Source organism: Oratosquilla oratoria, chromosome 15 (genome assembly GCF_046742065.1).
Source record: "Oratosquilla oratoria isolate Oo_2021 chromosome 15, ASM4674206v1, whole genome shotgun sequence".
Classification (NCBI taxonomy): Eukaryota; Metazoa; Arthropoda; class Malacostraca; order Stomatopoda; family Squillidae; genus Oratosquilla; species Oratosquilla oratoria.
The window spans coordinates 22,693,639-22,765,727 of NC_134791.1; the positions used below are offsets into that span (position 1 = coordinate 22,693,639).

The 72,089-nt window shown below is 44.1% G+C and overlaps 2 protein-coding genes across 4 annotated transcripts in view; both read left to right on the forward strand.

Moving 5' to 3' along the window:
* Window positions 1-12,990: 12,990 nt before the first annotated feature.
* LOC143033360 (uncharacterized) lies at window positions 12,991-20,287 on the forward strand. Its single transcript, XM_076198698.1, has 2 exons — window positions 12,991-13,712; window positions 20,182-20,287. Exons 1-2 carry the CDS (start codon window positions 13,341-13,343, stop codon window positions 20,272-20,274), a joined length of 465 nt encoding a protein of 154 aa, XP_076054813.1. The 5' UTR covers window positions 12,991-13,340; the 3' UTR covers window positions 20,275-20,287.
* Window positions 20,288-70,767: 50,480 nt separating this feature from the next.
* Window positions 70,768-72,089, forward strand: part of LOC143033361 (uncharacterized) — a 20,188-nt gene continuing 18,866 nt past the window's right edge. The window contains exon 1 of one of the 3 annotated variants that reach the window (XM_076198701.1): window positions 70,768-71,203. The gene's annotated coding sequence lies outside the window, so the exon portion shown is untranslated. Of the gene's footprint in view, window positions 71,430-72,089 lie in introns of all 3 variants that reach the window. The other 2 variants (XM_076198700.1, XM_076198699.1) reach the window with 2 other exon arrangements.

Here is a 72,089-nt window from a genome sequence, read left to right on the forward strand (position 1 = left end):
CTACGCAGAATGGCATATTGGAATTGTAAACATGTAAATAAATGGCAAGATGTGTTGTTAGACTATCATTTATCCAGTAAAACATTAAGCAGCAGAACATCCTAATGAAGTATTTTACTTAGTATCTCACATTATCTCCATCTGGGGTATTGGCTGCATGTTATTGTTCAGTATAACTTGCACAGTAGCATACAGCAAATATTTTGGGGACTATATGGGGTGCCCCCTTGGACCAGAGCCACACATTTTGTTTATGTTAGAGGAATTCTCTACTCGTAAAAAAATGCTACTTTATTGTACTACAACTGTCCCCTCTTGATACTGTCCTATACCACTTTCAGTTTCTATTTTTACCTGTGTCCCCTATGGTAGAAAGAAAAAAGAATTCAGCCAAAATGGGATGGAGTGATGGAAATAGGCATTTCTCCCAGACCCTTCAAATTTGCCTGGTCGCCACGAGCACGCCCACACCTACCTTGCAGTGCACTGGGCCTGACTCCATCTGGGGTAAGTTTGGGGCAATTTGGTAACCTGACGATTTTCCCAAAATATGAAAAAAAGCTCAACTTTGGCTGGTCACTACAGGCACCCTCTTGGGTCCAGATTGTCCACACCTATCTTGCATAGATTTTTGTCCCCAGGCACCAAAGGCACAGGGGCTAGGGGCAGAAATATTAAAAATCAGAAATAGGATTAAATTTTGCAGGTTGCCATTTACACACCTTTGAGTCCACGTTCCTCCTGTCTACCCTGCAGTGCACTGTCCACTGCTCTGCCCCTCTGGGGTAAGTTTGGACCAAATTGTTGATGTGCTGATTTTCAGCAAAATCTGTGTTACCCCTTTTGATTTATTTTTTTATTTATTTATTTTTTTAACCTACATTGGGCCATCATCTCACCCACAGAGGCCTGCTGCCGATGGCACTTGAACACCACTCAGGCCAAAGGTATAGGTACCAGGGGCAGAAATGTGAAAAATCAGAAAAAAGGCTCAACTTAGGTCCATGTTCCTCCCATCTATCTCACAGTGGATTGTGCACAACTCTCCCTTAGGAATATTTATATCATAGGTCATCAAGGGTATTTTTTCCTTTTTTTTTTTTTTTTTTTTTTTTTATGTTGTAGTTGTAGGGTCAAGCAATAATTGAAGCAAGGACAAAGTCAATAGCAGGATTGCTGAAGATGGAAATGAAATTCATAGTGCTGAACATTGGGGTACCTAATGGAATGGTTTGAAGGTTCTTTTGCATGAAAATGGACAATGAAACTAGATAATATTGGTGATTTATAAGTAATTCACTGACATAATAAACATGTTACAATATATGTGTCATTTACATAATTTGATGGGCAAAAAAGAAATTAGATAAAATCCAAGAAGTAAATAGCAATGCACCATGAACTATCTGTCAAAAGGCTTAACCAATTTTATAAACACTTATTGAGTGTTTATAAAATGGGCTTGCCCCTTTATTTGAAAATAACAAAATTTAAATTTGATTATCAATAAAAGTGTTGATGATCTTACAATAAAATTATAATTTTAGAATTAAGGTTAATAGTGTTTTACTAATGTCATATTTGAAAATAATTCTTAGATACCTCGCATGCACTGTGCCCAACTCTACCTCTGGGCTAAGTTTAGGCCTAATCGGTCACCTGCTGATTTTGGGGTCATTTTATTCACCTGCTCTGATGGACCCACCATCTTGCCCACAGGTCAAGAGGGACCAAGGCTCCTGTGTGGTCCACTTGGACACCGCTGACACTTACAGTACGGGCACCATATGCCCAAAAGTGAAAAATGGGAGAAAAGCCCCAAATTTGGAGGGGCGCCACTGGCATGCCCTTGGGCCCAGGCTCCTTGCGTTTACTTCACCATCCACTATGCTTGACTCTCTCCCTCTGGGCTAAGTTTGGTCCAAATCAGCCACCTGCCGATTTTGGCAGAACCCTTTGAGATTTTTTTATTTTGGGTCATTTTGGTCACCTGCTCTGATTTGGCCACCATCTCACCCATGAGTTGAGGGCAGCCAGGTCTCCTGTGTAGTCCACTTAGACACTGCACAGGCCAACAGTACAGGCAACATAGGCCCAAAAATGAAAAATGGGGGAAAAGGCCCAAATTTGGAGGGCCGCCACTGCTATGCCCTTGTGCCTGACTCTCTCCTTGTGTGGTAAGTTTGGGACAAATTGGTCACCTTCGGATTTCCGGCAAAATTTATGGGTAACCCCTTTGAGATTTTTTCAGTTTCGAGTCATTTTGGTTACCTGCTCCGTCTGGGGTATTGGCTGCTTGTTATTGTGGCAAAGTAGCATGCAGTTGATACTTTAGGGTCTATATGGGGCGCCCCTACGGACCAGAGCCACACATCATTTTGTCTATGATAGAGGAAAACTCTGTTCATAGAGAAATGATGACACTTTTATACTACGACTGTCCCTCCATTATGCTGTCCCCCAACCCCTTGTTGCTGTCCTGTACCATTTCTCTGAGTATTCTTTTTCTGTGGTGGGGGAATTCCCTGTGGTGGGGGAAAAGATACTGCCACTTGGATCGTAAGAGGCGAGAAGAAAGGGACGGGGATTGGGACTAGGCATCCTTCTCCTTTATAGCTCCACAGGGGACATTCCTAAACAAAAAAGAGAAGGCATAAGAGGGTCTGCGAGTTTTCAGACCAGCACCCTAAGGTTTAGGTCTTTTAATGTGCGTGGATGTGGTACAGATGAGAGTAAAAGGGAAGAGATAGGTAGTATGTTTGTGAGAAGAAAGATGGATGTGTTGGTTTTGAGTGAAACTAAGTTGAAAGGGAAGGGTGAGTGTAAGTTTGGGAGTGTAAGCAGGAGGTTATCAGGAGTGAAGAGAGGGCGAGGGAGGGAAGGGGTGGCTATTCTAATAAGTGAAGAGATAGGTAAATGGGTAGTGGAGTGGAAGGAGGTTTCCTCAAGGATAATGTGGATGAAGGTGAAACTGGGAAAGGAGATGTGGGTCTTTGTAAGTGCATATGGGCCTGGCAGTGAGAAGAGTGTAGAAGAAAGGGAGGCTATTCTAGTAAGTGAAGAGATAGGTAAACGGGTAGTGGAGTGGAAGGAGGTTTCCTCAAAGATAATGTGGATGAAGGTGAAACTGGGAAAGGAGATGTGGATCTTTCTAAGTGCATATGGGCCTGGCAGTGAGAAGAGTGTAGAAGAAAGGGAGGCCTTTTGGATAGATTTGAATGAGTGCATAGAGGATTTAGGAAGAAATGTCAATGTAATAGTACTGGGAGACCTTAATGCTAGGGTAGGAAATGGTCCAATCGATGGAGTGGTTGGGAAATGTGGAGTTCCAGGAAAGAATCGTAGTGGAGAGTTGATGGTGGAAATGTGTCTAGAAAGAGAGTTGATGATAGCAAATACAGTGTTTTGGAAGAAAGTCAAGCATAAGTACACATGGGAGAGGGTGGTGGAGGGAAGGGTGGTAGATAGAGTGCTAATTGATTATGTAGTGGTAAATAGGATTATGATAGGAAGAGTTAAGGATGTACATGTGCTAAGGGGAGAGGGTGGGGGAATATAAGATCATTTTTTGGTGGAAGGTAAGTTGAGAGTGGAGGATAGAAGGAGAAAGAGGAAGGGGACAAAAGGTAGGGAGGTTCTTAGAGTGAACTCTTTGAATGAAAAGGAGAAGGAGTACAAAAAGAAGCTGAAGGAGTGGGAGGGAGTAAAGGATAGAGTAGAGCTGGGTGTGGAGGAGGAATGGGGATGGTTCAAGGAGGGAGTCATAAAGTGTGCAAGGATGGTGTGTGGAACAAGAAGGACAGGGGAAAATAGAAGAAAGGGTAGTGAATGGAGGGATGAGGAAACAAAGAAGGTTGTAGAAGAGAAGAAGCGAGCTTTCACAGATTGGTTACAAAATAGGACGAGGGAGTCATATGAGAGGTACAAAGAAAAGAAAAGTAAAGCAAAAGGTAAAGGAGGCAAAGAGGAGAGCAGATGTGAAATGGGGTAAGAGTATGACAGAAAATTTTGAAAGTAATAAAAAGATGTTTTGGAGAGAAATTAAGAGAGGAAGAGGAGGCGAATCAAGTAGAGAAGAAAAGGTGCAGATGGAGAGATGATAATGGAGGAGAAGGCAGTAAGGGGAAGATGGGCAGAATATTTTAGGGAGTTGCTAAATGTGAAGGAGGATAGGGAGGGAAAGATAGCTGCAGTGGGAAATGCAAAGAAAATGAGAGTGATGAGTGAGGAGAATGGAGGAGAAATAAGGAAGGATGAGGTGAAGGCAGTTGTTAAGATGATGAAAGCAGGTAAGGCACCTGGTCCGGATGGATGCCATGCAGAATGTATGAAAAAGGGAGGTACAGTGATGGTGGACTGGCTGGTGAGGTTATTTAATGTTTGCTGGAGAGAGGGTAGAGTGCCGGAGGACTGGAGAAGTGCCTGTATAGTTCCTCTTTACAAGGGAAAAGGGGACAAGTGTGAATGTAGTAGTTTCAGAGGGATTAGCTTGTTAAGTGTAGTTGGGAAGGCTTATGGGAGGATCTTGATTGAGAGGATTAGGAGAGGAACAGAGGGAGTAATTGGTGAGGAACAGTGTGGATTTAGGACGGGTAGAGGTTGTGTAGATCAGATCTTTGTGGTAAGACAGATATGTGAGAAAGATATAGGAAAGGGGAAGGATGTTTTTTTGGCTTTTATGGATCTGGAAAAGGCTTATGATAGGGTAGACAGAAAGGCACTGTGGGAGGCTATGCAGATATATGGGATAGGAGGAAAGCTTCTGGGAGCTGTCAAGAGTTTTTATTAGAGTAGTAGAGCTTGTGTCAGGATTAGAAATGGAGAGAGTGAGTGGTTCGAGGTAAAGGTGGGACTTCGTCAAGGATGCGTTATATCACCCTGGCTGTTCAACTTATACATGGAGAACAGACATGCCTCCAAGCTCTGCGTCACCACCCTCCTCCTCCCCTACCTCCTCCTCCCCCTCCTCCTCCCCACCCTCCTCCTCCCCCTCCTCCTCACCTCATCCTCCCCCTCCTCCATACTTCCCCCACCAATCAGAAAAAAAAGAAGGGACCTTTGGAAAGTCATCAGAGAAGCAGAACTTCAAGCATACAAGGTATTCAGAGCTGGAAATGGATACAACATCGTCACATCGGATGAACAAGTAGAAAAGTTCACTGACCCATACGTGGTAGTTGTAGCACAAGCGGGTGACAGACTTACAAAAACACCGTGCTGGCTCTACTTTATTGTGCAAACTGCGAGTATGTTTCGGAGCAATGGGGAAATGAGAGGTAGCAAGTGGTACTTACTCCTTGTGGAGCAACGTGCACCGTGACCAGTCTCATTACCTGCATAGACCTAAGTGCTTCTCTCCCGGGCCACGCTACCTCGGAGTGCCAGCGGGATCTCCGCTTGTGGACACTGTCCAATCACCTCCCAGGGCCACAATCACGTGACTTCATCTGGGGCGGAGTCGACCCTTGAGGACGCTACGCGGCCTAAAAGGAAACCCACAAAAGGAAATCTTTGAGGACGACACAGGCTCAAGGGAAAACCCGCGAAAGCATGGTCCCTCGGACAATGATGGACCCATGTGGACAGTGGCGGGTCTGGGAATAGGCGCCAAAACTCACCACAACCAACTCGCCACAAATACACGAAAGCAAAATTCAACAAAGTAAACTTTGAAATGATAGACCCCCAGAACTTAACGCAAGCAGGACCCTAGTCATCACCAATGTTGGCAAGTACATTGCCTCCTTCACAGACAAGGAAATTCAAGAAGAAATAGAAAATACATATGAAAACATACAGATCAAGCAAGTAATAAGAATCCCCAGGAACCCACACATCCTCAAAATCAAGATGGAAGACTCAAGCATGGTCACCAGTTGCATAAATGATGGACTCCTCACTTTTTGCCAGGCCTTCCTCACACACTCACTATACAAAGACATATACATACATATACCACAATGCACAAAATGTTACAGCTACGAACACACACGCAGACAATGCACACAACCAGATAATTACACAGTTTGCAACAAATGCGCTTCTACTCAACACAGAGGAACACAGTGTACAAGCAAAACATCCAAATGCCTACCTTGTGGAGGAAACAACGCTACATACATAGCAAGTTGTCCAACAAGGAAGATACTACAAAAACAACTAATCAAGGACGCAAGAGACAAAACAAAGAACACATATGCACAAGACACATGCACAAGCACTCCACATGGCGCGGCGAGGTAGACGGGGGGAACCTGGGCCCAATGGCGAGGTCGTGGCGATCTGCCAAATTTGTGTGTGTGTGTGTGTTTTTCCTCTCATTTCCGCCTCTGGGCGCCCGTACTTTAAGCCTAACCAGTATCTAAGTGCGATCCGCAAAAGCCGTGGTGGCCCTTGACCTGTGGCTGTGGTGGTAACCCAATCGGGGTAAATGGCCAAAATGACCCTCAAGTTACCAAAAGATTTGGCCAAAAATCGTCATGTCACCGATTTGACCCAAACTTACTCCAGACGGAGAGAGTCGTCCACAGGGCTCGGCAAGGTAGACGCGGAGAACCTGGGCCCGATGGCGAGGTCGTGGCGACTTGCCAAATTTGTGTGTGTTTGTGTGTTTTCCCCCTCTCATTTCTTCTTCTTGGCGCCCGTACTTTTAGTTTGAGTAGTATTTAAGTGCAATCCGCAAGAGGCCTGGTGGCCCTCGACCTGTGGCTAAGGTGGTGACCCAATCGGGGCAAGTGGCCAAAATGACCCTCAAAATTACCAAAGGACCCACGGATTTGGCCAAAAATCGTCATGTCTCCGATTTGGCACAAACATACCTCAGAGGGAGAGAGTCGTCCACAGGGCAAATTTGTGTGTGTTTGTGTGTTTTTTCTCCTCTCATTTCCGCCTCATGGCGCCCGTACTTTTAGCCTGAGCAGTATCTAAGTGCGATCTGCAAAAGCCCTGGTGGCCCTCGACCTGTGGCTGAGGTGGTGACCCAATCGGGGTAGGTGGCCAAAATGACTCTAATTACCAAAGGGGACCCACGGATTTAGTCAAAAATCTTCATGTCTCCGATTTGGCCCAAACTTACTCCAGAGGGAGAGAGTCGTCCACAGGGCGCGGCGAGGTAGACGTGGGGAATCTGCGCAGGGCGAGGTATTGGCGACCTACTAAATTTGTGTTTGTGTGGCCCTCGACAAGTGGCAGAGGTGTTGACCCAAGCTGGGTAAGTGGCCGAAATGACTCAAAATTACAAAAAATCGTCATGTCTCCGATTTGGCCCAACTTTACCCCAGAGGGAGAGAGTCGTCCACAGGGCACGGCTGGTCGCCACGACCTCGCCATTGGGCCCCGGTTCCGCGCTTCTACCTCGCTGTGCCCTGGGGGTAAGTTTGAGCCAAATCGGAGACATGACGATTTTTGGCCAAGTCCTTTGGTAATTTTATGGGTCGTTTTCGCCACTTGCTCCGATTGGGTCAATACCTCAACCACAGGTCGAGGGCCACCAGGGCTCTTGCGGAACGCACTTAGATACTACTCAGGCTAAAACTACGGGCGCCAAGAGGCGAAAATGAGAGGGAAAACACCTAAACACACACAAGTTTGGCTGGTCGCCAATACCTCGCCCTTAAGCGCAGATTCCCCGCGTCTACCTCGCCCTGCCCTGTGGACGACTCTCCCTCTAGCGTAAGTTTGGAGCAAATTGGCTCATTTTGGCCACTTGCGCCGATTGGGTCACCATCTCAGCCACAGGTCGAGGGCCACCAGAGCTATTGCGGATCGCATTTAGATACTGCTCAGGCTAAAAGCACGGGTACCAAGAGACGGAAATGAGAGAAGAAAAACACACAAACACAAATTTGGCAGGTCGTCACAACCTTGCCATTGGGCCCAGGTTCCTCGTGTCTACCTCGCTGTGCAGTGTGGACGACTCTCACCCTCTGGAGTAAGTTCGTGCCAAATCGGGTCATTTTGGCCACTTACCACGATTGGGTCACCACCTCAGCCACAGGTCGAGGGCCACAAGGGCTCTTGCGGATCGCACTTAGATACTGCTCAGGGTAAAAGTACGGGTGTCATGAGGCGGAAATGAGAGGGGAAAAAAGACACAAATTTAGCTGGTCGCCACGACCTCGCCCTTGGGCACAGGTTCCCCGCGTCTACCTCGCCGTGCCCTGTGGATGATTCTCCCTCTGAGGTATGTTTGTGCCAAATCAGAGGCATGACGATTTTTGACCAAATCCGTGGGTCTCTTTGGTCATTTTGAGGGTCATTTTGGCCACTTGCCCTGATTGGGTCACCACCTCAGCCACAGGTCAAGGGCCACCAGGGCTCTTGCGGATTGCATTTAGATACTACTCAAACTAAAAGTACGGGCGCCAAGAAGCGAAAATGAGAGGGGAAAAACACACAAACACACACAAATTTGGCAGGTCGCCACGACCTCTCCCTTGGGCCCAGGTTCCCCGCGTCTACCTTGCCGTGCCCTGTAGACGACTCTCTCACTTTGGGGTAAGCTTGGGCCAAATCGGAGACATGACGATTTTTGGCCAAATCCTTTGATAATTTGAGGGTCATTTTGGCCACTTGCCCCGATTGGGTCACCACCTCAGCCGTATCACCCACAGGTCGAGGGCGTCCTTCGGATTTTGGGCAAAATTCATATGGTTTCTCCTTTGAGATTTTTTGGATTTTGGGTCATATTGGTCACCTGCTCAGATTTACCCGCCGTTTCACTCACAGGTCGAGGGCGTCCAGGGCTGCCGTGGAGTCCAATTTGACACCACTCAAGGATGCGGTATGGGTGCCACAGGCCCATAAGTGAATACTGGGTGAAAAGGCCCAAGTTTGGAGGGTGCCACCGCCACGCCCTTGGGCTAAGGCTATTCATGTCTACCTTGCTTTGTACTATGTCCGACTCTCTACCTGTGAGGCAAGTTTGGACCAAATCGGTCACCTTCGGATTTTGGGCAAAATACATATGGTTTCCCCTTGGAGATTTTTTGGATTTTGAGTCATATTGGTCACCTGCCCCGATTTATCCGCCATATCACCCATAGGTCGAGGGCGTCCAGGGCTGCAGTGGAGTCCAATTTGACACCACTCAGGGATAGGGTATAGGTGCCACAGGCCCAAAAGTGAATACTGGGTGAAAAGGCCCAAGTTTGGAGGGGTGCCACCGCCACGCCATTGGGCTAAGGCTGTTCATGTCTACCTTACTTTGTACTTTGTTCGACTCTCTACCTGTGAGGCAAGTATGGACCAAATCGGTCACATTCGGATTTGGGCAAAATTCATATACTGTAGTTTCTCCTTTGAGATTTTTTGGATTTTGGGTCATATTGGTCACTTGCTCCGATTTACCCGTTGTATCACCCACAGGCTGAGGGCGTCCAGGGCTTCAGTGGAGTCCAATTTGACACCACTCAGGGATACGGTATGGGTGCCACATGCCCATAAGTGAATACTGGGTGAAAAGGCCCAAGTTTGGAGAGGTGCCACTGCCACGCCATTGGGCTAAGGCTATTCATGTCTACCTTGCTTTGTACTTTGTCCGACTCTTTACCTGTGAGGCATGTTTGGACCAAATCAAAGGATTACAAAGGCGGAGCATGCCGACAGGAGACCTTTTGATCCATATCTAGGTCGGATGCGAAAAAAAAATCATAATAATAAAATAATAAAAACTATGATAATGTAAATAACAAATAAAATACATAAATAAATGCATAGGTATAGTTAAATAATAAACAAACAGGTAAATAGTAAATTATAATAAATTGACATATAACTAATAATAAATAAAAATCAGACAGACAAATGATAACAAAACAAAAACAAATAATATAAGATAAATTATAATCATTACAGCATCTTACTTAGGTATTTATCTAAATGATTCTTAAAGTTTTGAACTGAACTACATTGCACTACCTGTGCAGGAAGTTTATTCCATTCATTAACTACACGGTTGGCAAAGTTGTTTCTACCTACTTCCAAATTGAATCTATTTCCGGACAGTTTGAGACCATTGTTTCTTGTCTGATTCTCATTCAATGTAAAAATTTGGTCACTTTTGATGTTGTCAATTCCCTTCGGATTTTGGGCAAAATTCATATGGTTTCTCCTTGAGATTTTTTGGATTTTTGGTCATTGTGGTCACCTGCTCCGAATTTCCCGCCCTGGTCGAGGGCGTCCAGGGCTGCCGTGGGGTCCAATTTGACACCACTCAGGGATACGGTATGGGTGCCACAGACCCAAAAACGAATACAGGGTGAAAAGGCCCATGTTTGGAGGGGTGCCACCGCCACGCCCTTGGGCTAAGGCTATTCATGTCTTCCTTGATTTGTACTTTGTGCGACTCTTTACCTGTGAGGCATGTTTGGACCAAATCGGTCACCTTTGGATTTTGGGCAAAATACATATGGTTTCTCCTTTGAGATTTTTTGGATTTTGGGTCATCCTGGTCACCTGCTCAGATTTACCCGCCGTATCACCCACAGGTCGAGGGCGTCCAGGGCTGCCTTGGAGTCCAATATGACACCACTCAAGCATACGGTATAGGTGCCACAGGCCCAAAAGTGAATACTGGGTGAAAAGGCCCATGTTTGGAGGAGTGCCACCGCCACGCCCTTAGGCTAAGGTTGTTCATGTCTACCTTGCTTTGTACTTTGTTCAATTCTCTACCTGTGAGGTATGTTTGGACCAAATCGGTCACCTTCGGATTTTGGGCAAAATTCATATGGCTTCTCCTTTGAGATTTTTTGGATTTTGGGTCATATTGGTCGCCTGCTCAGATTTACACGCCGTATCACCCACAGGCCGAGGGCGTCCAGGGATGCCGTGGAGTCCAATTTGACACCACTCAGGGATACGGTGTGGGTGCCACAGGCCCAAAAGTGAATACTGGGTGAAAAGGCCCAAGTTTGGAGGGGTACCACTGCCACGCCATTGGGCTAAGGCTGTTCATGTCTACCTTGCTTTGTACTTTGTCCGACTCTCTACCTGTGATGCAAGTTTGGACCAAATCGGTCACCTTCGGATTTTGGGCAAAAGTCATATGGTTCTCCTTAGATTTTTTTGGATTTTGGGTAATTTTGGTCACCTGCTCCGAATTTCCCGCCATATCACCAACAGGTCGAGGGCTTCCATGGCTGCCGTGGAGTCCAATTTGACACCACTCAGGGATACGGTATGGGTGCCACAGGCCCAAAAGTGAATACAGGGTGAAAAGGCCCAAGTTTGAAGGCGTGCCACCGCCACGCCCTTGGGCTAAGGCTATTCATGTCTACCTTGCTTTGTACTTTGTGCGACTCTCTACCTGTGAGGCATGTTTGGACCAAATCGGTCACCTTCGGATTTTGGGCAAAATACATATGGTTTCTCCTTTGAGATTTTTTGGATTTTGAGTCATATTGGTCACCTGCTCAGATTTACACGCCGTATCACCCACAGGTCGTGGGCGTCAAGGGCTGCCGTGGAGTCCAATTTGACACCACTCAAGGATACGATATGGGTGCCACAGGCCCAAAAGTGAATACTGGGTGAAAAGTCCCAAGTTTGGAGGGGTGCCACCGCCACGCCCTTGGGCTAAGGCTATTCGTGTGTACCTTGCTTTGTACTATGTCCGACTCTCTACCTGTGAGGCAAGTTTGGACCAAATCGGTCACCTTCGGAAGTTGGGCAAAATTCATATGGTTTCCCCTTTGAGATTTTTTTGGATTTTGGGTCATATTGGTCACCTGCCCCGATTTATCCGCCATTTCACCCATAGGTCGAGGGGGTCCAGGGCTGCAGTGGAGTCCAATTTGACACCACTCAGGGATAGGGTATAGGTGCCACAGGCCCAAAAGTGAATACTGGGTGAAAAGGCCCAGGTTTGGAGGGGTGCCACCGCCACGCCCTTGGTCTAAGGCTGTTCATGTCTACCTTGCTTTGTACTTTGTTCGACTCTCTACCTGTGAGGCAAGTTTGGATCAAATCAGTCACCTTCGGATTTGGGCAAAATCCATATGGTTTCTCTGAGATTTTTTTGATTTTGGGTCATATTGGTCACCTGCTCAGATTTACCCGCCATATCACCCACAGGTCGAGGGCGTCCAGGGCTACCGTGGAGTCCAATTTGACACCACTCAGGGATACGGTATGGGTGCCACAGGCCCATAAATGAATACTGGGTGAAAAGGCCCAGGTTTGAAGGGGTGCCACCGCTACGCCCTTGGGCTAAGCCTGTTCATGTCTACCTTGCTTTGTAATTTGTCCTACTCTCTACCTGTGAGACAAGTTTGGACCAAATCGGTCACCTTCGGATTTTGGGCAAAATTCATATGGTTTCTCATTTTGAGATTTTTTGGATTTTTGGTCATATTGGTCACCTGTTCCAATTTACCCGCCATATTACCCACAGGTCGAGGGCGTCCAGGGCTGCCGTGGAGTCCAATTTGACACCACTCAGGGATACGGTATGGGTGTCATAGGCCCAAAAGTGAATAATGGTGAAAAGGCCCAAGTTGGGAGGGGTGCCACCTCCAAGCTCTTGGTCTAAGTCTGTTCATGTCTACCTTGCTTTGTACTTTGTCCGACTCTCTACCTGTGAGGCAAGTTTGGACCAAGTCGGTCACTTTCGGATTTTGGGCAAAATTGATATGGTTTCTCCTTTGAGATTTTTTGGATTTTGGGTCATTGTGGTCACATGCTCCGATTTACCCGCCATATCACCCACAGGTCAAGGGCGTCCAGGGCTGCCGTGGAGGACAAATTGCTCTCCCCCTCTGCGCTCGCCCGCACCCTTCACCGGAAGTATACCACTTCCGGTCCGTGGGTATATAAGCTGTGAAAACCACTCACACCTAGTCAGGTTTGGCTTAGGCTTAGAGAGAGATAATTCAGACACCACTGAGGACGGACGCACTCGCTCCCATCGTGAACTACGAAGATTTCTCCAACGCCGTTACCCGAGCAAGGGCATTCTCTTCGCGTTCTCGCTCTGACGGTATGTGCCCCAATAACCCCCTTTTCGACTGAGCATTGCCCATGCGGTCTTAAAACTTGCTCAGTCGACTGGTGGGGAGGGGAACCCCATCTCCCTGTCTCCCGCACTCTAGCGGAACAGGCATAGGACCGAGTACACCCGGCGACCGAGCCATTCCGATCGCTGCCAGTAAGCACCCGGGCGCCAGCCGACGCTGCGCTTTCCCTTATCCACCGCCAGCCACTTAATCAATTGCGAACACAGACCGTACCCCTACGATTCCCCCCTCTCCCCTGTACCTATTTCCCTTTTCTTTCCTCACTTTACACAACTGTCACACACACATCAACAAGACACGCACACAAGCCCATCGCGCTTCGGCGCAATGGGCCGCCTCAAGCTAAGAGAAACCCGGCCCTCGACCGGAAGTAACAAACGAGGAACAATCTGGAAAACCCTCACCAACTTGAACATACACATCCAACGGTTATTCTCAAATGGACCCCTTCACACCATCTTGGCAGACGATTCTACAATAGAAGAATTAACTAAGAAAGAGAACAAGACCGCCTTCTCCAAAGAAGGCCTTGAAATAATGGACCCTGAACTGAATGCCAAGAAGACCTTAATAATTAAGCAAGTCGATGACCACATTCACGAGAAGAGCCCAGAAGACATCAAGACGAAAATCGAAAGGCTGAACCCAGTGAAAGTAAATACAGTCATCAAACTACCAAACACCAGGACGATCATTAAGGTGAAAATGGAGTCTTCGGCAATGGTCAAGAAATCCTTGGAAAATGGCCTCCTAATATTTAGTCAATCCTTCCCCCCACACACACTCACACAAGAAACATACATACAACTCCCCCAATATACACGATGCTATTCCTATGAGCACACAATCCGTAACTGCACTCACCCAACCACCTACACCATCTGCTCCGGCTGCTGCTCCACTGACCACCGCATCACTTATTGCCATAACGCCCTCAAGAAGTGCATAGCATGCGGTCAAGACCACCCTACTTATGCAGCAAGATGCCCAGTGAAGAAGGAGCTAATCAAGAAGAAGACACAAGAACTCAAGGAGCAACACACAACCACACACGCAAACATTACATACGCCAATATAACCTCAGGCAATACTGCTCAATCTACACCTACACCGACACCCAACCCCATAACACTCAAACACTTAACAATCATCAACACTGCCATCATTCACGCCAACATCACAGGAGCAACACCAGGCATTTACCAACACACAATAGATGAATTTTACAAGGTTAACGGACTCCCAACAGTAATTCCACCATCAGTTATCAAACCCACAACAATACTCAACATGATAAACAACACCAAACACTCCCACACAGAACAAGATATGGAAACCGAGGAACAACGCAACAAAAGGCCACACACCACAGAACACACACCAGAGACAGAACAACCATCCAAAGCAAAAAAAAAAAAAAAAAAAAAAAAAAAAACGAACAAGAAAACGTACCCATACAGATAAACACCAGACACCAATGACATGACAGACGACACAATACACAAGAACACACACACACTCCTACAAACAGGCAAAATCAAATACATCTACACAAAAGAAATACCAGAGGAAACAGTAGAAACACTGATAAAACAAAGACTGATAGACCTGACCAAAGCACCCATACAAAGACTACCTGAATCAAGATACAAAAAAACAAAACAAGGATATTACGAAACACGCAAACTCAAACCTACAGATACACCACACTGGACAGCCAACTGCCAATAAAACACACGCACATGAACACTGTACACATAATGCAACATAATGTAAAATCCTGGACTTCACACAGACAACACGAACTAAGCAACTACTACCTAACACAATCACCTGACATCTTACTAATCAACTCCACTGGTAGACACACAGTCAAAATACTTAATTACAACACATACACAAAAAACACATACAACGAAGACAATGCAGGCATAGCTCTATCCATCAAAAAGAACATAAAACACAAACTTCTAGACGACTTTGACGAGGACATATTAGCAATAGAAATAGACACAAACAGAGGACCCATTATCATAGCCACACTATACATCCCACCACGCAGACCTTACATACCAAAACAAGGCATATTAAAAATTACACAAAAACCACAACCAACATACATTATAGGAGACTTCAACGCAAAACACCAAACACTTAACCACACATACAACAATCAAACAGGAAGAAGTATACATCACCTCATAACACAAAGCCACCTCACCTTCCTCGGACCAGACTTCCCCACAACCATAACACCCTTAGGTACAAGCAACCCGGACATGATTTTCACCAACAGACACCACCACGTTACATACAGAATACACCCCGGGGACATAACATCATCAGATCACATACCTCTCAACCTCACACTTTCCACCACAGCCATCACTATCCCCACACAACCCAAACTAGCATACAAACAAGCAGACTGGAAAAAGTTCAAAACAATACTAGAAACAACAACTAACGAATACATATCCACAGAAAAACAAAACACAAATACCCAAACAAAAACACAAATTACATAGACAACAAACTAAACATATGGTACAAACTCATAAACGAGGCAATTACACAAAGCATACCAATGACACAACAAAAACAAATACCCACACCCAAGACATCTAAAAAAAATGAAACAACTAATATGGCAGGCAAATTACATAAAAAACAAAGCCACACTCGAAAACAACTGGACACCACACACAATAAGAACAATCAGACAAATACAAACATTAATACTCGAAGAAAGCAAACAAAATTACGAAGACACATGGAACAACACAATATCAAACATCAAATTCAATCCCAAAAAAACACAAGAATTCTGGAACAAAATAAAACAACTATTAGGATCCAGTACCCCCAACACACCATACATAATACACAACAACGACAAAATACACGACGACAAAAACAAAGAAACTGCATTCAGATAGGTATGGCAAAACATATTCCAAATCACACCAGAAGAAAACACGCACTTTGACACGAATCACGAAACAAAAATACTCACCCACTTAACACAACACCTCCATCAAACACAACCATACACAAACATAGACCTAAACAGACTAAACACCGACAACTACATTACCCAACCCATACAACTCGAAGACGTCACAAACATAATAAAACACACAAAAAACAAAACACCTGGAGAATCTGGAATCACTAAACAAATACTCGCACACACACCAAAAATAACTAAACAATTGCTCACAGACATATTCAACGAAACACTGAGCCTAGGATACTTTCCACAAAAATTTAAAAACTCAATAATCACATTCATACCAAAACAAAACAAAAACACAACACAAATACAAAACTACAGACCCATTTCATTACTCGAAACACCAGGAAAAATATACGAACGAATCATAACAAATAGACTAATGGCAAACCTACACGACCACGACATGCTAAACCCACACCAACACGGATTCACTCCTGGCAAGGGAACACACACCGCACTCGCCACCTTATACGAAACAATAGCAGACACACAAAGACGCAAACAAGCATGCATAATTATTTCACGAGACATCTCTAAGGCCTTCGACAAAGTCTGGCACGAAGGCCTTAAATACAAAATACTACGAACACAACCTCCTGACACTATCACAAAAACACTGTGTAGCTTCCTCGACAACAGAACAGCGAAAATAAAAATAAACCAATACATCGGACCAGCCTTCCCACTCCACAGTGGAGTACCACAAGGAAGCGTCATATCCCCAACACTCTTCAACTTATACACGGCAGACACCCCTCCACCATCACACGGAAGCTACACCATACAATACGCAGACGACATAACACAGATCATCACATACCCCAACACCACAGGAAAACAAATGCTTGCCAGGAAAACACAACACGAGATACACAAGATAAACACATACGAAAAACAATGGAAAATTTCAACAAACACAAACAAATTTCAACTTCTAGCCATCTCAACACGAAAACCACCACCAATAAAGATCAATAACACTACAATATCATACAACAAACAAGCACACATCCTAGGCCTCACCATAACAACACAAGGAATACAAAAACACATTAAAACAGAATAAGAACAACAGAAACCACACTAAACAGACTAAGACGTTTCCGAGGACTCAAGACAAAAACACAAATACAATTATATAAGACACTAGCACGACCACAACTTGAATACCCACCCATAATTACAGTCACAAGCACACCCACATACATAAAAAAATGCAAAAACTACAGAACAAAACAATACGAACAATACTAAAACACAAACCCCTTTACCTAGAAACCACACAACAACTTCACAAAACAATAAAATTAGAAACAATACACGAAAGACTAATAAGATTGAGCAGTAAAGCCTGGAATACAGTACTAGAAAATAACACACTACCACAGCCCCCAATTAGCAACAAAAGAACACAAGGCCAAAAATGGTGGCCACGCCTAAAGACCATCCTGGGCTAATCCCCCCACCCTTTTCGCCTAGCTAAATGTGAAAAAACAAAACAAAAAAACGGTAGGATACGTACGTAAGCATTAACGACATTAATATTATAATTGGCACATTAGCCACACATAAACACACGTATCCACAAGGATACGTGTGTAAAACTTAATAAGTACTAGAAGTCACATGGCACATTAGCCATCTCCAAACGTACGTATCCCTCCTCATTAAAAAAAGAAAAAAAAAGTATACATGTGTATGTGTATACATACATATGTATATATTAGTATATAAGAGTATATATGAATATATATACAAATAAATCAATAAAAGGGAACATGTGCGATTCATTTCACATCATCAACTATATACAACCTAACCAAATTCAAGGCACAAGCCAAAGAAAAATCACACATGTTCCCCACAATGTTTAAATTATAATGCACGTGAAGGAAGTATATAACATAGCATTCATTACCTAATCTTTGCACATCTTAAGGAAATTAAAACGCATACTTCCTTCACACATCTATGCCTTCAATTACCATGTTTATGCTTATGTTTATTCTTACCCATTATGTCTATTGATTCATGTTTAGCCAGCTAGGAAAATCAAATTTAGAATAGAGCTAGGATTTCCGACCTACACACGATATACACAATAATTATGCAAGTGGGTCCGCCCCACACTTTCAACACTCAACTTCCTTCATTTTCTATACTTTATCTTCTCCTCGCACCCCCTCCCCTCCCCCTTCACTGTAGGCACTATTCATTCATTCATTCACCTTGTCATTTCTCGCAATTTGCTCTCTTGATAAGACTTCTCGTACCTTGGACTCATGAGACGATTCGTGTGAAGTGATCACCCCTTTTTGCCTCCATTACTTGTCTTATATACATTTGCATTGCATTATACTTGTATTTGTACTTACTACTTCTTTGATACATATGTCCCTGACCTCTTTGTACTTAGTACCATATTGTATACGTATCTTGTGCTTCGTATTTGAACGATACTTTCCATGTTCTTGTATTCATGTAACGGTCCCATTGACCCAACTGCCCATTCTCTTTTGTGTTTATTATTGCCTGTAAATATTTTCATGTGATTAATAATTTCGTTTACTAGTTTTACCGCTAGTTTAACATTCCTTTCCTGGAATCTTTGTTACTTTTACTTCTAGTCTTACGAATTATCTAGGCGGTGACCAGATAATTCAGTCCTACAAAGGCTTCTAGAAGTGAGCTGGTTCTTAAACACTTATCCGTTACAAGTAACGTCTCTTCACATAACCAGTCCGTCCGCAATACTGGGTGAAAAGGCCCAAGTTTGGAGGGGTGCCACCGCCACTCCCTTGGTCTAAGGCTATTCATTTCTACCTTTGTAATTTGTCCGACTCCCTACCTGTGAGGCATGTTTGGACCAAATCGGTCAGCTTCAGATTTTGGGCAAAATTCATATGGTTTCTCCTTTGAGATGTTTTGGATTTTGGGTCATATTGGTCACCTGCTCCGATTTACCCACCATATCACCCACAGGTCGAGGGCGTCCAGGGCTTCCGTGGAGTCCAATTTGACACCACTCAGGGATACGGTATGGAATCCACAGGCCCAAAAGTGAATACTGGGTGAAAAGGCCCAGGTTTGGAGGGGTGCCACCGCCACGCCCTTAGGCTAAGGCTGTTCATGCCTACCTTGCTTTGTACTTTGTCCGACTCTCTACCTGTCAGGCAAGTTTGGACCAAATCGGTCAGTTTCGGATTTTGGGCAAAATTCATATGGTTTCTCCTTTGAGGTTGTTTGGATTTTGGGTCATATTGGTCACCTGCTCAGATTTACCCGCCATATCACCCACAGCCCGAGAGCGTCCAGGGCTGCCGTGGAGTCCAATTTGACACCACTCAGGGATACAGTATGGGTGCCACATGCCCAAAAGTGAATACTGGGTGAAAAGGCCCAAGTTTGGAGGAGTGCCACCGCCACGCCCTTGGTCTAAGGCTGTTGAGATTTTTTGGATTTTGGGTCATATTGGTCAACTGCTCAGATTTACCCGCCGTATCACTGACAGGTTGAGGTCTTCCAGGGCTGCAGTATAGTCCAATTTGACACCACTCAGGGATACGGTATGGGTGCCACAGGCCCAAAAGTGAATACTGAGTGAAAAGGCCCAAGTTTGGAGGGGTGCCACCGCGACGCCCTTGGGCTAAGGCTGTTCATGTCTACCTTACTTTGTACTTTGTCCGACTCTCTACCTGTGAGGCAAGTTTGGACCAAATCGGTCAGCTTCGGATTTTGGGCAAAATTCATATGGTTTCTCCTTTGAGTTTTTTTTTTTATTTTGGGTCATATTGGTCACCTGCTCAGATTTTCCCGCCATATTACCCACAGGTCAAGGGCGTCCAGGACTCCCGTGGAGTCCAATTTGGCACCACTCAGGGATACGGTATGGGTGCCACAGGCCCAAAAGTGAATACTGTGTGAAAAGGCCCAATTTAGGAGGGGTGCCACCTCCACGCCCTTGGTCTAAGGCTGTTCATGTCTACCTTGCTTTGTACTTTGTCGGACTCTCTACCTGTGAGGCATGTTTGGACCAAATCGGTCAGCTTCGGATTTTGGGTAAAATTCATATGGTTTCTCCTTTGAGATTTTTTGGATTTTGGGTCATTATGGTCACCTGCTCCGATTTACCCACCATATCACCCACAGGTTAAGGGCGTCCAGGGCTGCCGTGGAGTCCAATTTGATACCACTCAGGGATACGGTATGGGTGCCACAGACCCAAAAGTGAACACTGGGTGAAAAGGCCCAAGTTTGGAGGGGTGCCACCGCCACGCTCTTAGGCTAAGGATGTTCATGTCTACATTGTATTGTACTTTGTCGGACTCTCTACCTGTGAGGTAAGTTTGTACCAATAGTTGAATAGGAAAAGTCATGTTCATTTCGTCCTGAGTCACAGTGAGCGTCGAAAATAATTTTAACATGGTAAAATTCTCGACCACTATGATTATAGATTAGCTTAAATTGAATAGGAAAATGCATGTTCATTTCGTCCTGAGTCACAGTGAGCTGTCAAGACAATTTTAAAATGGTAAAATTGTCGACCACCATGACTGTAGACTAGCTTAAGTTAAATAGAAAAAGTCATGTTCATTTTGTCCTGAGTCACACCGATCGTCAAAAATAATTTTGACATGATAAAATTCTCGACCACCATGACTGTAGATTAGCTTAAGTTGAATGGGAAAAGTCATGTTCATTTCGTCCTAAGTCACAGTGAGCTGTCAAGACAATTTTACCATGGTAAAATTCTCGACCACCATGACTGTAGATTAGCTAAAGTTGAATAGGAAAAGTCATGTTCATTTTGTCCTGAGTCACAGTGAGCATTGAAAATAATTTTACCATTGTAAAATTCTCGACCACCATGACTGTAGATTAGCTTATGTTGAATAGGAAAAGTCATGTTCATTACGTCCTGAGTCACAGTGAGCGTCGAAAATAATTTTAACATGGTAAAATTTTCGACCACCATGACTCTAGATTACCTTAAGTTGAATAGGAAAAGTCATGTTCATTTCGCCCTGAGTGACAGTGAGCTGTTGAGACAATTTTACCATTGTAAAATTGTCGACCACAATGACTGTAGATTAACATAAGTTGAATAGGAAAAGTCATGTTCATTTCGACCTGAGTCACAGTGAGCTTCGAAAATAATTCTAACATGGTAAAATTCTCGACCACCATGACTGTAGATTAGCTTAAGTTGGATAGGAAAAGTCATGTTCATTTCGTTCTGAGTCACAGTGAGCTGTCAATACAATTTTACCATGGTAAAATTCTCGAACACCATGACTGTAGATTAGCTTAAGCTGAATAGGAAAATGCATCCTCATTTCGACCTGAGTCACAGTGAGCTTCGAAAATAATTGTAACATGGTAAAATTCCCGACGACCATGACTGAAGATTAGCTTAAGTTGAATAGGAAAAGTCATGTTCATTTAGTCCTGAGTCACAGTGAGCGTCGAAAATAATTTTACCATGGTAAAATTCTCGACTATCATGACTGTAGATTAGCTTAAGTTGAAAAGGAAATGTCATGTTCATTTCGTCCTGAGTCACAGTGAGCGGTCAATGCAATTTTATCATGGTAAAATTGTGATGGTGTATGTGGTGTATACACCACCATGACTGTAGATTAGCTTAAGTTAAATAAGAAAAGTCATGTTCATTTTGACCTGAGTCACAGTGAGCTTCGAAAATAATTTTAACATGGTAAAATTCTCGACCACCATGACTGTAGATTAGCTTAAGTTGGATAGGAAAAGTCATGTTCATTTCGTCCTGAGTCACAGTGAGCTGTCAAGACAATTTTACTGTAGTAAAATTCTCGACCACCATGACTGTAGATTAGCTTATGTTGAATAGGAAAAGTCATGTTCATTACGTCCTGAGTCACAGTGAGCGTCGAAAATAATTTTAACATGGTAAAATTCTCGACCACCATGACTGAAGATTAGCTTAAGTTGAATAAGAAAAGTCATGTTCATTGCGTCCTGAGTCACAGTGAGCGTCGAAAATAATTTTACCATGGTAAAACTCTCGACTATCATGACTGTAGATTAGCTTAAGTTGAAAAGGAAATGTCATGTTCATTTCGTCCTGAGTCACAGTGAGCGGTCAATGCAATTTTGTCATGGTAAAATTCTCGACCACCATGACTGTAGATTAGCTTAAGTTGAATAGGAAAAGTAATGTTCATTTCGACCTGAGTCACAGTAAGCTTCGAAAATAATTTTAACATGGTAAGATTCTCGACCACCATGACTAGATTAGCTTAAGTTGAATAGGAAAAGTTATGTTCATTTTTTCCTGAATCACAATGAGCTGTCAAGACAATTTTACCATGGCAAAATTCTCGACCACCATGACTGTAGATTACCTTAAGTTGAAGAGGAACAGTCATGTTCATTTCGTCCTGAGTCACAGTGAGCGGTCAATACAATTTTACCATGGTAAAATTCTCGACCACCATGACTGTAGATTAGCTTATGTTGAATAGGAAAAGTCATGTTCATTTTGTCCTGAGTCACAGTGAGCGTCGAAAATAATTTTAACATGGTAAAATTCTCTACCACTGTATACGGCTCACATACATGACGAGTAATATAACCCCAGTCATATACCCACTCCTTAACACACTGTCCAGCACAGGCATTAATCGCTGAATCAAACATCACGAGGCTCAGTGGAAATCGCTGAGTCAATCCTTTTGGCTTCGCAACAACACCTCGACCACCAAACACATGAACGAACACACGCGATCAACCTAGTAGCCACCCAGTACTGACATACGATATTACGTATACTAACGATCCTCCCCTGGATATATAATTAACATGTATGATAGTAGATAGCAATAAGTAATCAATGCAGTTGCACCACCCATGTGAGACAACGGACCTTCTCGAAATTAATGTAAAGACTAAGGACTAAACCCAACACAAGAAAGTGCTGAGATTGTCATTTCCGGGCATCAAAACCAGCTCACACACCCGAAGAGCGGTCGGTTCTAAGTGACGTGCCCTAGTGATAAGACTGTGTAATAGTGTGTAAACTAAGAACAAAAACTTAGAGGCGTTTGTGCAGTTAACCCTTTTTGTGATGATGTGACGACCCCGTTACATTTTGTGTCTACAAGTAACGTTGGATGGAAATGATGTAACGATACCGTTACACCCGTCCCGTTACACCACCATGACTGTAGATTAGCTTAAGTTGAATAGGAAAAGTCATGTTCATTTTGTCCTGAGTCACAGTGAGCTGTTGAGATAGTTTTAACATGGTAAAATTCTCGACCACCATGACTGTAGATTAGCTTAAGTTGAATAGGAAAAGTCATGTTCATTTCGTCCTGAGTCACAGTGAGCTGTCAAGACAATTTTACCATGGTAAAACTCTCGACCACCATGACTGTAGATTAGCTTAAGTTGAATAGGAAAAGTCATGTTCATTTCGTCCTGAGTCACAGTGAGCGGTCAATACAATTTTACCATGGTAAAATTCTCGACCACCATGACTGTAGATTAGCTTAAGTTGAATAGGAAAAGTTATGTTCATTTCGTCCTGAGTCACAGTGAGCTGTCGAGACAATTTTACCATGGTAAAATTCTCGACCATCATGACTGTAGATTAGCTTAAGTTGAATAGGAAAAGTCATGTTCATTTCGTCCTGAGTCACAGTGAGCGTCGAAAATAATTTCAACATGGTAAAACTCTCGACCACCATGACTGTAGATTAGTTTAAGTTGAATAGGAAAATTCATGTTCATTTCGACCTGAGTCAGAGTGAGCTTCGAAAATAATTTCAACATGGTAAAATTCTCGACCACCATGACTGTAGATTAGCTTAAGTTGAATAGGAAAAGTCATGTTCATTTCCTCTTGAGGCATAGTGAGCTGTCAAGACAATTTTACCATGGTAAAATTCTTGACCATCATGACTGTAGATTAGCTTAAGTTGATTAGGAAAAGTCACGTTTATTTCGACCTGAATCTCAGTGAGCTTCGAAAATAATTTACCATGGTAAATTTCTCGACCACCATGACTGTAGATTAGCTTAAGTTGAATAGGAAAAGTCATGTTCATTTCGTCGTGAGTCACAGTAAGCTTCGAAAATAATTTTAACATGGTAAAATTCTCGACTATCATGACTGTAGATTAGCTTAAGTTAAATAGGAAAAGTCATGTTAATTTTGTCCTGAGTCACAGTGAGCGTCGAAAATAATTTTAACATGGAAAAATTCTCGACCACCATGACTATGGATTAGCTTACTTTTAATATGAAAAGTCATCTTCATTTCGTCCTGAGTCTCAGTGCGCGTCGAAAATAGTTTTAACATGGTAAAATTCTCGACCACCATGACTGTAGATTAGCTCAAGTAGAATAGGAAAAGTCATGTACATTTCGTTCCAAGTCACAGTGAGCTCTCAAGACAATTTTACCATGGTAAAATTCTCGACCACCATGACTGTAGATTAGCTTAAGTTGAATAGGAAAAGTCATGCTCATTTCGACCTTAGTCACAGTGAGCTTCGAAAATAATTTTAACATGGTAAAATTCTCGACTATCATGACTGTAGATTAGCTTAAGTTGAATAGGAAAAGTCATGTTTATTTCGTCGTGAGTCACAGTCAGCGGTCAAAACAATTTTACCATGTTAAAATTTTCGACCACCATGCTACAGCTACAGGACAGGATAGATAAGATGGAGGAGAGGGGGTGAGGGGGTGTGGATGTGTGTGTGAGTGTAAGAGGTAAGGGGGGGGAAATGGAAGGAAGTCGTAGTTATGATAGATGGGGCAGACCCACTTGCGACTTGATACTATTTTTAAAATTATTTTTGCGTTGAGAAGCAAATGCCTGTTGTTGGAAGGCTGGTCTATCTTAAGATCGTAATGTTGTTCTTCTCCTTGAGTTGTTAAGTTGGCTGTTAGTTGTTAGTTAGTTAGTTTTTTTTTTATTAAAAAAGTATACTACTATTCTTACCTATGTGTAGGATTGAATTCTTAGGGGTATCTTTGTCATCCATTATTGTGAAGTGGGGGGGGGGAGATCTTGAATTCAATATTTCGTATGCTTTTTTTTTCTATTCAATGAGTATGATTTTTATTCCCTTAAGGGGGTGACGGCTAGTGATTTTTGTTTTTAAGTTGTTTACATATACGATTTTTTTTGGGGGGTATTGATTCTATTGCCATGCTCATTGATTTGGATGATATCACGTGCGATTTGTTCGCACGTGTTATCATCTTATTTTAAACAATAACAATAACAATGGTTAGTAGGGTTAGTTGGATTTAAAGGGTGATATGTATTTTATGTGTGTTTGTTATGTTTGCATTATGTATTTTGGTTCGGGGGGGGGGCTGTTTATGATGGGAGACACTCTAGGCCACCAATTGTGATCGTGTCCGTGTTCTGTGTCTATGTTTTCGCTGGTTTGTACTAAGTCTGGGTTTGTGATTGTGAGTTTGTTCCATGTTCTGTAAGCTAGTCTGTAGAGTCTTGTGTTAAGTGGTTCGAGTTTGTGTTGTATGTGTAGTTCTTCTATTGTGTTAAGGTATGGGGGTATGGAGTGTGTGGCGAATCGTAGTGTTTTGTTTTGTACTGCTTGTAGTTTTTGGAGTTGACTTGGTTTTAATGTGATTGTTGTGATTGGTATATATTCAAGTTGTGGTCTTATGAGTACTTTGTATAATCTTAATAGTAGTTTGGTGTCTAGGTTTCTGAATCGTTTTATTGTGTGTAATGTTTTTTCTGCTTGTAGTTTTCTGTTGTTCGTGTGTGTTTGTAGGCCTCTGTTTCCAAGTGTTAATCCTAGTATCTTTATGTTTCTTTGTTTGTGTATATGCGTGTCTCCTATCCATATTTCTGCTGGTTTCTGTGTTGATATGTTGAGTAGTTGAAATTTTGTTGTGTTTGTCTGTATTTTCCATTTTTGTTCGTATGTGTTTATTGTTTCTATTGTTCTGCTTGTTTTGAGTGCTAACATGTTTTTTCCTTTTTTACTTGGGTATGTTATGATTTGTGTTAGGTCGTCTGCAAATTGTATGTGTGTGATTCCGTGTGTTGGTTTGGGGGTGTCGTGTGTGTAGAGGTTAAATAGTGTTGGTGAAAGAATGCTTCCTTGGGGGACTCCACTGTGTATGTTAAAGGGTCTTCCTGTATAATGGTGTATTCGTATTTGTGCGTGTCTGTTATCTAGGTAATTACAAAGTATTCTTGTTAGTATGTCTGGGGGTGTGTTTGGTGTATTTTGTGTTTGAGTCCTGTGTGCCATATTTTGTCAAATGCTTTTGTAATGTCTCGTGATACTATGTTACATCCGTGTTTGTGTCTTTGGCTTATGGCAATTGTTTCGTATATTGTGGCTATGGCTGTGTGTGTTCCTCGTCTTCTTGTAAATCCATGTTGGTTTTCGTTTATGAGATTGTTGTTGTATAAGTGTTTGAGTAGTCTTCGTTGTAAGAGTTTTTCTAGTATTTTTCCTGGGACTTCGAGTAGTGATATTGGTCTGTAGTTGTTTATGTCTGTTGGGTTTTTTCCGTGTTTGGGTATGAATGTTAGTGTGGCTGTTTTGAAGGTGTCGGGGAAGTATCCCATGCTGAATGTTTCATTGAATGTTTCTGTGAGTAGTTGTAGTGTTGAGTCTGGAATGTTAGTTAATGTTATTTTGTTTATTTGTGATTGTCCAGGTGCATTGTTTTTGAAGTTTTTTATGATGTGTTTGATGTTATCTAGTGTAAAGGGTTTTGTGAGTGTATTGTCTGGGTCGAGTCGTCTCATGTCAGCTAAGTTGATAGGTGTAATGTCGTCTTGTATTTCTTGGATTTGTGTTGTTATTGTTCTTTCGTGTTCCATGTCAAATGTTGCGTTTTCTGCTGGTGTGATTCTGAATATGTTTTTCCAGTGTTGTCTGAATATGTGTTCTTTGTGTTTGTCTTTGTATATTTTTTGGTTGTTGTGTATAATGTAAGGGGTGGTGTTAGTAGGTGTTCCTGTTAGTCTTTTGATTTGTGTCCAGAAGTATTGGTTGTTATTGTATTGTAGGTTTATTTTTCGTATTTCGTTGTTCCAATGTTCGTTGTATAGTTGTTCGTTTTCTTCTAGTAATTGGTTTCTGATGTCGTGTAGTGCTTGTTTTGCTTGTGGTGTCCATATTCCGGTATTGTGTGCTTGTGTTTGTAGTTGTTGGTATTGCCATTGTAGTAGTTTTAGTGTATCTGATCGTCTTGGGTGTGGTAGAGTTTTTTGCGTTGTTTTGGGGATGTGTTTGTCCATGGCTTGTTTTATCATGGTGTACCATATGTTAAGTTTGTCGTCGATGTATTGTTTGTTGCGTGTTGTTCTCTGTCTTTGTTTGTCGTATTTTGTCCTCTCTGTGTTTAGTGTATTCTTGAATCCTGTCCAGTCTGCTTTGTGGAATATATATCTTTCTGGTGTGGGTATTATTATAGGTTTTGTTGCTAGTGTTAAGTGTATTGGGATGTGGTCTGATGTAGTTAGGTGTCCTGGTGTGATTCTGTAGTTTAGATGATGGTGTCTGTTTGTTAGTATTATGTCTGGTGTTCCTTGTCCGTTTTGTGTGATGTAGGTGGGGAAGTCTGGTCCTAAGTGTGTTATGTGTCTTCTTTGTATTAGTTGTGCTATATGTGTTCCTGTGATGTTTGCGTTGCTGTGTCCTAGTGTGGGGTGTTTAGCGTTCATGTCTCCTATTATGTATACTGGTAGTCTTTTTCTGGTTAGTCTTAGTATGTCGTTTATAGGGAAGAGGGGGCGTCTGGGGGGTAAGTATAACGTTCCTATTATTATTGGTCCTTGGTTTGTGTCAATTTGAAGCGCTAGTATTTCGTCTTGGAAGTCGTCTAGTATTTTGTGTTTAATGTTGTGTTTAATTGCTACTGCTATACCTGCATGTGTTTGATTGTAGTCGTTTCGTCGGTGTACTGTGTAGTTGTGTATTTTTAGTCTGTCTGGTGTGCCTATCGAGTTTAATAGTATGATGTCTGGTGTTGTTATGTTGTATATGTTACAGAGTTCGTTTCTTCTGTTGAATGTCCACTGTATTATGTTGTGTTGGATGATGTGTATTTGTTCCATGGTGTTGGGTAGAAGTGTGTTGTTGTGGTTGTTTATTCGGCGTTGTGTGTCCAGTGGTGTTCGTGCTCTGTGTTCTTGTCGTGGAGGTCAAAGTGTCCTTGTTTGAGTTTGTTAAATTTGGCTTGGTTTAGTCTTACTATGTTGTAATGTGTTAGGTTTATTTGGTCTGTGGCTATTTGTGCAATGATGTCTTTTTCTTTGTGTGGTGCTGTGTATATTATTTTGATTTTTTGTTTGGTGATGAGTGTCTTTAAGGTGTCGTGTGTGGGTTCTGTTGGTATCTGTTCTGTTTCTGATGTGACGAGTTGAAGTCCCAGGCTGTTTCTTTGATTTGGTGTTCGTTTCTGTGGGGGGTTAGTGTTTTCAGTGTTTGATGCGGGTCTTTTTAGTGTCTGTTCTGTTGTTTCCATGGGTTCTGTGGTCTGTGTGTTGGTGGGTGTTATGACTGGTGTTGTGATAGTTTTTGAGTGGTTACTGAGTGCTTTTGCTAGTTGTGTAGTGTTGATGGCTTGTGTGGGGATTATGACTGTTGGGAGTCCGTTGGCTTTGTATATTGCGTCCAGTGTGGTTTGAAATGTACCTGGTTCTTGTGTGTCCATGAGTGTAGCTAGTGTGATGGCTGTGTTAATTGTTGTTATGTGGTGAAGTGATGTGTTTGTAGTTGTTGGTGTAGGGAGGAGGTCGGTTTTTTGTTGTGTGGCTGTGGTGTAGGTTTGTGTGTTGGTGTGTGGTTGTTGGTTTGTTTGACTGTTGATTTGTTTACCTTTCTCTTTTTTCTTGGGGCACCGCATTGCCACAGCTGGGTGGTCACCTTCGCAAAGGAGGCACTTGGTTATGGCACAGGTGCATTGGTTTTGTCTATGTTGTGTAGATGCGCAGTTGGAGCAAATTGTGTATGTGGATGGGTGTGGGCATTGTTTGCGTGTGTGTTCAAGTGAGTAGCAATTAGTGCATTGGGGGATGTATGTGTATGTTTCCTGTCTGAGTGCGTGTGTGGGGAATGATTGAGAGAAAATTTTAAGTCCCTTCAGGAGGCATTCTTTCACCATTTGTGTGGATTCGAATTTGATCTTGAGGACTGTCTTAGTGCGTGGTAGTTTGATGACTTCTGTGACGTGTGTGTTGGTGTTCAGTCTTTCGATTTCTGTTTTAATTTCTTCTTGTGTGTGTTCTGTGACGAAGGGGTCTACTTGTGTAATAACTAGTGTTCTGTTTGCGTTGAGTTCAGGTGGGTCTAAGATTTCGAAGCCGTTGTTGTTGAAGGTTGTTTTTGTGTTTTTTTTTTTTTTTTGCAAAGTGTTTCTGTGGTCGTGTCATCAGTAATCAGTATGAATGCTGTGTGTAGTGTAATGAGTTTTTGGATGTAAATGTTATTTTGGCCTAGAGTGTTCCATAGTTCTGATGTTCGTTGTTTGCCTGTGGGACGTAAGTCCCGTATCCTGATTCTACCCATTGCGCTAAGCGCAATGGGTTAGAGTGTGCTCGTGTTCTTGTGTGTTTTGTTTGTGTGATTCGTGTCGTGTAAGGGGGTGGTGATTGTGGGGCGATTGTTGTAGGCGGGGGCGGGGGGCAGGAAACGTTAGTTGTTGTTAGTCAATGGGAGTATCGGCGACTACACTGAAATTGCCGCGAACGGGTATATGGGAGAGTGGTTCGGCGCGGGAGTCGTGGGGGACGGCTACTATCCTTGGTGAGCTCTGGCCAAGCACGCACGCGTCTATGCCGGGTGTGTCGAAGAGACACGAGACCGGGAGGGATTTCCCCCTCTACTGCAGAACAGACCAAGTTTTAAAGACCTCAAGGGCAATGGCTGTCTGCAGCAGAGTTAAGGGGACATGACATCTAGCAGAGCGAGTTCTCAAGAGTACGAGAATTATCTCGGGTACTAGGAATTGCTTCGTATACAGTAAACTTTGCGCAGCGATGATCTACACTCTTCGGTGGTTGGGCAACAAGTCCCACACCACCATGACTGTAGATTAGCTTAACTTGAATAGGGCAAGTCATGTTCATTTCGACCTGAGTCACAGTGAGCTTCGAAAATAACTTTAACATGGTAAAATTCTCGACCACAATGACTGAAGATTAGCTTAAGTGGAATAGGAAAAGTCATTTTCATTACGTCCTGAGTCACAGTGAGCATCGAAAATATTTTTAACATGGTAAAATTCTCGACCACTATGACTGTAGATTAGCTTAAGTTGAATAGGAAAAGTCATGTTCATTTCGTCCTGATTCACAGTGAGCTGTCAAGACAATTTTGCCATGGTAAAATTCTCGACCACCATGACTGTAGATTAGCTTAAGTTGAATAGGAAAAGTCATGTTCATTTCGTCCTGAATCACAGTGAGTTGTCAAGACAATTTTACCATGGTAAAACTCTCTACCACCATGACTGTAGATTAGCTTAAGTTGAAATGGAAAAGTCATGTTCATTTCGACCTGAGTCACATTGAGATTTGAAATATTTTTAACATGGTAAAATTCTCGACTATCATGACTGCAGATTAGCTTAAGTTGAATAGGAAAAGTCATGTTCATTTCCTCTTGAGTCACAGTGAGCGTCGAAAATAATTTTAACATGGTAAAATTCTCGACCACCAGGGCTTCCGTGGAGTCCAATATGACACCACTCAAGGATACGGTATGGGTGCCACAGGCCCAAAAGTGAATACTGAGTGAAAAGGTTCAAGTTTGGAGGGGTGCTACCGCCACGCCCTTGGGCTAAGGCTGTTCATGTCTACCTTGCTTTGTACTTTGTACGACTCGCTATCTGTGAGGCAAGTCTGGACCAAATCGGTCACCTTTGGATTTTGGGCAAAATTCATATGGTTTCTCCTTTGAGATTTTTTTGATTTTTTATCATAATGGTCGCCTGCTCAGATTTACCCGCCGTATCACCCACAGGCCAAGGGCGTCCAGGGCTGCCGTGGAGTCCAATTTGACACCACTCAGGGATACGGTATGGGTGCCACGGGCCCAAAAGTGATTACTGGGTGAAAAGGCCCAAGTTTGGAGGGGTGCCACCGCCACGCCCTTGGGATAAGGCTGTTCATGTCTATCTTGCTTTGAACTTTGTCCGACTCTCTACCTGTGAGGCAGGTTTGGACCAAATCGGTCAGCTTCGGATTTTGGGCAAAATTCATATGGTTTCTCCTATATTTTTTTTTATTTTTTGTCATATTGGTCACCTGCTCAGATTTACCAGCCGTATCACCCACAGGTCGAGGGCTTCCAGGGCTGCAGTGGAGTCCAATTTGACACCACTCAAGGATGCGGTATGGTTGCCACAGGCCCAAAAGTGATTACTGGGTGAAAAGGACCAAGTTTGGAGGGGTGCCACCGCCAAGCCCTTGGGCTAAGACTATTCATGTCTACCTTGCTTTGTACTATGTCCGACTCTCTACCTGTGAGGCAAGTTTGGATCAAATCGGTCAGCTTCGGATTCTGGGCAAAATTCATATGGTTTCTCCTTGGAGATATTTTGGATTTTGGGTCATATTGGTCACCTGCTCAGATTTACCAGCCGTATCACCCACAGGTCGAGAGCTTCCAGGGCTGCCGTGGAGTCCAATTTGACACCACTCAAGGATACGGTATGGTTGCCACAGGCCCAAAAGTGATTACTGTGTGAAAAGGACCAAGTTTGGAGGGATGCCACTGCCACGCCCCTGGGCTAAGGCTATTCATGTCTACCTTGCTTTGTACTTTGTCCGACTCTCTACGTGTGAGGCAAGTTTGGACCAAATCGGTCACCTTCGGATTCAGGGCAAAATTCATATGGTTTGTCCTTTGAGATTTTTTGGATTTTGGGTCATATTAGTCACCTGCTTCGATTTACCCGCCATATCGCCCAAAGGTCGAGGGTGTCCAGGGCTACCGTGGAGTCCAATTTGACACCACTCAGGGATACGGTATGGGTGCCACAGGTCCAAAAGTGAATATTGGGTGAAAAGGCCCATGTTTGGAGAGATGCCACCGCCACGCCCTTTGTCTAAGGCTGTTCATGTCTACCTTGCTTTGTACTTTGTCGGACTCTCTACCTGTGAGGCATGTTTGGACCAAATCGGTCAGCTTCGGATTTTGGGCAAAATGCATATTTTTTCTCCTTTGAGATTTTTTTGGACTTTGGGGCATTGTGGTCACCTGCTCCGATTTACCCGCCATACAACCCACAGGTCGAGGGCGTCCAGGGCTGCCGTGGAGTCCAATTTGACACCACTCAGGGATACGGTATGGGTGCCACAGGCCTAAAAGTGAATACCTGGTGAAAAGGCACAAGTTTAGAGGGGTACCATCGCCACGCCCTTGGGCTAAGGGAGTTCTTGTTTACCTTGCTTTGTACTTTGTCCGACTCTCTACCTGTGAGGCAAGTTTGGACCAAATCGGTCAGATTCGGATTCTGGGCAAAATTCATATGGGTTTCACCTTTGAGATTTTTTGGATTTTAGGTCATATTGGTCACCGGCTCCGATTTACCCACAATATCACCCACAAGTCGAGGGCGTCCAGGGCTGCCGTGGAATCCAATTTGACACCACTCAGGGGTACGGAATGGGTGCTACCCCGTCCCCCTCAGTGCTGTGCCATTGCACTCCAGGGCATCCCAGGCCGCCCCGGACCTGTGGCTGCAATAGCGGCTAAATCCGTCGAGGTGACCAAAATGACCCAAAACCAAAAAATTCTCAAAGGGGGTACCCCCATGGAATTTGGGGGGAATTCCGAACTTGCGCCACAGGTACACAGTGCCACAGGGTGCACACCAGCGAAGACACCACAAGACTCACACCAAGGGTCTGGCCGTCAGACCCCCCCAAACTTCCGCCAAATGACGTTTATGCCTGTAAAAGCCATACCGTCCCCCTCAGTGCTGTGCCATTGCACTCCAGGGCATCCCAGGCCGCCCCGGACCTATGGCTGCAATAGCGGCTAAATCCGTCCAGGTGACGAAAATGACCCAAAACCATGGAATTTGGGGGGAATTCCGAAGGTCACCGATTTCATCCAAACTTGCGCCACAGGTACACAGTGCCACAGGGTGCACACCAGCGTAGACACCACAAGACTCAGACCAAGGGTCTGGCCGTCAGACCCCTCCAAACTTCCGCCAAATGACGTTTATGCCTGTAAAAGCCATACCGTCCCCCTCAGTGCTGTGCCATTGCACACCACGAAATAACACGCCTCCCCGGACCTGTGGCTGCAATAGCGGCTAAATCCGTCCAGGTGACCAAAATGACCCAAAACCAAAAAATTCTCAAAGGGAGTACCCCATGGAATTTGGGAGGAAATCCGAAGGTCACCGATTTCATCCAAACTTGCGCCACAGGTACACAGTGCCACAGGGTGCACACCAGCGTAGACACCACAAGACTCAGACCAAGGGTCTGGCCGTCAGACCCCTCCAAACTTCCGCCAAATGACGTTTATGCCTGTAAAAGCCATACCGTCCCCCTCAGTGCTGTGCCATTGCACTCCAGGGCATCCCAGGCCGCCCCGGACCTGTGGCTGCAATAGCGGCTAAATCCGTCCAGGTGACCAGAATGACCCAAAACCAAAAAATTCTCAAAGGGGGTACCCCATGGAATTTGGGGGGAATTCCGAAGGTCACCGATTTCATCCAAACTTGCGCCACAGGTACACAGTGCCACAGGGTGCACACCAGCGTAGACACCACAAGACTCAGACCAAGGGTCTGGCCGTCAGACCCCTCCAAACTTCCGCCAAATGACGTTTATGCCTGTAAAAGCCATACCGTCCCCCTCAGTGCTGTGCCATTGCACTCCAGGGCATCCCAGGCCGCCCCGGACCTGTGGCTGCAATAGCGGCTAAATCCGTCCAGGTGACCAAAATGACCCAAAACCAAAAAATTCTGGTACCCCATGGAATTTGGGGGGAATTCCGAAGGTCACCGATTTCATCCAAACTTGCGCCACAGGTACACAGTGCCACAGGGTGCACACCAGCGTAGACACCACAAGACTCAGACCAAGGGTCTGGCCGTCAGACCCCTCCAAACTTCCGCCAAATGACGTTTATGCCTGTAAAAGCCATACCGTCCCCCTCAGTGCTGTGCCATTGCACTCCAGGGCATCTCAGGCCGCTCCGGACCTGTGGCTGCAATAGCGGCTAAATCCGTCGAGGTGACCAAAATGACCCAAAACCAAAAAATTCTCAAAGGGGGTGGTACCCCATGGAATTTGGGGGGAATTTCGAAGGTCACCGATTTCATCCAAACTTGCGCCACAGGTACACAGTGCCACAGGGTGCACACCAGCGTAGACACCACAAGATTCAGACCAAGGGTCTGGCCGTCAGACCCCTCCAAACTTCCGCCTAATGACGTTTATGCCTGTAAAAGCCATACCGTCCCTCTCAGTGCTATGCCATTGCACTCCAGGGCATCCCAGGCCGCCCCGGACCTGTGGCTGCAATAGCGGCTAAATCCGTCGAGGTGACCAGAATGACCCAAAACCAAAAATATCTCAAAGGGGGTACCCCATGGAATTTGGGGGGAATTCCGAAGGTCACCGATTTCATCCAAACTTGCGCCACAGGTACACAGTGCCACAGGGTGCACACCAGCGTAGACACCACAAGACTCAGACCAAGGGTCTGGCCGTCAGACCCCTCCAAACTTCCGCCAAATGACGTTTATGCCTGTAAAAGCCATACCGTCCCCCTCAGTGCTGTGCCATTGCACTCCAGGGCATCCCAGGCCGCCCCGGACCTGTGGCTGCAATAGCGGCTAAATCCGTCCAGGTGACCAAAATGACCCAAAACCAAAAAATTCTCAAAGGGGGTACCCCATGGAATTTGGGGGGAATTCCGAAGGTCACCGATTTCATCCAAACTTGCGCCACAGGTACACAGTGCCACAGGGTGCACACCAGCGTAGACACCACAAGACTCAGACCAAGGGTCTGGCCGTCAGACCCCTCCAAACTTCCGCCAAATGACGTTTATGCCTGTAAAAGCCATACCGTCCCCCTCAGTGCTGTGCCATTGCACTCCAGGGCATCCCAGGCCGCCCCGGACCTGTGGCTGCAATAGCGGCTAAATCCGTCGAGGTGACCAAAATGACCCAAAACCAAAAAATTCTCAAAGGGGGTACCCCATGGAATTTGGGGGGAATTCCGAAGGTCACCGATTTCATCCAAACTTGCGCCACAGGTACACAGTGCCACAGGGTGCACACCAGCGTAGACACCACAAGACTCAGACCAAGGGTCTGGCCGTCAGACCCCTCCAAACTTCCGCCAAATGACGTTTATGCCTGTAAAAGCCATACCGTCCCCCTCAGTGCTGTGCCATTGCACTCCAGGGCATCCCAGGCCGCCCCGGACCTGTGGCTGCAATAGCGGCTAAATCCGTCCAGGTGACCAAAATGACCCAAAACCAAAAAATTCTCAAAGGGGGTGGTACCCCATGGAATTTGGGGGGAATTCCGAAGGTCACCGATTTCATCCAAACTTGCGCCACAGGTACACAGTGCCACAGGGTGCACACCAGCGTAGACACCACAAGACTCAGACCAAGGGTCTGGCCGTCAGACCCCTCCAAACTTCCGCCAAATGACGTTTATGCCTGTAAAAGCCATACCGTCCCCCTCAGTGCTGTGCCATTGCACTCCAGGGCATCCCAGGCCGCCCCGGACCTGTGGCTGCAATAGCGGCTAAATCCGTCGAGGTGACCAAAATGACCCAAAACCAAAAAATTCTCAAAGGGGGTGGTACCCCATGGAATTTGGGGGGAATTCCGAAGGTCACCGATTTCATCCAAACTTGCGCCACAGGTACACAGTGCCACAGGGTGCACACCAGCGTAGACACCACAAGACTCAGACCAAGGGTCTGGCCGTCAGACCCCTCCAAACTTCCGCCAAATGACGTTTATGCCTGTAAAAGCCATACCGTCCCCCTCAGTGCTGTGCCATTGCACTCCAGGGCATCCCAGGCCGCCCCGGACCTGTGGCTGCAATAGCGGCTAAATCCGTCCAGGTGACCAAAATGACCCAAAACCAAAAAATTCTCAAAGGGGGTACCCCATGGAATTTGGGGGGAATTCCGAAGGTCACCGATTTCATCCAAACTTGCGCCACAGGTACACAGTGCCACAGGGTGCACACCAGCGTAGACACCACCAGACTCACACAAAGGGTCTGGCCGTCAGACCCCTCCAAACTTCCGCCAAATGACGTTTATGCCTGTAAAAGCCATACCGTCCCCCTCAGTGCTGTGCCATTGCACTCCAGGGCATCCCAGGCCGCCCCGGACCTGTGGCTGCAATAGCGGCTAAATCCGTCCAGGTGACCAAAATGACCCAAAACCAAAAAATTCTCAAAGGGGGTGGTACCCCATGGAATTTGGGGGGAATTCCGAAGGTCACCGATTTCATCCAAACTTGCGCCACAGGTACACAGTGCCACAGGGTGCACACCAGCGTAGACACCACAAGACTCAGACCAAGGGTCTGGCCGTCAGACCCCTCCAAACTTCCGCCAAATGACGTTTATGCCTGTAAAAGCCATACCGTCCCCCTCAGTGCTGTGCCATTGCACTCCAGGGCATCCCAGGCCGCCCCGGACCTGTGGCTGCAATAGCGGCTAAATCCGTCGAGGTGACCAAAATGACCCAAAACCAAAAAATTCTCAAAGGGGGTACCCCATGGAATTTGGGGGGAATTCCGAAGGTCACCGATTTCATCCAAACTTGCGCCACAGGTACACAGTGCCACAGGGTGCACACCAGCGTAGACACCACAAGACTCAGACCAAGGGTCTGGCCGTCAGACCCCTCCAAACTTCCGCCAAATGACGTTTATGCCTGTAAAAGCCATACCGTCCCCCTCAGTGCTGTGCCATTGCACTCCAGGGCATCCCAGGCCGCCCCGGACCTGTGGCTGCAATAGCGGCTAAATCCGTCCAGGTGACCAAAATGACCCAAAACCAAAAAATTCTCAAAGGGGGTGGTACCCCATGGAATTTGGGGGGAATTCCGAAGGTCACCGATTTCATCCAAACTTGCGCCACAGGTACACAGTGCCACAGGGTGCACACCAGCGTAGACACCACAAGACTCAGACCAAGGGTCTGGCCGTCAGACCCCTCCAAACTTCCGCCAAATGACGTTTATGCCTGTAAAAGCCATACCGTCCCCCTCCGTGATTAGCCACAGCACTCCAGGGCATCCCAGGCCGCCCCGGACCTGTGGCTGCAATAGCAGCTAAATCCGTCCAGGTGACCATACTGACCCAAACCCAAAAAATTCTCAAAGGGGGTGGTACCCCATGGAATTTGGGGGGAATTCCGAAGGTCACCGATTTCATCCAAACTTGCGCCACAGGTACACAGTGCCACAGGGTGCACACCAGCGTAGACACCACAAGACTCAGACCAAGGGTCTGGCCGTCAGACCCCTCCAAACTTCCGCCAAATGACGTTTATGCCTGTAAAAGCCATACCGTCCCCCTCAGTGCCGTGCCATTGCACTCCAGGGCATCCCAGGCCGCCTCGGACCTGTGGCTGCAATAGCGGCTAAATCCGTCGAGGTGACCAAAATGACCCAAAACCAAAAAATTCTCAAAGGGGGTACCCCATGATATTTGGGGGGAATTCCGAAGGTCACCAATTTCATCCAAACTTGCGCCACAGGGACACAGTGCCACAGGGTGCACACCAGCGTAGACACCACAAGACTCAGACCAAGGGTCTCGCCGTCAGACCCCTCCAAACTTCCGCCAAATGACGTTTATGCCTGTAAAAGCCATACCGTCCCCCTCAGTGCTGTGCCATTGCACTCCAGGGCATCCCAGGCCGCCCCGGACCTGTGGCTGCAATAGCGGCTAAATCCGTCCAGGTGACCAGAATGACCCAAAACCAAAAAATTCTCAAAGGGGGTGGAATTTGGGGGGGAATTCCGAAGGTCACCGATTTCATCCAAACTTGCGCCACAGGTACACGGTGCCACAGGGTGCACACCAGCGTAGACACCACAAGACTCAGACCAAGGGTCTGGCCGTCAGACCCCTCCAAACTTCCGCCAAATGACGTTTATGCCTGTAAAAGCCATACCGTCCCCCTCAGTGCTGTGCCATTGCACTCCAGGGCATCCCAGGCCGCCCCGGACCTGTGGCTGCAATAGCGGCTAAATCCGTCGAGGTGACCAAAATGACCCAAAACCAAAAAATTCTCAAAGGGCACACAAGACTCAGACCAAGGGTCTGGCCGTCAGACCCCTCCAAACTTCCGCCAAATGACGTTTATGCCTGTAAAAGCCATACCGTCCCCCTCAGTGCTGTGCCATTGCACTCCAGGGCATCCCAGGCCGCCCCGGACCTGTGGCTGCAATAGCGGCTAAATCCGTCCAGGTGACCAAAATGACCCAAAACCAAAAAATTCTCAAAGGGGGTACCCCATGGAATTTGGGGGGAATTCCGAAGGTCACCGATTTCATCCAAACTTGCGCCACAGGTACACAGTGCCACAGGGTGCACACCAGCGTAGACACCACAAGACTCAGACCAAGGGTCTGGCCGTCAGACCCCTCCAAACTTCCGCCAAATGACGTTTATGCCTGTAAAAGCCATACCGTCCCACTCAGTGCTGTGCCATTGCACTCCAGGGCATCTCAGGCCGCCCCGGACCTGTGGCTGCAATAGCGGCTAAATCCGTCGAGGTGACCTTAATGACCCAAATGCTAACATTTGTCATCGGGTGGTATTTGGGGGGAATTCCGAAGGTCACCGATTTCATCCAAACTTGCGCCACAGGTACACAGTCTCACAGGGTGCACACCAGCGTAGACACCACAAGACTCAGACCAAGGGTCTGGTCGTCAGACCCCTCCAACCTTCGCCTAATGACGTTTATGCCTGTAAAAGCCATACCGTCCCTCTCAGTGCTATGCCATTGCACTCCAGGGCATCCCAGGCCGCCCCGGACCTGTGGCTGCAATAGCGGCTAAATCCGTCGAGGTGACCAGAATGACCCAAAACCAAAAATATCTCAAAGGGGGTACCCCATGGAATTTGGGGGGAATTCCGAAGGTCACCGATTTCATCCAAACTTGCGCCACAGGTACACAGTGCCACAGGGTGCACGACAGCGGACACACAAAAAGACTCAGACCAAGGGTCTGGCCGTCAGACCCCTCCAAACTTCCGCCAAATGACGTTTATGCCTGTAAAAGCCATACCGTCCCCCTCAGTGCTGTGCCATTGCACTCCAGGGCATCCCAGGCCGCCCCGGACCTGTGGCTGCAATAGCGGCTAAATCCGTCGAGGTGACCAAAATGACCCAAAACCAAAAAATTCTCAAAGGGGGTGGTACCCCATGGAATTTGGGGGGAATTCCGAAGGTCACCGATTTCATCCAAACTTGCGCCACAGGTACACAGTGCCACAGGGTGCACACCAGCGTAGACACCACAAGACTCAGACCAAGGGTCTGGCCGTCAGACCCCTCCAAACTTCCGCCAAATGACGTTTATGCCTGTAAAAGCCATACCGTCCCCCTGGAGTCTGAGTCTTGTGGTGTCTACGCTGGTGTGCACCCTGTGGCACTGTGTACCTGTGGCGCAAGTTTGGATGAAATCGGTGACCTTCGGATTTCCCCCCAAATTCCATGGGGTACCCCCTTTGAGAATTTTTTGGTTATGGGTCATTTTGGTCACCTCGACGGATTTAGCCGCTATTGCAGCCACAGGTCCGGGGCGGCCTGGGATGCCCTGGAGTGCAATGGCACAGCACTGAGGGGGACGGTATGGCTTTTACAGGCATAAACGTCATTTGGCGGAAGTTTGGAGGGGTCTGACGGCCAGACCCTTGGTCTGAGTCTTGTGGTGTCTACGCTGGTGTGCACCCTGTGGCACTGTGTAAATTGCTTGACTATCAGTATTGTGATTATTTTGAAAGAGTGGACCTGTCGCCTAACTTTTAACATGCATGTTTGGCCATCAGGACTTTAGTTGAGCTTAGATTCAATATCATAAGTCAGGTTCATTTTGAACTGTCACAGTGACCCATTGGCGACTCAGCAGGCAAGGGAGGCGGCGGTGGCTCAGCAGGCAGGGCGGTCCTGTAGTAAGGGGTGACTCTAGGCTACAGGGTCAGGAATGAGCAAACATCAGGAGAGAGCCAGTTGGCTTTGTTTAGGTTGGAGCAGTTTATTAAGGACCAAGGGGGCATATATAAAACAGTGACAGGGCTTTACATCAGATTTGGGGAATATCCTGTTTGGGGAATAGAAGACAGTTGGCTAGGAACCGATATAGGAAAAATCACAATTTATATTTTGAGAGGGGAGTCTACCATGATTGGCTAGAAGGCAATATACAGTCCAGGTATTTCTACTTTTGTATGAGATATGGGTTCCTACAGGCATCACACACACCAAAAAAGTAATTTCCTTCAATGTTGTTAATGAGGCTTTTAGCTTTTTCCTGAATGTTTGCCAACTAACATTAACGCTGGTCTTGTTCTGGTGTTGAATCCAAGTCACCAGCATTTTTTCCATCCTCTTCATTGTCAACCTAGGACCTAGATGAACCTGCTTCCACAGTTGCTCGTATTTTTGCAGCATTGCCTCCGATGCACCTCTGTGTGCTCTCCCTCAATCCCAGGACATGGGATATAACCAAAGATTTTTGTCCTTTTTTTGTCCAGCTCAAATTTTCCATCTTCTTAGCCAGAGTAAGTGATTTGCACTGTATTTTCCTAGTGGGAGGGCTGTTGCTGGTTCCAAGAATATGAAGGACGTTTTGGGGCCATCTTGACGAACAAGTAAACTGGCTGGACAGGCTGTAACTAAAAACAAGAGGGCTGTAAACATTGAACTGGGAGCAGGAGCGGCCACCTGTCAGCAGGCAGTGGAACTACACATCTGCCACACTGTTTGAAATGCGGTTGGGGCAAATCGTATCTTAGCAAACAAATTGCACAATTTTAATTGTAATATTTTCAATGTTGCATCCTACACACTCAGTTCAGGGTTCATTTTGAACATATGTCCTACCTGTTCAGCTCTCACACCTCTATGTGAAATCCTGTGAGCAATCCCACCTCTGCCTTCCTCACCTTCTTCACTCATTCTTTCCACGTGTCCAAACCATCCCAATACTCTTTCATCAACCCTATCTCCCAACTCCCTTTCCACCCCCGTTCTCCTCCTCACCTCATTTCTCACTCTATCCAGCCTAGGAATATAATGAAAAAAGTTCAGTTCAGCTAAAGTATTGTCTATTAACTTCCTTCATTTGTGTTCCAGGACCCAAGTAGTTGGATTGTGGAGACCTACCCTTGGCCCCCTGGCAGCCATGCAGGACCTCAAGCCCTCATCACACTCAGGCCAGAAGATGTTGGATATGATACTTTGGCTCCTTCTATCCCCAATTCCAGCAGCCAGGACAAATTTAAACCTGATAGTCAAGGGGAGAATGATCCTTTGGTAAGATTACTAATATATATACAGTGTAATAAGTGCTATTAATAATCAATCTACATACCAAGGGCTATTTCCCTTTTTACAAGGGAGGTAGCCAGTCAAGGCATGTACCCACTTTTAAAAATTCTTTTAAATCCTTGTGGATGAAGGATTATCCCGGTCTCCCATCCACTGTCTAGGTCAGAAAATGCAGAAAAGACCATACCTCCACAAAATAATGACAATAATAATAACAACAGTACATACATATACCAAGGGAGGTAGCCAAAAATAACAAAGGCATAAAAACCATTTCCACCCATTCCATCCCTATCACACTCCCCTCCACCCGCTTCCCTCCCTCTTATCTTGGCACCTCCTGGATGACGGGTCATCCCTGTATCTTATCCACTGCCCGGGGTCAGAAGCAGTATCGTAAGACACAGCACATCCACAGCAAGGCCGCTTCATTAAATCAGTGACCCCCCCCTCTCCATCCCCTCATGCAGTAAAGGAGAATACAGGGAGAAATCCCTTCGGGTTGCATCAAATTTTTCTCACACATACTCCCTCTACCCCCAACCCCTCCACCCATTCCACCTCATGGATCACATTCTCACATATACTCCCTTCCCCCCCCCACCCATTCCACCTCATGGATCCATTCACCTGTCTTCTGGTCTCTCCCGTCCTTCCTCAACAGACATTCCCCTCTTCCCCAAAGCCCCCTTTACCCCATCCATCCATCTCATCCAAGGTTGCCCCCTCCTGTTCACTCCTTTCACATCTGCCTTCCACATCTTACTAGTCTTTCTTTACTCACTCTCTACATGTGTCCAAACCATCCCAATTCTCTTTCATCCACCCTATCTCCCATTCCACCCCCATTCTCCTCCTCATCTCCTCATTTCTCACTCTATCCAGCCTAGTAACCCCTATCGTACTTCTCAGACACCTCATCTCAAACACATTCAAACTCCTTCTCTCTTCCTCTCTTAGGCTCCATGTTTCTGCCCCATACAGTGTTGTCAGCACAATCACTCCCTCATATAATCTCCTCTTATCATCATCCATTCCCAAATGTCTGTTTCTCATCACACTTTTTGATCCACCAAGGCACTTACTCGCTTCTCTCAATCTACATTCTACCTCCACTTCCACCCATCCCTTTCATGTTTACATCCAAGTATCTAAAACTTTCCACTTCCTCCAGTCTCTCCCTTAATCCTCACTTCCAGTCTGCTGCCACTTTCACCCCTTGTACATCTCATCACCTTACTTTTACCCACATCTTCAACTTCCTTCTTGCACACACTTTCCCAAACTCTGTCACTAACTTCCTCAATCCTTCCTCTGATCCTGCCGCAAATAACAACTGTCTAATCTCCCACTTTTCTCAATTTTCTCAATCTCCAATCTCTGACCTACCCTTGCATTTACCACCCCATCCAAGTATAAATTGAACAGCCAAGGTGACATAACACATCCCTGACTAAGTCCCACCTTTACCTCAAACCACTCACACTCTCCATTTCTAATCCTGACACATGCTCTACTACTCTTGCAAAACCTCTTGACAACTAAAATCTTTCCTTCTATCCCATATATCTGCAATACCTCCCACAGTGCTTTCCTGTCTACCTTGTCATATGCCTTTTCCAAATCCATAAAAGCCCCCAAAAAATCCTTACCTTTTCCTATAGCTTTCTCATTATGTCTTACCACAAAAATCTTATCTATGCAACCCCTACCTTTCCTGCACCCACACTGTTCCTCACCAATTACTCCCTCTGTTCCTCTCCTAATCCTCTCAAGACCTTCCCATAAGCCTTCCCAACTACACTTAACAAGCTAATCCCTCTGAAACTACTACTCACATTTGTCCCCTTTTCCCTTGTAGAGTGGAACTATACAGGCACTCCTCCAGCACTCTACCCTCTCTTAAACATTATATTACCTTATCTGCCAGTCCACCATCACAGTACCTCCTTTTTCCAGACATTCTGCATAGCATCCATCCAGACCAGGTGCCTTACCAGCTCTCATCATCTTAACAACTGCCTTCACTTCATCCTTCCTTATTTCTCCTCCATTTTCCTCACTCACCATGGTCATTTTCTTAGCACTGCAACTACCTTTCCCTCCCTATCCTCCTTCACATTTAGCAACTCCCTGAAATGCTCTGCCCAACTTTCTCTTACTGCCTTCTCTTCCATTATCATCTCTCCATCTGCACCTTTTACCTTTTCTTCTCTACTTGATTTGCCTCCTCTTCCTCTTAATTTCTTTCCAAAACATCTTTTTATTACTTTCAAAATTTTGTCATACACTTACCCCCTTTCACATCTGCTCTCCTCTTTGCCTCCTTTATCTTATGCTTTACTTCTCTTCTCTTTTCTTTGTACCCCTCATACGATTCCCTCGTCCTATTTTGTAACCAATCTGTGAAAGCTCACTTCTTCTCTTCTACATTCGATAAGGTACCTCATAAGAAATTAATAAATAAGATAGAATCAAAGGGTGGAATCAGAGGAAAATTATTGGAATGGATGGAAGACTTCCTGATTGGGAGGAAAATGAGAGTTGTAATTAGAGAAAAATTCTCCAACTGGGAAGAAGTAAAAAGCAGTGTCCCGCAAGGATCGGTACTGGCCCCGATCATGTTCGCCGTATACATTAATGACATGAATGTGTGGAGTGCTATATGAATTTTTTTGCAGATGATGCAAAATTACTTAAAAATGTAGAAACGGAAGAGGACTGCAAATCACTGCAGCAAGATCTGGACACGATAAATTGAACTCAAAAGTGGGAAGTGAAATTTAATATAAAGAAATGCAGTATAATGGAATTTGGCAAGAGTAAAAACAGAATATCAAAAGAATACAGAATTGGAGAAGAAGAAAAAAAAAAGCAAACTCTGAAAAAATCTTGGAGTGATGATTGGAAAGGACATGAAACCTGATAAGCATATAAACAAAATATTCAGAGAAACCTACAACTTATTGAGATCCATCAAAGTGGCATTTACTTATATGGATGAAGAAATGATAAAGAAAATACTAACTACACTAATAAGACCAAAACTTGAGTACACATCACTTTGGACACCCAGCACCAAAAAGAATATTAAGAAACTAGAAAGATTACAAAGAGTGACAACCAAACTAGCACCGACTCTCGCTGAACTAACATATGAGCAAAGACTATCCAAACTGAACCTACCAACACTGGAACAAAGAAGAGAAAGAGGAGATTTGCTGACTATCTACAGAATAATGAAAGGAATGGAAGTTTTAGACAGGAATGACCTGTTAGTGTGGGACAACGGTAAAACAAGAGGACACGGAAAAAAACTGAAAAAAGATAGTTATAGAAAAAACTTGAAAAGGAACAGTTTCCCACACAGAGCGATTAATACATGGAACAAATTAGACAACAAAACAGTATGTGCAAACACTATACAAGATTTTAAGATAAAACTTGATGCGGTGAGATACAAAGACGGGTCACCACGAGCATAGCTCCCCTCCTGTATATTACAACTAGGTAAATACAACCTTCTTTGCTTCCTCATCCCACCACTCAGTACCCTTCCTATTTCCTCCTGTCCTTGTTCCACACGTCATCTTTGCACACCTTGTGACTCCGTCCTTGAACCATCCCCATTCCTCCTCCACTCCTAGTTCTACTCTATCCTTCACTCCCAATAATAATAACAGTAATAATGATTAAAATGAAAATAAAAGGGAGGGATCAATATACTACTGAAACCTGTACAATAACCTGCCCCCAGTGCCACACAAGAACAGTTTTCCCCACAGAGTGGTGGATGTATGGAACATACTAGACAAAATAATGTGTGCAAAAACAATACACAAATTTAAGAGCAAATTAGATATGGCAAGATACAAAGATGGGACACCACAAGTGGTAGGTAAATGAATGATAGACCTACAAATATTACACTTGAACAGACTTCCCTATACAACCCAAACAAGAAATCACTTTCAAAACAACAGCACAACTGTGTTCAGGCCTGTACCTCACATTAAAAGTGCACCAACACAGAATTTACCTGGCTGCAGACTCCCTGCCTCAGAAGCTACCACTACACAGAAGACAATGAACATCTCGTTTTACACTGCCCCATTGTGACTACCCACTGAGTGACTTGTAGGCCAAACTGGTAGACTGCAAGTCTCCTGCAAGAGACCAGAGGCAGTGGACTGATTAACCAAAGACCCTCTCCCCCATTATAAGGTCAAAGCACATCGACCTACTTCATACCCAGCGGGTGTTCTGCCATGTAGTTTAGTGTGTGTGCTGTGTGTGTGGAGGCTGCAGGAAGTGGTTGTGCACCTCTCATCAAAACAACACTCAAATACTCTCTTCCTTTCTCCAGAAGCATATCCATAATCATATCACTCACTACTCCATGAAAGACAATACATTGCTGCATCCCAGGCCCCCTGAATACTCCCTTCCCCGAAAGGACACAGTCATGTGGCCAGACTGCAGTGTGGCCACAATCCATCCCTTCTAAGCTACTAAAAGAGGATGGATGACAGCATTACAAACAACGGACAAGGATGTAACATTTCACCCCATACTATACAACACACTATGGAAGACTGCATTGTACACAATCATGCACTCCAACAACACAAGGATTTGTGGGAAAACCCCATCCCAGCCATAGTGTTCCCCAGGGAGATGGGACTGCTCTGTTAGACAGTCTAAGGAACAATAACAACTTCACACATACATACCAGGGAGGCATGTAAAATCAAAAAGCATAATTCCACTCCCATCCCCCACCCCTCCCTTCCTCTTGGCTCCTCATGGATGATGGGTCATCCTCACATCTTACCCATCACCCCCTGGGTCAAAAGCAATGCAGTAAGACACAGCACACCCACAGCAAGGCTGCTTCATTTAATCAACAACTTCATACCTAGTTAAAACCCACTTAACAACCCTCCCATTCCAGCACCTTGTTGATAAAGGGTCCTCCTGTCACACCACTCAGGTCAAAGGCAGTGCAGTAAAACACAGCTCTTACATAGGAGAGCCCAACAGTAGGAACAGATTTACCCCCACTTCTTTAGAGATCTAACATCACTACATTGACATTCCTCCCAAAACTCTAAGCACTTGTATCTATTAAAAAAGCCTCACTTTCCTCTACACTTCTCACTACCAAGCCCACATGTGCTTACAAAAACTCCATCTCCCATCCCATTGTAGCCTTTACTACCTTGAAGATAAACGTCATGCGAGGATGGAGCCTTTATTAGTACGATGTTTTGCTTGTCGGCAACTGGCACTTTCACACAACCTTGAAGATACGTCCACTCCACCACATGCTTTCCTATCTCGTCACTACCAGATGAGCTACCTCTTTCCTCCCTCACCCCTTCCTCACTCCCATCACCATCCCCACCACACTCCCTAACTCAAAATCATCACTCCCTTTTAACTTAGTTTCACTTATTGCTAACCTATCCATCTTCCTTCTCACAAACATACTGCTGATCTTTCCTTTTAATCTCATCTGTACCACAACCAAGCACACTTTATGACCCAAATCTTAGTTAAATTATTGAAGAAAGATAGTAAAAGAGGTGTGGAAGGCAGAGGTGGAAGGAGTGAACATGAGGGGGCAACCTAGGATGAGATGGATGGATGGGGTAAAAGTGGCATTGGAAAAGAGGGGAATGTCTGTTGAAGAAGGACTAGAGAGGACAGAAGATAGGGGTGAATGGTTGTGTATGGATGATGCTGTGATGCATAAGGGAGAGTGGGTGAGGGATGTGGGGTGAGGGAATATGTATAAGAAATAAATTTGGCGCAGCCTGAAGGGATCTCTCCCAGTCTTCTCCTTTTCTGCATGAGGGAACGGGGGGGGGCACCGAATTAATGAAGCGACCTTGCTTTGGATGATGTGTTGTGTCTTGTGACACTGCTCCTTACCCAGGGCAGACAAGATGCAGGGATGACCAGTCATCCAGGAGGTGCTAAGATAAGAGGGAGGGAAGAGGGGAGTGGAGTATGTGGGTAATGGAATGGGTGGGAGTGGGTTCTATGCCTTCGGTTTTTTTTTTTGCTACCTCCCTTGTAAGGGGGAAAGAGCCTTTGGTATATGTAAATTGAATGGAATGACAAATCCACCCCCCAAACAAGGGAAAAATGCTTTTATGTAGTGCATGTGTTAAAACTATTCCCATAGACGTAGTAATGCATTTAGGAGAAATTTGGTATTTGAATAATTAATCAATCATGAAATATTTACATTGTAGTCTCATAAGTTGCCAATGAAATGGCTTAATTAATTTTTTTTTGTCCTTTCAGCTAAGTATGTTGATGCGTCTTCAGGAAGCCGCCAACTATTCCAACCCACAACAGGACTCGGACACAGCCTCTCTTGAGAACATGGAGAATGCTCTTGAGTCCACCATATAGGCTGTTCATAACCCAGTTATCTGCACTATCCCATTCTTGCCTGTGTCATGTATATATTATTTGGCAGTGAAAGTCTACCTAGACATCTAAAACCAGCAATTTCCTTTCTGTTGTTATTTAATTGCAAAAGGCAAAGATGAAGAGAAGAGCACGATGTCAAGAAACCCAACTTTTGTACTGATATCAATCATAAGCTAGGAACCTTGTCTTGCATTACATATGTGGTTTATATTCATTGTGCTTTAGTCATATAGATTAATGTAAACATTAGGAATCCCCGAAAAGGTGATATTCTTTGTCACTGATCTGTGTACTTTACATTTAAGCTTCACCTTTCAGAGTAAAGTGCATCACATTGGTCCTTACTCTTCATCAGCTAAGTTCTCCACCCGCTAGACCACATCGAGTAGAAGGAAAAGTGCTCACAAAACTTTGACATGTGACCGTTTTTCCACCCTGAAAATAAAACAGAATGGGAGTCATGAGTTAATTTCAAGACCATTTCCTCTGTAACTTGCACATTTTTAAACAAAAGTGGACTGGCAATGGTGGAGATACTGGACAAAGCCAAAGTACGTAGTGCACGAAGTATACAAAGTGGGTGTGCCTCTTTTTGGTCCAAAATTCGAGTAGTCTTCAATCAAGAAAAGTCTACTCCGGTAGAGGTCCAACTGGTGTACGCTTTGTACTCTTTGTGCCTTCACTTCTATGGTTTTGTCGAACACCATGTTGTGTTCTACCTGAAACTCATCTTGCCTGAGTGTGTAAAATTCCCGAGATAATAATCTTTTCTGGCACAGTCACAACAGACCAACAGTAACACCCAGATTCTGCTTCCAACTCTACATACAGTCAGCGGCATCACAACACAAATGATGCATACCCCCACGGCAAAACCAAACAGGAGGTGATCTTCCAGTCATTTCATTTTTTCACTTCAATGATATTTATTTACCATGGAGTATCTCAAGCTGCTTTGTATAGTCACTGTACATATATATATGTCTATTTAGGGCAAAAAGCTTTATTGTGTTAAATATATACATAAATATATATCTATATACATATATATTTATATATAAGTGCTCTTGAACAATGTGTGTGTCCTGGGTGCAGTTTTGGATACAAACCTACATCTGCATGCTCAATGTCTTTGGTTACATGGGGCTGCTGCAAAGATTTTTTCCTCCCCTCTCTCTTTCAGAGTTCTGCAGCGTTAGTCTGTACCTGGATTTGGTTCTGCTATTAAAAGATTAGCACTGGGGTAGCTATTATAGACACGACGGGGTTTCACAAACCATAGCCTTTTTCTAATTTTTTTTTTCTACATGCCAAAGTCTCTAAAACCAGTGTCCTTATATTTTGTGCCTCAAGGCAGTGACAGTCATTGACATGATGCAAGATTCAGTCCCATTTTCATAGGTTAGGATTTCTTATTCTTAATAAGATTCCAGTAAGAGTTTTGCAGAATACTGTAAATACTTCAGAGAAATTAGTGTTGCTCTCCTTTTTCTATTGTGTTCACGGATTTGTAACCATTTTTGCTCTATGATGCTATCATAATGGAATTGCACTTTGTTGTCAAATCACTTGAATTTAAAATGGTAAATGTAGCTTTGAACATTAATACTGATTTGCTAAAATGTCCAAATTACTTTGTATATAGTGTACAGTCTCCAGAGATTAATAATTATATAATGTATGTGCTTTTGAAAGATATGGAAACCTGTGTTAAGTCAAATGTGTATTTTTATGAAAAACTCCTTTGAATCAAATGTAAATCTTGTGTATGTGTGTGTACTATTGTAAGGCTGTGGCATAGCTGCTGGTGTGCTAGGCTAGGCTACAAAGAGCAGGTGCTCTTACGGCAGAAAACGCGCACTCCAGACGGCAGTAGGGCCTACCCTCCACCTTTCTTTGTGAAGGCATTTATTCCAGCCCAGTTTACTGTCTACAAGTGTGTGGCTTTCCATTGTTTACATTGTTCTCAAGTGGGCCTCTGTCACTTTATTTACGCATGGAATATTGTTATTTCCAGTTTCCATTTTTATACAACAGCTACCAGAGGTTTTTCAGAAAAATAAATTTCTTTCAATATCCGAATTTTATTTCCAACCCCATTTATACACCAAGAACTTTTCCACCCTTTTAAGGGAGTAGCAAAGTCAAAGGCATGTACTTACTCCCATACATTCCATTCCCCTCCACCACCCTTTCCTCCCTTTCATCTTAGCTCCTCATGGATGATAGGTCATCCCTGTATCCCACCCACTGCCCTGGGTCAGAAGCAATGCAGCAAGACACAGTTCATCAACAGCAAGGCCACTTCACTTAATCAGCGACCGCCCACCCTCTTCATCCTCTCATGCAGAAAAAGAGAAGACAGGGAGAAATCCTTTTGGGCTGGGTCAAAATGTCATTCACATATAAGCACCTATTCCCTGCCCCTCCCTTCCTTCCTTGCTTAACAGTATTATCTATACACAGCCGCTCAACTCATCCCTATCTCCTGCCTTCTTCCTTGCTAAACACCCCCTTCACCCTATCAATCCATCTCATCATTGGTTGTCCCCTCAAATTCACTCTCTCCACCTCTGCCTCCTACACCTCTTTTACTAATCTTTAATCACTCATTCTATCCATGTGTCCAAACCATCCCAATACTCTTTCATCAGCCGTATCTGCCATCTCCTTTTCCACTCCTGCTCTCCCCACTCCTCATTATCCAACCTAGTAACCCTTACCATACTTCTAGGACACTTCAGTGATGCTAATAAGCTTGGGTTAACTAACCTCTTTTGTATAAAGATGGAGGGGGGGGACTTGTCTTTGTACTCCGACCCCTGACAGGCCTCTACAGTCATGGGGTCCCATCCCCAGCGGACTTTGGAAATGGGAAAGGTACTACAAACTTTTACTGGTGAACATCAAGCAGTCTTCTTCATAATTTGCACCAAGGACCTCTGTCTTCAGGATTTGCACCTGCCTGAGAGAATCTGAGGCATTAAGCTAATGCTTGGTTGTCAAGCTTGGGTACCTCACAGCGAGTAATGAGTGGGGGGGGGATCTAAACTTCTAGACATTGTCACACATTCCTCAATATTGGACGGTAGTTTCCATACTAGAAAATAAAATGGAATATAATAAAATTCTTTATGCAATCTCTGGTGTATACCAGAATAGCTAACCATGAAGGTATTGGGGAGAGAGAGAGAGAGAGAGAGAGAGAGAGAGAGAGAGAGAGAGAGAGAGAGAGAGAGAGAGAGAATAAATAAATAAATAAATTTATAAATAAATGAAAATATATAAAATAAATAAGTTTGGATAACGAGTTCAACTCCTGTAATATGCAAAAAATACAGATAAATTCACCCACCCACACAAACGAAAAGCATTAGAGCACAAAAGAAATTCATGGGTTGGATAGGATGAATTAGGTTAGCTTAGGAGTAGGATGAGGAGGGGGAGTAGGGCAAGGAGGAGGATTGGTTAGGCTAGAAGGGGGAGGACAAGGAGGTTAGGATAGATTAGGAGGGAAGGAAGAGGTTAGGTTAGGAGGAGGAGGAGGATAAGGATGTCGTATAAAGTGGTTGGAAATCGTGGCTCCAAGTTGTAGTTGTAAGTGGTGGCTGTAAATGGATGTTGTAAGTCGTGTAAGTGGTGGTTGTAAGTGTTGTTGTAAGTGGTTGTTGTAATTGGTGGTTGTAAGTGGTGGTTGTAAGTGGTGTTTAGAAGTGGTAGTTGTAAGTGGTGGTTAAAAGTCGTGGTTGTAAATGGTAGTTGTAAATGGTGGTTGTAAATGGCAAAAAATCGTCATGTCTCCGATTTGGCCCAAACTTACCCCAGAGTGAGAGAGTCGTCCACAGGGCACGGCGAGGTAGACGCGGGGAACCTAGGCCTAAGGGCGAGGTCGTGGCGACCAGTCAAAATTGTGTTTTTTCCCCTCACATTTCCGCCTCCCGGCGCCCGTACTTTTAGCCCGAGCAGTATCTAAGTGCGATCCGCAAGAGTCCTGGTGGCCCTCGACCTGTGGCTGAGGTGGTGACCCAATCAGGGCAAGTGGCCAAAATGACCCTGAAAATACCAAAGGGACCCACGGATTTGGCCAAAAATCATGTCTCCGATTTAACCCAAACTTACTCCAGAGGGATAGAGTCGTCCACAGGTTACGGCGAGGTAGACGGGGGGAACCTGGGCCCAATGGCGAGTTTGTGGTGACCTGTCAAATTTGTGTGTGTCTGTGTGTTTTTCCCCTCTCATTTACTTCTCTTGGCGCCCATACTTTCAGCCTGAGCAGTATGTAAGTGCGATCCGCAAGAGCCCTTGTGGGCCTCGACCTGTGGCTGAGGTGGTGACCCAATTGGAGCAAGTGGCAAAAAAGACCCATAAAATTACCAAAGGGACCCACGGATTTGGCCAAAAATCGTCATGTCTTTGACTTGGCCCAAACATACCTCAGAGGGAGAGAGCGTCCACAGGGCGCTGCGAGGTAGACACGGGGAACCTGGGCCCAAGGGCGAGGTCGTGGCGACCAGCCAAATTTGTGTGTGTGTGTGTTTTACCCTCTCATTTATGCCTCTTGGCAGATCCGCAAGAGCCTTGGTGGCCCTCGACCTGTGGCCGACGTGTGACCCAATCGGGGCAGGTGGGCAAAATGACCCTAAAAATTACCACAGATTTGGCCAAAAATCGTCATGTCTCCGATTTGGCCCAAACTTACTCCAGAGGGAGAGAGTCGTCCACAGGGCACGGCGAGGTAGACGCGGGGAACCTGGGCCCAAGGGAGAGGTCGTGGTGACCTGCCAAATTTGTGTGTTTGTGTTTTTCCCCTCTCATTTCCGCCTGTTGGCGCCCGTAATTTTAGCCTGAGCAGTATCTAAGTGCGATCTGCAAGAGCCCTGGTGGCCCTCGACGTATGGCTGAGGTGGTGACCCAATCAGGGCAAGTGACCAAAATGACCCCCAAAATCGCCATGTGTCCGATTTGGCCCAAACTTACCCCAGAGGGAGAGTCGTTCACATGGCACGGCGAGGTAGACGGGGGGAACCTGGGCCAAATGGCAAGGTCGTGGCGACCAGCTAAATTTGTGTGTGTTTGTGTGTTTTTCTCCTCTCATTTCTGCCTCTTGGCGCCCGTAATTTTAGCCTGAGCAGTATCTAAGTGCGATCCGCAAGATCCCTGGTGGCTCTCGACCTGTAGCTGAGGTGGTGACCCAATCGGGGCAAGTGTTCAAAATGACCCTCTAACATGAGTGAAGCAGCACCACCTGGCATATTCCAAAAAACATGACAAAATATACAAAGCTAATTGCCTCCCAACAGTCATAATACCCGAAGAAATTAAAAACACTCACGCAATAGAAAACATGGTCAACACCCACACACACTCTAAAATAGAAACACAAGGAAAACACAGAAGCAAGCAAGAATGCACCATACGAAGAACCATAGAGATCCACCGTTTCACCCACAAAAAAAAGACATATGACTACAAACCATAACATCAGACACCAACAGATTCTACGACAATGACATCTACACAAAATTTCACGATCAGCTAAATTATAGAACAGTCAAAATCATATTCACGAAGAACATGCAAATAGAAGTACTAGACAGGATCGCTCACGGACTCTTAGACACACATAAAACAAAATATAAAGAACACCAACACAGAAATACAACACAACCAAAACAGGATAACATACCCTAAACAAAAGAAACCAACAACACACATAACCTGATAAAATATCGTAAAACAACACAAGATGGAACAAGTGACAATAATACAACACAACGTACTAACACGGACATTCCACAGAAGAAATGAGCTGAGTAACCATTACCCAAGGGTTTCATCAGAAGTAAAATTACTCAACTCCACAGGCAAACACAACATAAAAATCTGGAACTATAATACACACACACTAAACACACAACGAAAACAACGCTGGCATTCCGATTGCAGTAAGGAAGGGGTTAGAATATAAATTGCTGGACTCTTTCCGGGAGGAAGTTCTAGCAATAGAACTAGAAACCCAGAAGGGCCCAATAATAATTGCCACTACCTACCTACCCCCTCGCAGACCACACTTTCCTACCCAAGACATTCTCAGCCTCATGCGCACACCAGCAGTGGTTGAAGTAAGACGTACGGAAAACAAGCTCCAAAGCGCTAAGCAGCGCTTCGCCGACAGACAAATTTGGAACCAACCCTAATTGTTTAAAAAAAAAAAAAAAAAAAAGGGAGAAGTATACCACGAGTGACCAATAATGTAACCGTCTTTATTTCTTTATTTTATCTTATTTTTTCACGGTCAGTTACTCAAATGAAAATAATAATAATAATAATAATAATAATAATAATAATAATGATAATAATAATAATAATAATAATAATAATAATAAAATAGAAGGGAAAAATAGAAACCCAAGGGACAAAGAACCAACAAAAAGATGCATAGACGTAAGTAAGGTCGAATCGCCTTTGGGAGTGATCCCCAAAAGGAGATGCCTGAATGAAACACCGAAGACGTACCAAAGGTTTGAAAAAAATCTGATTTTGACAGAGTGGAATTATGTATAGAGGGATAGAAATGGAAAGAGGATCCAGGTTTAAAAATATAATGAGAAATGGGGAAACCAACGACTTGGACGAAATAATCGAATTCAAAAGTGAATATAAAATTGTGTACAAAGAGGTAGCCCTACTAAGGAGGGTTAATGAAGAAAATATCAAGGAAATAGATGAGTTGAAAAAGAAACTAAATAGGATAAAGGAAGAGAAAGATTGAAAAATGAAGATATAAATAGGAATGAGGCATTAAAGAAAGAGCAGTGACTGAGAAAGTGGAAGAGAAGATAAAAGAAAATTACTTCAAAGAAGTAAAGAAACAGTGGAAAGTAGAACAGGAAAGTCACAAATTATCTTTTAAAGAAATAGTGGGACAATAGGTCAAGGAAAATGCTAAAGAAACGGTAATCCAAGTAATTAAAGAAAAATGTAATTTGGTCAGGGACACAGTGGATAAAAAAAAAGATGCATTGTAATCTATGGTATTTAAGAGAAACATGATGTTCCTAGATATCAGAGAGAAAAAGATGAGAAATATCACTAAAGAAATTCTGAAAGAGATTCAAAAGGAAGGACAAAGTATAGATAGATAAATTGAGACATAATCAAACATGCATCAAACTAAGAAATTATTATGTAAAAATACACATAGATGAAAAGATAAACTGTGAAAGAGATATAAGATAAAAATTCAAGGAACAACTTAAACTATTTTTACAGGTATGTAAATGGTAAACTGAAAAATAAACAAGAAATGGAAAAACTGTGCCAGGGAAATTATGAATATACAGAAGAACTAGATACTCAAAAGAAAAACAATATAGGCCACTAAAAGTAAAACTTAGGTCACAAATGATTGCAGAGGAAGTACTATCTAGAACAACAAAACTAACAAATAATTAACATCCTAAAAATGTATGGATAAAGAAAGAAATGAATGATGAAGAAAAAGAGTAAGGAAAGGAGCTTAGAAATTAACCAAAAGAAAGAAAAAAAAAATGAACAGAGAACTGAGACTAAAAAGAATTATATATATACATTTTTTTTTTTTTTTTTTTAGAGTGATAGACCTGAGGCTGGGAAAATGGTATATCAAGAAAAAGGGAACAAAGTAGACAGAAAAAGATGAGAAAGGAAAAAATTAAAGTTAGCCTTTACCAACATAGGTGGAATGATTTCAGGACTGAATGAATTAGATGACTATCTAGTATTAGAAAAACCAGACATAATGTACAACTGTTGGACAAAGAATAGAAAGAAAAAACAGGGTGGTGGAGTATTATTTTTGACTAGGAAAGACTTAAATGTGACAAAGATAACAGAAGGAAAAACAGTGTAGAATCAATTGTGATAAAAGTTGAAAGCAATTAAATGAAAAGTAGAAAATTTGTAGTAGTGTATGTGCCCCCCAAAACACAGTCCTGGACAGAAAGCGATCATTCCAAACAGGTTGGAAGATACAAATTATGAACTAACTAATATACTAAAAGAAAGAGGAAATATAGTAATTATGGGTGATTTTAATACAAAGAAAATATGTTGGGAAGAAATGACAGTGAAGTCTGGAGAAGACCTCTGGGGCAACATACTACTCGATATGATCTTGAGTACACAATGACTCAGTAGATAAAAGAAAATACCAGATATAGAAACAATGAAGAACCATCGAGACTGGATTCAATACTTACGTCAGAACCTGAAATTATGGACAGAATTGATTACAAAACTCCAATAGGAAAGTGGCCATGTACTAATAGAATTCAAACTAAAAGAGAAAATGGACTTAAGAAGAAATGAGAAACATAGAAAAGAAAGACTAATGTACAACATAATTAATTTTGAGAAACTCAAAAAATTCTTTCATAACGCAAACTGGGAAAAATTCCTAAATGAAGAAACAATGATGGAAGAGAAACGAAATATACTACAAGAAATTTATAATGAGTGAACAAATTTGTACCACAACAAAAGCAAGAAAGGGTATACATAAAAAGCTGGTACAACAAAAAATGTAGTGAAGCTAAGGATAAAAGAGACAAAGCTTGGAAAAGATGGAAAAAAACGAGTAAATGGCAAACATATATCAAACTAAGAAATGATTATGTAAAAATACACAGAGATGAAAAGAGAAACTATGAAAGAGATATAATAGAAAAATGCAAGGAACAACCTAAACTATTTTACAGGTATGTAAATGGTAAACTAAAAAATAAACAAGAAATGGAAAAACTGTGCCAGGGAAATTATGAATATACAGAAGAACTAGAAATGGCTGAAATTATGAGCAATCATTTCAAATTGGTATTCACAATTGAAAATTCACCTAACTGTGAGGGAATAGAGAGAAATCCTCCCAATGAAGGAAATAACTGTAACACAGAAGGAAATCAGCGACCAAATAACAAAAACCTTGATGTCAGAAAATCACATGATCCGGATGGAATTGTAAATTGGATACTGAAAGAACGCATTGAGGAGTTGACGGACAAAATATATAATATAATTAAATACTCAAAGAAGGAAAGGTACCACAGGACTGGAAAAATGTAAATATTGTACCAATATATAAAGGAGGCAACAAAGAAGATCCAACCAACTTCAGACCAGTCTCCCTAACAAGCACAGTAGCAAAAATATGTGAAAAAGTTATCAAAATCCGAAAGTGACAAATTTGGCCCAAACTTACCCCACAGGGAGACAGTCGGACAGAGCGCACGGCGAGGTAGACGCGAGGAGCCTAGGCCTAAGGGCGTGGCGGTGACGCCCCTCCAAATTTGGGACTTTTCATTCAGTATTCACTTTTAGGCCTCTAGCGCCCGTACTGTTGGCCTGAGTTGTGTCCAAGTGGACTCCACAGCAGACCTGGCCACCCTCGATTTGTAGGTGAGAGGGCGGGTAAATCGCAGTAGGTGATCAAAATAATCCAAAATCAGACAAAAGAAATCTCAAAAGAACACCATAAATTTTGTCGGAAATCCAAAAGTGACCAATTTGCCCCAAACTTACCTCACAGGGAGAGCGTCAAAGTTGGTCCTTTTCACTCGGTATTCACTTTTGGTCCTCTGGCCCCCGTACTAACCTGAGTGGTGTCCAAGTGGACTCCACAGCAGCCCTGGCCGCTCTCAACCTGTGGGTGAGATGGCGGGTAAATCGGAGTAGGTGACGACAATGACCCAAAATCGAAAAAAAAACATCAAAAGAGCCCCATGAATTTTGCCGACAATCCGAAGGTGACCGATTTAGCCCAACATGAATTTTGCCATAAATCCGAAAGTGACCGATTTGACCCAAATTTACCCCATAGTGAGAGAGTCGGACACAGTGCACGGCGAGGAAGACGCGAGGAGCCTGGGTTCAAGGGCGTGGCGGTGGCGCTCTGGCGCCCATACTGTTGGCCTGAGTTGTGTCAAAGTGCACTCCACAGCAGCTTTGGCCGCTCTTGACCTGTGGGTGAGATGGTGGGGAAATCAGAGCAGGTGACCACAGTGACCAAAAATCGAAAAATCTCAGACCCCATGAATTTTGGCGAAAATCCGAAGGTAACCGATTCGGCCCAAACTTAGCCCACAGGGAGAGAGCTGTGCAGAGTGCCCGGCGAGGTAGACGCTGTCGTGCTCCCCTGATTACGTATATAAAATTAAGTGGTAGCTGACCAAAATGGTTAGATCAGGGAAGTACGAACAAGCGTATGAATAGTTTTAATATATCACAATCATCTCTCACAATGGTGGTGTTGAATGAGACTAAATTCTCCTTTGACTTTTATTTGCTGTTATTTAATTTCAAATTATAGTGTGTTTGAGTGTACGGGTGTGGAAGGCTGGACTTATAATTAATACCGACCTTCTCTGCGGCTCTCCGGGCCGCAGTCGCCGCAGTCTTGAATTCTGAAAGGCAGAGACTTAGACTTAGCTCTTGGCTCTGTGTTATAGCTTAAAACTCTCTCAAGAGACTAAAGAAACTGACTTGACTTTGTGATGATAGCTTATACGAAACCTCTGAAGGGGGCAAGGCTCCTCCTACAACCAACTATGATTAGTTAAGTTCGTTCTGTTTACTATATACTGGCCAAAAGGACACATGTCTCTTCGTAAACACCCTTGCCTTTATCGAACAGAGCCCCATTCACTGGGTCAGCACTGGGCCATGTCATCCATTAAGAAAGCCTGACCTCAGCAAGAATGAAATAGTGTTTATGGCTTAAGAAGGCGCCCCGCACGCGATGCCAGCTTCCGGTGATAAAAACTAGTATGGACTAGCATCACACTTTCTAGCATCAACTAGCAGTATTGTCGTCGTCAAACCAATCACCACAGACGCGAGGAGCCTGGGCCTAAGAGCGTGCCGGTGATGCCCCTCCAAACTTGGGCCTTTTCAACCAGTATTCACTTTTGGGCCTCTGGCACCCGTACTGTTGGCCTGAGTGATGTCCAAGTCGACTCCACAGCAGCCCTAGCCACCCTCGACCTATGGGTAAATCGAAACAGGTGACCATAGTGACCGAAAATCCAAAATTGACCAATTTGTCCCAAACCTACCCCACAGGGAGAACAAAATGACCCCCCCCCCCAAAAAAAAAAAAAAAAAAAATCTCAAAGGAATTTGGCCGAAAATACGAAGGTGACCGATTTGGCTCAAACATACCACACAGGGAGAGAGAGTCGGACACAGTGCACGACGAGTTAGACACGAGGAGCTTAGGCGTGGTGGTGGCGCCCCTCCAAATTTGGGCCTTTTCACCCAGTATTCACTTTTGGGCTTCTAGCGCCCGTACTATTGGCCTGAGTTTTGTCCACAGCAGGCATGGCAGCCCTCAACCTGTTGGTGAGATGGCGGGTAAATCGGAGCAGGTGACTAAAATGACCTAAATCCGAAGGTGACCGATTTGGCCCAAACTTACCTCACAAAGAAAGAGTCGGACACAGTGCACGAAGCGGTAGACGCGGGGATCCTGGGCCCAACGGTGAGGCTCTGGCAGATTTATCGTGAAACCTAACGGTCCTGCCTGCGCGAGTTGTGTATGGAAGAGCGGGAGTATGAGGGTGGGAGGGAGGGGAAGAGGTGATAGGGTGGCCAAGGTCATTGGCATCAGCTGTGGGTGGTATGGGACTCGGTGGGATGACACTGGAAGTGTCAGAAGTGGACGAAGTAGGAACATGAGGAGTGGAAGGTGTTAATGGTATGTCTGGGGTTACATGGAGACGGGTCTTAGGGCGAGGAGAAGCAGGGAGGAAAGCTGGTTTCAAACGATCAATGGAAACTGAGGTTTCGCCTTGAGGTAGGTTAAGGATGAAGTATTTAGGTTCACGTCGAATGACATCATAAGGACCAGAGTACGGAGCCTCCAAACTCTTACGAATTCTGTCGACTTGTAACCAAACTTTAGAGCAAGAGTTAAGGTCGTGAGGGAGGTAGGGTGGAAGTGGTGTATGGCAGTCACCGGATGCGAGGTCTTGGAAATTGACAGACTGCATTTCCTTGATAAGACGAAGGATGGTTGTGTCATCCGAGGAGGGAGTTTATTCTTGAGTAATGGCAACAGAAGGGCATAACATATGAGCGCCAGTAACGGCGGTAAATGGGGAAAATTTAGTGACGTGAGGTGTCATGCGATAGCCAAGAAGGACGATAGGTAAGGAGTAAAACCAGTTATCTTGCCTAGCGCGAAGAGCTGATTTCAGAGAACGGTGGAAACGTTCAATCATGCCGTTAGCTTAGGGGTGATAACTAGTAGTACGCATATGGTAGAAACCAATGATAGATGAAAGCTTGGAGAAAAGTTCACTCTCGAACTGGGAACCTCTATCCGTGATGACATGAAGTGGAACACCGAAGCGGTATATCCAACCGTTCACAAAAGAGATTGCTACAGAAGTGGCAGTAGTGTCAATGAGGGGAATTGCTTCAGTCCAACGAGTAGCTCGGTCAATGCAAGTCAACAAGTATTTGTATGGGAGAGGATAAGGATAATTAGGAAGAGTAACAGGGGGCAACGGTCCTACAATATCGATGTGTACTGCTTGGAAGCGGTCAGTAGTAGATATAGGGGAAACAGGAGAGGAAGTGTGGCGGGTAGTCTTAGACTGTTGACACCTAAGGCATTGTCTCACAAATATCTTTACATCTCTGTCAATGTGTGGCCAGAAGTAACGTTGTTTTACCAACTTAGAGGTGGACTGAACACCAGGATGAGAAAGGTAAAGAAGAGACTACGTCATTACGTAAGGGTAATGGAACAAAAGGTCGAGGAGTGTTAGTAGAGGTATCACACCAGAGTGTCAAATCAGAGGGTAAAGTGAATTTAGAGGGTCTAGGCTTGAAAGTTTCCAGTTCGTCATCTGTTGTCTGACTTTGAGCGATGCCACTTAAGTCAAAAGCGTCGAGTGTAACAGCGCACGACGTGCGAGATAAGCAATCAGCGACGACATTGTTGTCGCCGCGGATATACTCGACTGTGGAAACGTATTCAGAAAGAACAGAGGGTTGTCGTTGTTGTCTGTCAGTTTTAGCAAGAGATTTAGAGTAAAAGGCAGCTACGGGGGGCTTGTGGTCAAGAAATAGGGTAACTGTATGTCCATCAATGAGAGTCCTGAAATGCAAAACTGCGAGGTAAGCAGCTAATAACTCGCGGTCGTAAGTGGAATAGGTGCGTCTGTGTCAAGACAGTTTCTTCGAGTAAAAACCTAGGGGCGTTGGCTCGCCGTCTATAGCTTGATAGAGAGCGGCGCCAACGGCTAGGCTTGAATTGTCAGTCACGAGTTGGTAGTTTGTCGGTATTAGGGAAGGGTAAGCTAAGGTTGGACAGTCCAGTAAGGCTTGCTTCAAATTATTGAAGGGGTCCTTTGCTGCATTATTTCAAGTGAGACACTTTGAAGAAGGATATTGTTTAAGAAGCTCAGTAAGGGAATGGGCTACTGTTGCAAAATTAGGAATCATGGGCCGACAAAAATTGATCATACCCATGAAACGGCGCAAAGCTTGTGAAGTCTGAGGCAAAGGGAAATCGGAAATGACCGTGGTACGGTCTTTAGGTGGCTTAATCCCTTGTGAGCTAATCTCGTAACCGAAAAAGGTAACGTTTGACTTGAAGAATTGACATTTGTCGAGAGAAAGTTGCATGTTATGCTGAGCCAAAATAGAAAGAAAAGTTTGAACATCAGAAATATGTTCAAGGGTCTCACTAGCAATAAGTACATCATCAAGGTACGTAAAAGTGTTGTTTACGTTAGCTAAGAGAGTATCTATAAAGCGCTGAAATGTGGCTCCGGCATTTTTCAATCCAAAGGGCATGAACAAGACTTCAAATAAACCAAAGGGCGTGCATATCGCAGTCTTAGGAATGTCTTGTTCAGCTACAGGAATCTGCAGATATGCACGTTGTAAGTCTAACTTAGTGAATATAACCTTATTCTTAAGTGACATGGTGAGAGAGCGCAAGTGTGGTATGGGATATTTGTCATTTACAGTTACATTGTTTAGACCTCGGTAATCTCCGCAAGGTCTCCAGGAATGTGGTTCTTTCTTGGGAACCAAATGAAGTGGGGAAGCCCCAAGATGAGTTGGAGCGTCGTATGATTCCTGCATTAAGCAAAAATTGAAATTCATCCTTTGCTGCTTTGAGCTTCTCACCTGTCAATGGCCTTAATTTAAAGGATATAGGGGAAGAATCACTTGTATCAATATGATGATAGATTGTAGTTTCTACTGGTGGAGGATCAGACAGTTGTCGGGGCGCGGTAAGTACGGGGAATTTTGAAAGAAGAGCAATGGCTCTTGAATCGATATCCCCATAATGTACCGCGTGTGAAGAGATAGGGAGAGGAGAAGCCTTAAGGGGAATGGTGCATGCAGTGGAGGGATCAGAGAGGAGGCGATTTCTACAATCAACTACTAGTGAGTTATGGATTAAAAAGTCAGTACCGAGAATTGGGCGGACGACATCAGCCACGACGAAGGACCATGGAAAAGAACGTCTGATACGTTGAATCCCAAGTTCCACGTCGACTTCGCCGTACGAACGAATACGGGTACCGGAAGCAGTAGTAAGTTGTACTACCGTGGAACGGAGCAGTGGAATTAAACTTGGGTGGTAGGGAATGAGAGAGAATTGAGAACCGGTATCTATAAGGAATTCATAGTTCTTGCAACCTATAGTGGCACTAATAACGAGAGGCAGTCCTGCGGTTGCAAGGGATACTTCTACAGACTGCCCATCAAGTTTCCCGACATGTTAAGTTGAGGGCCTGGAGATGAAGAACGTGAGTTAGGGCGTGAATTGGGGCGCGAGCTAGGCAACATGTTAGCACTAGTGGAAGACAATATACACCACTGTTTGCAAGTTCTCGCACTGTTGCCGTAGAAGAGGTGGTAATGACACACTCGTGGCCTTTGGCCATCGAAAAATGGAGTTAATCCGAGTGGAAAGATAGTGGATGCTGAAACACGTGTAGTTGGGTTACCACTACGAAACACTGGCACACTATCACTCCGCGGAGCCCTTGGCATAGGCTTGTTCACCGATGACGCACTTATCCCTTTGTTTCCGTGGCCATGGGCCATAAGAGTATCGGCGACGCGGGCCAATTCATCAAGGTAACCGGCGTGTGTCACAAGTAGTGGTCGGATGTCACTTGGCACTGCACGTAAAAATTTCAGGCGGATGAAGTCATCGTCGACACCGAGTTGCTTCCCTATGGTGTGAAGTTCTCGTAGGAAGGTCGTTGGCTTGTCATACATTATATTGTTCTGGTGGACCAAGGCATCGAAGAGTTCCGGTGGAGACCTGGTAAGGACGTCGATTAGCGCCTTCTTCAAGCGGTCGTATTCACCGGAAGTAACGACATCGTCGTCGAGCTGGTTGAGCAATGGGATGGTTAAGTTCGCTAGTGCATGGCTGAACTTCGTTTGGGGGACAGTTATGTTGGCTAGTGCAAATTGTACCTCTAGCAACGAAAACCATCTTGCCGGCGATGCTTCGTCGAATGGTAGAGGTCGAACAGCGACGGCGGCCGAAGTCATGGAATGCGTAGAGGAAGAAGTGCTTCCTGCTGCTGCTGCTGCTGTCGTTGAAGTGGCTACAGTGGTTGTAGGCGGAGAAGGGGAATTCATGATGTTGTCGGATGTTCCCTAGTATACGTGTTGTGTGTAGATCTAAGGCTGTTAACAATGCCGCACACTCTGATTATTTCTAGCGCACTTTGAAATTCGTAAATGCGTAGTTACATGCGCGTGACGAGTCACAGTTATGAATACGCATAGGCACTTTACCACGTAATCTGTATGACCCTAAATCACTTAGGTACGGAGCACTGGGTATTAGGGTCACTTGGGCACTGTCACTCCGGGAGGTCACCACTGTGGTAAGTGCCAAACACACTGTACTTTCTGGTAGGAGTTTATTGCGTAGGTCTACACACAAGTATGGCAGGAAGTAATCTGCCACCAGCGAATGCTTGGGCCCAGCCTTGGCATCACGACGCGCCCGTGCCCTACTTCCTGATACATTGCAGGCGGGAAAAAGATTAGGCAAAACAATACATAAAAACATCTCTAGGTATATACATAAGAATATACAGAAACAAGAGAACAATTACATATAATGAGGAATATGCCTGTAGCGTACGCCTAATGACGTATATATAATCGGTTATATAATTGTGTATAGGGCACTTATATAATGTAATGACTACATAGGCTTACTTATACAATACATTTACAATAAATATATGTTGATATTAAGTACTCATGTATAATAAAGAAGTGTTACATATACATTAAAGGAGATACATATACAATAATTAAGTAAGGAAGGGCTTGCCACAGAACTGAACTACTTTGAACTGAATTGCATTTCAAAGATTGCGTAATTTGTGTTGTGAATATTTATGTACATACAAAGCTGAACTATCAAGTTCATTATTCAAGCATGTCTGTGCGGGTATATTAGCATAATAATACACCCCTTTTGATGTATAGTTTCTGTATGTCAATAAATCTTTTGAGTTTGAATTTGGGACGCCATCTTTGTTTTGATAGATGCAGAGGTCAAATGTAATTAGAATATGATAAATTCGTCTATTCTAACCTAACCTGCATTTAGTAATGCGGTACCTATAAATCTAAAGGTCATCAGAGTTGTCGTCGTCGTGTGCATCTCTTCCACCTCCGCATCTATCAAAACATCAAAACAAAGAAAACGTTTCAAGCAGTCGCCCCTTAGCAACTATTTCTGTTACTGATTTCGCCAAGAAAAAATTATATTTCGTTGATGCATTATAATTTACAAATTTGATATCTAACTTTCTAATGCTTTTCTCGTAGGTATGCACTTCTAAAAGAATACGCATACATTTAACATAACAAATGAAGAGCTTCAAAACCGACAAGATAGAAGTTAGATGGTATTTACCTGTAGAATTGTAAAAAATGCGGCTAAACGTTAAACCTAGAGTATAAACATAAATGTTTCCTATATAAACATATTCTAAGATATCTGGACCATGAAACTGTCTGTACCTGCTCACCCTCTGACATGTGTCCTATTGTCTGCGTTGCGGTTCCGTACAGTGTGCCACTTGTATAGGAAGAATTTCCCACAGATTGGTAAAAAAAATCCACAAAATCCCACAAACATAAAGGAAAATCCCATTGAAATCCCATGAAAATGTAATGCACACAAATTTATTTTGCAATTACATACTATACAATAGTTCACCCTCACTCATTGTACTCTAGAGCAACAAAGTCATACTCTTCTTCCTCTTCCCCAGAACCTTTGGCATTAAAATTCTTCAGCATATCATCTGATGGTTCAAAATACATGACTGAAAGTAATGGGACAGTCCATATCATATCTGCAGTATTGCCTCAACTGATCTAACAGTGAGACGATTTCTGAGTTTTGAATGAACAATATTCATTTGAGAAAAAATCCTTTCAACTGAGGCATTTGAAAAAGGCAGTGAAAGCAAAGCCAGTACAAGACTGGAAACATTTGGGAACACCTTTTGCCCGGCAGAATTTGTTGTCCCCTGTACTTCAGCCCAAAAACTTACATCACCCAAGGTACTTTTAGACCACTGATGAAAGCCTATATTGTTCCATTCATTTTCAAGCTCATCTGGATCCTCAAAAGTCGACCTATACTTCACACCAATAGGGGCAATACAATCTTTTGCCTGGGATGTGGCATTAACAGGATGAAAGTTTTTTAGCATAAGAAGAGTGTCTACATTTTCTGGCAAATGCAGCTGAACTTGGCTTATGAGTTCAAGTACAAATGCTTTGCATCTCTCTTTGATGTACTTGATTTGAACTTCATTTAGGGAAGTAGCAGCTGCAAAGTTGTTGAACTCGTATGCAAAGTGAACTACTTCACAAGGTAAAACATAGTCCAGGTACTTGAGGTGAGGCAAGTTTTCATCAGAACATTTTGACAGATGTGTTGGGTTTACTACCACATGCATGAGACACTGGTACATTCCAAGAACCTGTGTGATTTTGGTGACATCAGCATTTTTTGACTGGAAAATCTTATTGACTTTTACAACTTCTTTTAGAGTTTTTCTAACAAACAAAAAGTAAAGCTTGTTTTGGTCATCACTGTAAGCATCAGAGAGTCCTGGTTGTGTGACAGTGCTCCTTGGAAGCAGCCAATTGAAAATGAAGCTTAAGAGCATCCCACTGTTCAATAATTACACTGACTGCCTCCAGCCCTGCCAACCAACGTGTAGTGGTTAGTCCAGGTACATTTTTTGGCACACGTTTTTCTAAAACCCTGTACATAGCCTGGTGTTCACTGGTTCTCTTTGGACCGTTGGAAAACCAAGAATGAGTTTCTCTAACCATGAAATCTACAATGATTGGAAGGCATTCAGAGGCTTTACTGGCAGCAAGATGAAGTGAGTGACATATGCATCTGAACAAGGTTAATTCAGGAGTGCTGACAGTGAGTGAGTTTTACCAATCATTGAACTCGCCCCATCAGTTCCTATGCCTATCAGCTTCATAACATCAAGGCCATACTCTGCTAATCAATTTTTGACAGTATAATACAGGGTCTCAGCAGTTGCATTTTCAATTGGTACTAGCCGATAAAAAGTATCCACTATGCATTTCTTGCTAACACTAAAAAATCGAATGCTAAGGGCAAGGCATGATACATTTGGTTCATTGGTACTTTCGTCAGCAATCAAACAAAAAAAAACTGATCACCTATTTCATTTCTCAACTTTGCAGCAAAAGATGAGGCAAGGACATACTTCTGCAGACGAGCACATTTTGTACGGTGCACCCTGAAATTCTTTAGCGTACTTAGGCAAAATCTCACCCATGTGGTCTACCGATAATGTTGAAGAATGTTCTGATATATAAGCTGCCACTCTCAGCTCACCTACTTTAACAGGATCTTTCTCTACGGGACGAAGTGAATGGCTGCAACCATCCTGACAAATATGAAAAATAGCTTAATAACGTATAGTAATATACTAATGTTATGCTACTTAAAGCCATTTTTCGTACTTGTGACTCATAAACCAATATTTGGATGACAGGTCAACAAAACTGGCAACAGAAAGAGTGAATAGTATGGAATCACAAAAGCTCTAGAATTAGTTTAGCTTATTATAATTATTTACCAGGGTACAGTAAAGCTGACACCTAGGAATGGACTACGAGTCATAGAGAGTATACATACACCTGATACTTTGCCAGCAATCGCCCATGAGTTAACAATTGTGATTTGAGTGAAAGTAGACTGAGGATGAGAGGGAGTGGGACAGGTATTTAAAAAAAAATCAGATGCCAGTGGTACACGATGCACACGCATGCAGCTGTGTGGCGCTCAGGTATAATCTCTTAAACTAACCTAGTGTCGCTTTTTCAAATAACTTTATTGTGTTTCCCCTGGAAAACTACTAATAACAGTCAGTGGGCACTAAGCTGATAATGAGCCATGAGCCGGGGATTGGTGGTTCGCACTTCAATATTGTAAAGTCGCACTTAAATAAAGTTAATCAACAGTACAAACGTACTGCATACAAAACAAGGCAGTTGGTTGCTTCCAAAATATGTGCTATAAAGTCGCAAACATTCACAAGCAGCACAACCAATAACGATATATTTGTAATCATGAGGTACAGTACGTAACAACTAGGGTTTTTTTTTATTGACTTTTGCGTTTACTTCTGGAATACCGTACGTAACACTTTATGTGCTGAATACCAGCTACACTAGTTTATTCGTTTTCATGATGCGCGGCACACTTCAGACCCATTAACCATTCTATAAACATATGAAAACAAGTTAAACGGTCTTACCTTTAAATCTGCTGTCATTTTCCCATACAGCTCGGTACCTCTGGCTGTACCGTTTGGTACTCTTTGGACTCGTCAGCAAAGACTGTCTTAAACTCTCAATAACAGTTTAGCTAAGCACATGCATTCTTGTGATGAACTCATTCCACAACCATCGACAGTAGAGGCGTCACTGGCTTGGTGATAAACTTCCGTATTTGCCATAGCGTCGTGTCGCCTACCCCTCTCGGAGGTGGACGCGAAATTGGTTCATGGTACCTTTTTGAGTTTTGCGAACACTTAAAATCAACAAAGTTTTTGATCACTTAGCACCTCACTATTTCCCCTCCTTTTCATTTCACAAAACATGTTACCAAAAACTAATATAGTCTGTTATGCAAACCCAACACTGACATACACTTCCAATGGTTACTCCAAATTAAATAACCACCAATCTGCGCTTGGACAACATGGAAAGGCGTGAAAGAAGACTCTTTTAATGTTGATTGGCTATGACCAGAGCCACACGTAATTCATGACCAATCATGGTGCTTGTTCATTCAAGTGTCTAGTTTGCCTCGTTCTCGGAGTATAACAACCATGGAACCAGGAACTGGCTGTCATTTGTTTCATGATTAGACGGATTATATTACTTTGACCTGAAAATTTTACGTTCAGGCTCACTTGTACGCGCGCGCACCCCCCCCCACACACACACTCGGTGGCGGATTGGTAAGGCACTGGCCTCACAAGCCGGAGAACCGGGGTTCGATTCCCCGGCCGGGCGGAGATAAGTTGGGTTTGTCTCCTATAACGTGTAGCCCCTGTTCACCTAGCAGTGAGTAGGTACGGGATGTTAGTCAAGGAGTTGTGACCTTGCTGTCCCGGTGTGTGGTGTGTGAGTGGTCTCAGACCTACCCAGAGATCGGCAAATAATGAGCTCTGAGCTCACTGCCGTAGGGTGGTGTCTGGCTGTCTCGAACAGAGGCTGCAGCAGATCCGAGGTGAATACACACACACACACACACACACGACTCGGTGGCGCGGTTGGTAGAGTCCCAGACTGTGAGTACGGAGGTTCCGGGGGTACCTGGTTCGAATCCTGCCCAGGGCTGAAATTATTTTAATATCACTGCGATTCGAGTCGTTACTCCAACTCTCGTGGGCGGGGAGCTGGGGGTGCGTGTAAGGTCATAGCATTACCCATAGATCGGTCATACGAGCACTGAGCTCTCTTCCGGGAGAGAATTAGCTGTCGATCACGAGTCCAACACGTAATCCAAAGACCAATGTGAAAAAAACCCACAGACACACACACACGCACACACACGCACACACACGCACACACACACACACACACACACACACACACACACACACACACACACACACACGCACAAGTGGTAGAGTTCCCGGCCGCTGATACGGCGGTTCGGGTTCGAATCCCGCCCAGAGTTGAAATAATTTCAGTATCACTGCGCTGCGAGTCGTTACTCCAACTCTGGTGGGCGGGTAGTTGGGTGTGTGTGTGTGCGTGTAAGATCTCAGCATTACCCATAGATCGGTTATATACGAGCTCTGAGCTCTCTTTCGGGAGGGAAATAACTGTCGATCGCGAGTCCAACACGTGATCCAAGACCATGGTGAATCACACGCGCGCGCGCACACACACACGAACACACACACACACACACACACACACACACACACACATGCACGCATGCACACACACGCAAACACATACTTATACGTATACACACACGCACGCACACACACACACATTGTCGAACAAGGTCGTCATTTGTCAGAAAGAACAGTGTTAAAGGCTCAACATAACTTTTAAATTTTTCTTTGAAGGTATTTGACCTTTTATACTCATCGCTGTTAGTTTGTTTTCTTCCAAAATATTTCATTTACTTGGCTTTCGAAACCCTCAGGCTCCACCGTATTCACCCAGTGTGCGTGGAGGTAATCCATGAACATAATATTCGCTCTGTCCCCAAAGACCGGAATTTTTCGGGCTTTGTGTGGTCTTCGCAGTTGGTTTTCAACATTTCGGTAAGGATTCTGTTGTTCTCTTTTACAACACTGACTGTATCTTTTAATGTAACTTGTTCTTTGTCTTCGTCTTCCTTCTGTTCTCCACTTTGTGCACCCTGTTGCAATGACATATTGTATGTTTTCCTCTCTTCCTGGGCTTTGTTCTTTTGTGTTTGTGTGCGTTTAGTGTTACCTCTGTTTGTTTGTTGTTAATAGAATATTTCATTGTTTTCTTTCTCAAGTCCCAGTTTGCAGAAAGACCTGTGTGCTGCTCTCCGCAGTTGCGGCATTTATTATCTGTGCTACTGCATTCACGATAGGTAAATTCTTCCGATGCGCACTGTAATCAGCGAGGTTTCTGTTCCTTGCAGTGGTATATTATGTGTTTATTATATTGGTTACATCTCGTGCACTGTTGGCGTGTGCCGGGATCGACGTACCGAATGCGAGCAGTCCCTCGTTGTTTGTATCAAGATCTAAGGTATACTAGGTCTAACGACTTCCGACCGAATTTCGAGGGAGTTGGCGCAGCGGGCCCGTGAACGTCACCTGGCTGTTCAAAGTGGGGTTCGCGGGTCCTATAGCTGTCAGTTGAAGCTGGTGCGTCGTTCGGGTATGTTGTTGCCTTCGCTCGCACCGCTCCACGCAATTAGTTATATTCTGACAAATATTATATAAATATATATAAAATATTATAGTTCCTGTCTATATATATGAATATATAATATATATGATATATAATATATATATATATATATATATATATATATAACATATTATAGTTCCTGTCTTTCTTGGCGTTTCACAGTTTTCTTCAGTGTTTCACAAAGAGAAAACGGACCCAGACTAATGACGTCAGAAGCTGCGCAGAAGAATTCAAACGGTTTGACCTGTTTATTTAGATCTTGGTTTATATATTTCTACGGTGTGCTCGTCGTAGAATATGACTTTAATGATGTTAGAATGAGGCGATGGGTAGACATCTGCATCCGGTATGACGGGGACTTGGTACGACAGCTTCGGACAATGTCCAGTGCCAGACAGGAAAGTGTTCGTGACGCACGTAGTGCAGGGTTTCCACATACTAAGTACTAGAATAACCCCTTTATACCAACCAAGTACTGAGAGACCCGAAACATCAAGTACTGGAGGATCTACATATACTTCACTCGTACAGAAGAACTACTGTACATTAGCCAAATACTTTTGGAGTTTCATGTATTACGGGATCACTATACACCAAGTATATGAGGGGTCTCTCATACACCAGCCAGGTACTTTCAGAAGCCAACAGAACAACCAAGTAGTTCGTGTGTACACCAAGTAACTGAAAATCTCATATACCAACGAAATATTTGGGTTTCTTGTACCAGCGAAGCATTGGAGGTGAGTCTTATAGCAACTACGACCCACTTTTATCAAGTATTTTTTAAACCAAATTCACACTTCATTTTTTTGGCCCTGTGGTACTCCACTAATGTTCAGGCTAATTCTGTACAGGTAATTAATAGTAAAAGTAATTTTAGAGAGGTGAGCATGACACACACACACACACACACAGTACTCGGTGGCGCAGTTGGTAGAACGATGAACTACTAGCATGGTGGTGCGCGTAGTGCTTGGTTCGAATCCTGCCCAGGGCCGAAATTAATTTCGGTACAACTGCGCTTCGGGTCGTTACTCTGACTCTCGTGGGCGGGGAGTTGGGGGTGTGTGTGTGTGAAAGGTCATAGCATTACCCATAGATCGGACCTACGAGCTCTGAGCTCTCTTCCAGGAGGGAAATAGCTGTCGATCACGAGTCGAACACGTGATCCAAAGACCAAGACCAAGTGATCACACACACACACACACACACACACACACACACACACACACACACACACACACACACACACACACACACACACACACATATGTATGTATATATATATATATATATATATACATATACATATATATATATGTATATATATATAGACACACATATATTATTTATATATATATATATAAAATATATATATATAATATATATATGTATATATATATATATATATGCGAATAAATCACAAAAACACGTGATTCACAAATTGTGTAACAAAACCAATTGGAAAATAAAATGAAAGGTGACCGAACGTTTTCGTCTATTTGAATGGACGA

What these genes read in the sequence shown, in the direction of transcription:
- LOC143033360 (XM_076198698.1), top strand. Translation starts at nt 13,341, where the DNA reads ATGGGCCGCCTCAAGCTAAGAGAAACCCGGCCCTCGACCGGAAGTAAC. An exon ending in ACACCAGGACGATCATTAAG is followed by an intron (nt 13,713 to 20,181) that starts GTGAAAATGGAG and finishes TATCACCCACAG; the next exon opens with GTTAAGGGCGTCCAGGGCTG.